The 58,355-nt window shown below is 41.5% G+C and overlaps 2 protein-coding genes across 5 annotated transcripts; both read right to left on the minus strand.

The window, feature by feature from the left end:
* Positions 1-6,596: 6,596 nt before the first annotated feature.
* On the minus strand, positions 6,597-23,010 carry ZNF546 (zinc finger protein 546). Of its 4 annotated transcripts, XM_087421752.1 has the most exons (7): positions 22,948-23,010; positions 22,188-22,237; positions 16,798-16,985; positions 15,970-16,057; positions 14,253-14,379; positions 12,840-12,935; positions 6,597-9,467 (listed from the first exon to the last, which is right to left on the minus strand). In XM_087421752.1, the coding sequence occupies exons 3-7, from the start codon at positions 16,818-16,820 to the stop codon at positions 7,351-7,353; spliced, it is 2,451 nt and encodes an 816-aa protein (XP_087277878.1). In that variant the 5' UTR covers positions 16,821-16,985; positions 22,188-22,237; positions 22,948-23,010; the 3' UTR covers positions 6,597-7,350. The 4 variants fall into 4 exon arrangements, with proteins under 4 accessions (XP_087277878.1, XP_087277879.1, XP_087277877.1 ...); XM_087421753.1 differs by lacking the exon at positions 16,798-16,985 and having other exon boundaries at positions 22,948-23,004; XM_087421751.1 differs by lacking the exon at positions 22,948-23,010 and having other exon boundaries at positions 22,188-22,939.
* Positions 23,011-29,759: 6,749 nt separating this feature from the next.
* PSMC4 (proteasome 26S subunit, ATPase 4) lies at positions 29,760-38,450 on the minus strand. Its single transcript, XM_004441532.3, has 11 exons — positions 38,349-38,450; positions 37,329-37,427; positions 37,020-37,206; positions 35,469-35,615; positions 35,280-35,389; positions 35,087-35,180; positions 30,914-31,081; positions 30,752-30,828; positions 30,444-30,612; positions 30,180-30,235; positions 29,760-29,991 (listed from the first exon to the last, which is right to left on the minus strand). Exons 1-11 carry the CDS (start codon positions 38,382-38,384, stop codon positions 29,878-29,880), a joined length of 1,257 nt encoding a protein of 418 aa, XP_004441589.1. The 5' UTR covers positions 38,385-38,450; the 3' UTR covers positions 29,760-29,877.
* Between the last annotated feature and the right edge of the window lie 19,905 nt (positions 38,451-58,355).

Consider the following 58,355-nt stretch of genomic DNA (forward strand, 5'->3'; position numbering starts at 1 on the left):
AGCTTAAAAATCTAATTGAGATTATTATTAACTTAATATCAACAGTATACAGAAACTTTGCTCCAATAAGCTTCCTTCTTCTTCCTCCTTTGTGCTGTCCTTATGATACAAATGTGACACAAATTACATTTTTATACAGTATGAACCCAAAAATATAATTTCATGGTTATTGTTTTACGCAGTTGCATTTTATCAGTTAAAAGAAAAACAGTAGAAATATATTGTCTGTTTATTTACCTATGTAAGGTCCCTCATCAGTGCCCTTCATGTCTCTGTCTGGAGTCAAGTTTCCATCTGGCGTCACCTCCTTCCAGCCTGAAGAACTTTCTTTAATATTTCCTGTTTGGCACGTCTAGTAGCAATGAATTTTTCAGTCGTTATCTGGGATTGTCTTTATTTCACCTATATTTTGAGAGAGTTTGCTGAATATAGAATTCTTGGTTGACAGTTTTTTTTTTCCTTTCAGTACTTTGAATGTCGTGCCACTGACGTCTGGTCTCCTTTGTTTCTGGTGAGAAATAAGCTAAAATTCTTTTACGTGATGAGTCATTTTTCTCTTGCTTTCATGATTTTCTCTCTATTTCTAGCTTCCAACAGTTTCACTATGATGCGGCTCTCCTAGAGACAGTTTGATTAGGTGTTGATATCTGAGTTTATCCTACTTGGAGTTTGTTGAGGTTCTTGGATATGTAAATATTGTGTGTGTGTGTGTGTGTGTGTGTGTGTGTGTGTAGTCAGATTTAGGAAGGGTTTGACCATTATTTCTTCAAACTTTTTTCTGGTCTTGTCTCTCTCTCCCTCCCTCTGGCCCTCCTATTATGTGTATGTTGATATGCTTGATGGTGTCCTACAAGTCTCTGAGGCTCTGTTCATTTTTCTTGCTTCTTTTTCTATGTTTTTCAGCTGCATAATCTCTACCTATTTTCAAGATCACTAATTTGTTCTTTTTCCAGCTCAGAACTGCTATTGAGCCCCTCTTGTGAATATTTCATTTCAGTTATTGCACTTTTTAACTCCTGAATTTCAGGAGTTTGGTTCTTTTGATTTTTTTTTCCCTGAGGAAGATTTTCCCTGAGCTAACATCTGTTGCCAATCTTCCTCTATTTTGTATGTGGGCCACTGCCAGCCAGCCACTGACAAGTGGTGTAGGTCTGCACCCAGGAACCAAACCTCGGCTGCCGAAGTGGAGCATGCCAGACTTAACCACTAGGCCACCAGGGCTGACGCTGTTTGGTTCTTTTTTTAAAATAACAATTTCTGTCTCTCTACTGATATTCTCTATTTGCAGAGACATTATTGTCATACTTTTAATTCTTTACACATGGCTTCTTTTAGTTCTTTGAACATATTTGTAATAGGTGCTTTGATGTCTTTGCCTGCTAAATCCAACACCTGTGCTCCCTGAGAGAGAGTTTTCTACTGACTGCTTTTTTCCCCTGTGAATGGCTTTGCTTTCCTGTTTCCTGACATTGTGTCATTTTGTTGTTGTTATTGAAAACTGGACATTTAAGATAATATATGGTAGCAACTCTGGAATCTGATCACATACCTCCCCTACCATACACATCCAGGGGTTGTTGTCATTGCTGTATTTTGTTCTTGTTTGCTTGTTTAGCGACTTTCTGGACTAATTCTGTAGAGGCTGTGTTTCCTGCAGTGTATGACCACAGGTGTCTCTGGTATTATATGGTGGTGGTGTTGGTTATTTTTTAAAGCCTGGCTGCCTAGAAGTCACTCCCATGACCAGTTAAGTGGTCACCCAATGATTAATCAGAAGATTTCCTTAAGTGCTTGATGACTCATCATAATATAGTTTTTATAAATGTCCCAGAATTTAAACCCTGGCTAGAGGCTGGTCAGCTCCTATAAGTTCACACCTCTAAGAACCTCCCTTATTGGGCTTTCATACTCCAGGCCACTATCCACCTGCCCTAATTGCCCCAGGGCCAGGCACCAGACAACCAGCGAGAGCCCCTATTCCCCAGAACTTGCTGAAATTATTCAAGGTAGAAATCCTAAGCCTGCCTACCTTGCCTTGTCCATTCCTTCCCTCAGAAACCACAACAAGGATTCTTGCCCCCAGTTCTCCTCTCTCTCTCTCTGCCTTGTGTGTGACCCTGCATGGCATGCTGTGTTGTCCCCGGGGAACTGTGAGTATAATAAATGAGAAAATTTTCCAGTTTTCTGTTGATCTGTATCACAACACCTCACCCCAATGTAACATGGTTAAAACACTCATGCTGTGGACTTTTTTGTGCTTATTAGCCATTTGTGTATCTTTTTTTGTGAAGTGTCTGTTCACATTTTTTGCCCATTTAAAAAAATTTTTCATCCTATTAAGTTGCATCAGTTCTTTAGATATGCTAGATAGAAGTCTTTTTTTGGATCTATGTATTGCGAGTATTTTATTCCAGTCTGTGACTTCATTTTCATTGTCTTAATCCTATCTTTTGATGAGAAGTTTTTAGTTTTATTGAAGTTCAATTTTGGAAAAAGGTTAGAGCTTTTTGCCTACCCCAAGGGTGTGAAGATACTCTTATATTTTATTCTAGAAGTTTTATAGTTGTTTATATCTATGATTCACCTCAATTTAATTTTTGTGTATGAGGTAAGGTATAGGTTGAGGTTAACCTTCTCCCCACATTTATTCAGTTGTTTCAGCTTCATTTGTTGAAAGAATTTTCCTTTCTCTCATTGAACTGCCTTGGAATTTTTTAGGAAAAGTAAATAACTATGTAAGTGTAGGTCTATTTCTTGATTTTGTTCAATTTATCTATTAGTTTGTCCTTATACCAATACCACATTGTCTTGATTACTCTAGCTTCATAGTGAATCTCAAGTTCAGGTAGTGTAAATCTCTCAGCTTTGTGCTTCTTTTTAAGTATCATCTAAGCTATTCTAAGTCCTTTGCATTTCCACATGTTTCATAATCAACTTAGCAATTTCTACAAAAATGGCTGTTGTGATTTCAATTAGATTCCATTGAATGTACAGATCAATTTGAGGAGAACTGACTTCTAAACATTATTGGATCTTCTTTTCCATGATTATGGCCTATCTTTCCGTTTATTTAGGTGTTCTCTAGCTTCTCTCAGCAAAATTGTGTAATTTTCAGGTAGTGGTCTTGCATATGTTTTGTTAAATTTACTCCTATGTGTTTTATGTTCTTTATAAACAGAACTTTTCTCTCTAAATTTTATTTTCATTTGTTGCTGTGATATAAAAATTCAATTTAGGGGAGTATATTGTCCTTGAAACTATAAACCCTTCCCACAAAGAAAACTCCAGGCTCAGACAGTTTCAATGGCAATTTGACCCAAGATTTAAGAAAGAAATAATACGAATTTTACAATATCTCTTTCAGAAAATAGAGATAGAAGGAACACTTCCAATCTCATTTTATGACATCAACTTAAGATTGATACTAAAACCTGAGAAAGATATAAAAAAAATTACAGAGCATTATCAATAATAAACGTACACACAAAAATCTCCAAAAAATAATTAGCAAATGGAATTCAGCAATATATATAAAGGATAATACATCATGACCAAGTGGGGCATAACCCAGGAATGCAAGGCTGGTATGACATTCTGAAGTTAATCAAAGTAATTCACCACATTAAAGGAGAGAAACCAAAAGATCATGTCAATAGTTGCATTTTATGTATTTGACAAAATTCAACACCAACTTTCCCAATCTCACAAAGGATATTTATGGAAAACGAGCACCTAACATAACACTTTATGATCAAATACTGAAAGCTTTTTTCCTGAAGTCAGAAACAAGGTCCACTCTGAGTGCTTCTATTCAACACTGTCCCAGCCTGTGCAATAAGGCAAGTAAAAGAAATAAAGAGAAATAAAAATTAAAAAGGAAATGTCTTCACAGATGTCTTGATTGTGTTTATAGAAAATTCCAAGCAATCTATAAAAAATAAACCCTTCTAGAACAAAGTGAATTTAGCAAGGTTATAAAATACAAAGTCAATATTTAAAAATTCATCGTGTCTTAAAGACAAGTTGTTTCTAGTCACAGTTCATTACAATTCTAAAAGCTTATCAATAAAAAAAAGGAAACTATAATACTGCCTCACCTATGACTACAGATGGAAAAATTCTAATTAAGATATTACCAAATGGACTCTAGCAGTATGACAAAAATCATGGTAAATACAAGAAAAGCTTAAAATGCAAGAAATTAATAAGTACAAATCAATACATCAATAAATTTAAGGAGAAAAATGTAAGATCATGACAACAGATAAAATGGCCTTGGACTGGGCCGGCCCCGTGGCTTAGCTAAGGTTAAGTGCATGCGCTCTGCTACTGGCGGCCCGGGTTTGGATCCCGGGCGTGCACCGACGCACCGCTTCTCCAGCCACGCTCAGACCGTGTCCCACATACAGCAACTAGAAGGATGTGCAACTATGACATACAACTATCCACTGGGGCTTTGGGGAAAAAAAGGAGGAGGATTGGCAATCGATGTTAGCTCAGAGCCGGTCTTCCTCAGCAAAAACAGCAGGATTAGCATGGATGTTAGCTCAGGGCTGATCTTCCTCACAAAGAAAAAAAAATAAAAATGGCCTTGGACAAAATTCAGCAGTCACTACCAAATAAGGTAGGCATCCTCCACTCCCCTACATATATTGAAGGAAATTATTTAGAGGCAACAAAGAGAATTTATCTTCAAATAAAGAGTGAACATTATAGTAAATGATTGTTAAAAAATTTCCATTAAATTTGGAGAAATTGATGCCTGTAACACCATAATATTCAACCTTGTTCTGAAGAGTCTAGCAATTGCAATAAGAAAAGTAAATAGTGTAATAAATATTGGGAAATAAATAAAATTTTATTTCCAGGTTATACAATTTATAACCTATAAATCTGTCTCATAAAAATAGAATGAGTGTTCAGTAGATAGATAACTAATGCTATATTGAAAGTAGGAGAAAAGAATTGCATCAATATAGCAAATGAAGTATCCAGAATGACATTCAAGACAACTAGAAAAAAAAAAAAAGAACAAAAATAATGGAGCAAGTCAAGAATAGGAAAGTCAAAGTAAAGGAATGATGATTGGCCAAGAAACATGTTTGAAAAAATGCTCAACTGGAATTGAAATTTATGAAATTATATATTAAAACATATATCTAAAGTGATGCTGTAGGAATATTCAATTTGATAGAAATAATCCTGTCAAATTGAGTACTGACAAGAGTCTAAGAGAACAATTTGGCAATATCTAGTAGAATTGGAAGTGTATATAATTCATGATCAATTTAGCAACATCTAACATAACTGAAAGAATATATAATGTATGAGCAATGCTACTTCCACATGTATACAAGTAAAGAAATTCTGGCTCACATAAACCAATGATCACGACAAGGATATTCACTGAAGTATATCTGAAATAGTGACAAACTGTTGAAACTTGAACACTAAAGAATAAAAGAAGGTTTTTAAATACATTATAGTACGTTCATATAAAAAACTGGGCCAAACGGGTTTTTAATTGTGTAGAAAAGTAGCAGCCCTACATTCAGAGGGCAAGCAACTGATTGCAGAGGAAGATGTGAGCAGCAGAGAAACACACCACCCATTTCTTTTCTCAACATAGCTAAGCATCTGCCATTTTATCTGAATAGTCCTTGCTTAGGGTTTTCTGGTTATGGCAACATTTCCAGTGTGGGTTCACACCCCAAAGGCATTAGGTATTGTGAATGGGACTTCCTTAGTAAGGTTTAAGATACACTGGGATTAAACAAAGTCAAGCAAATTTCCTTTAGTGTAGGACTCAAGTCTTTCGATAACCTGATAATAAGCATTATTTTCTTAGAAGAAATTCAGTATTCAAAACTTCATAAGCCTGTGACCACAGAACATTTTTCAAGTACCATTAAATATTACTGTTCCCAGAGACATTCTTTCAGATATGTTGGGTTAAGGCACTGGTGTCTATCTGTAATATTACAGATTACTGAATTATTATTAATCTCCTTAGGTGCAAAGTTATATAGTGATTAAGTAGGAGGTTGTCTTTATTCTTAGGAGTTGCATGATTATATACAGAAAGGTGAAATGTCATGATGTCTACAATTTATACTCAAACACCATAGCAAAAAATATGTAAAAAATTATATAGAAGCAAACCAAATATGACAATATAATTACAATCACCAAATCTAGAGAGGGCATACCAGTGTTCACTGTAATTTTTTTAAAAAAATTTTTCCAAATGGACAGTAGTCTTTTGGTTGTTTCTAATTTGTCATAAATTTTGGGCACAAAAAGTAGACTATAATTTGTATGCTTTTTGGATTATGAAAAGAAAAAGCATTACAGCTCTCCCTGATTCTTCAAAAGCTTTACTCTCATAATCTTCACACTTATCAGCTCTAGAGATTCCTTTCTCACATTAGTTTTCAGAGATGAGTTCTGATATTAGAAATGGAAGTTTATTTTACTGGATTTTATCCACAATTAATTATCTCGGTTTAAGTAAAGACTGAAAGGTAATGGAAGGCTTTTACAAATTCTTTACACTCATAGGGTCTTCCTCTCACATGAAATACTAACATCACTAATGATAAAAATAACAGTGATATTTATTGAGCACATATTTTTCTAAAGGTTTTGTTGTTTTATTAACATTTCATCTTCACAAAAATACTATTAGGGAGGTACTATTATCACCATTTTAAAACTGAGGCACAGAGGGGAGAAGTTTTTGCCAAATATCACACAGGCAGAGGTGGGATTATGAGAATTATAGTAAAGATGTGCCATGGCTAAAGTCTTGTCCCACATTCATTGCATTTACAGAATTATTTTCTGTTACAGTGCTATATAAAGTGTGGTCCCTGTACTGATGCTGGTCACAGATGTTTTCTTCTGGTCTGCAACAAGTTAAGGTACAGATACTGAGAGCAAGCGTTTAGAAACCTTTACAGAAATTTGACAGAACTAATTTATGTCCATTAAATTCAATAATAAAAAAATGGTGGCTTTCATTTTGTATGTGTTTTTCTTTCCATTTCATTTTTCTGATAATCCAATTTTATTGCATTTTATAAAAGTATTGGTCAATAACCAAGTTTGAGGGGGGAAGGTCCTTTACCTTGGTCTGAGATGCATTGTACCAGTATCAGTCTGTGAAAGTTTAACCAAGACTGGGTGATGCTGTAATTTTCAACTTGTTAAATCAATATATAGTATAAAATTATTTCTGTTAAGTTTTGCACATGAAACAAAAGGGATTCCCTAACAAGTAAAAAATTTCTTAAATTATGAGTTCTCTGCTGTTATAAAAGGCATTTTCTAAAGGCCATTGTATCCTCTTTACATTATGCATAGGGTTTCCTCACTCATATGATTTCTCTGATGTAAAGTAAGTTGATCACTACGAATAAAGGCTTTCCCACATTCTTTACATTTATAGGGTTTCTCACCAGTATGAATTCTGTGATGTCGCGTAAGTTCTGAATTAACACTAAATGCCTTCCCACATTCTTTACATTTATAGGGTTTCTCACCGGTATGAATTGTGTGATGTCGAGTAAGTTCTGCTTGAAGACGAAAGGCATTCCCACATTCTTTACATCCGTAAGGTTTCTCACCAGTATGAAGTCTAAAATGTTGAGTAAGATGATACCGACGACTAAAGGTCTTTCCACATTCCTTACATTCATATGGAATCTCACCAGTGTGAATTCTTTGATGTAAGGTAAGTTGGTAACTACAAATAAAAGCACTCCCACATTCGTTACATATGTAGGGTTTCTCACCAGTATGGATTCTGTGATGTTGAGTAAGATGATAGTGACGACTGAAGGTCTTCCCACATTCTTTACATTCATAGGGTTTCTCACCAGTATGAATTCTGTGATGCTGAGTAAGATGATTGCTACGAATAAAGGCTTTCCCACATTCCTGACATTTATAGGGTTTTTCGCCAGTATGAATTCTATGATGCTGAGTAAGTTCTGTTTGAAAGCGAAAGGCCTTTCCACATTCTTTACATTTATAGGGTTTTTCTCCAGTATGAATTTTATAATGTTGAGTAAGATTGTAGCGACGACTAAAAATCTTCCCACATTCCTTACATTCATAGGTATTCTCATTGGTGTGAATTCTCTGGTGTGAAATAAGTTGATTGCTGCGAATAAAGGCCTTCCCACATTCCTTACATTCATAGGGTTTCTCACAAGTATGAATTCGGTGATGTCGGGTAAGTTCTGCTTGAAGACGAAAGGCTTTCCCACATTCTTTACATCCATAGGGTTTCTCACCAGTATGAATTCTATAATGTTGAGTAAGATGATAGCGACTACTGAAGGTTTTCCCACATTCCTTACATTCATAGGGAATCTCACCAGTATGAGCTCTTAGATGTAAAGTAAGTTGATAGCCACAAATAAAGGCCTTCCCACATTCCTTACATTCATAAGGTTTCTCACCAGTGTGAATTCTATGATGTCGAGTAAGTTCTGTTTGGAGACGAAAGGCTTTTCCACATTCTTTACATTCATAGGGTTTCTCACCAGTATGAATTCTATGATGTCGAGTAAGTTCTGCATGAAAACTAAAGGACTTACCACATTCTTTACATTCATAGGGTTTCTCACCAGTATGAATTTTCTGATGTTGAACAAGGTATGAGCCATGACTAAAGGCCTTCCCACATTCAGTACATTTGTAGGGTTTTACACCAGTATGAATTTTCTGATGTTGACTAATATGCCGTTGTACCCTAAAGGTCTTTCCACAAATCTTACATTCATAAGGTCTCTCACCAGTATGAATTCTTTGATGTTCAGTAAGTTGATAATGAAGTCTAAAGGCCTTCCCACATTCCTTACATTCATAAGGTCTCTCTCCAGCATGAATTGTCTGATGTACTCTAAGGTCTCTAACACGACTAAAGGCCTTCCCACATTCCTTACACTCATAGGGTTTCACACCAGAGTGTATTCTCTGATGTTCGGTAAGGTGATAATGAAGTCGAAAGGTTTTCCCACAATCGTTACATTCATAGGGTCTCTCCCCGGCATGAATTGTCTGATGTACTCTAAGGTCTCCCACACGACAAAAGGCCTTCCCACATTCCTTACATTTATAGGGTCTCTCACCAGTATGAATTCTCAGATGTTGAATAAGGTATGACTGTTGTCTAAAAGCCTTCCTACATTCCTTACATTCATATGATTTCTCTCTAGTGTGAATTTTCTGATGTAGAGGAAGAGACATATGTTTGTGGATTATCATTTGACTAACGCATCCCATCTGATGTTCTTCTTGTCTCTCAAATTCATGTTTACACTGCAAATCATTTCTGAAAATGGTGTCCTCATGGATGTAGGTTTTACTTTTTTCCACTGTCTGCAATCGAGATAAATGTATTTCAGAAACATCCCTTTCTGGAAATAACTTCTTGGTGACATACTTAGACTCCAAATCTGAAAAAAAAAGCAAAAAGGAAACAAATGCTGTAATGTGATTTTTCTGTGTTGGGGATGGGATGAGGGGTTAAAAATAACACACATTAGAAGTAAAGGTTTAGAGCAGGGGTCAGCAAACTTTCTGTAAAGGGCCAGATAGTAAAAATTTTAGGCTTTGTAGGGCATATGGTCTTTGTCACAATTACTCAGCTCGGCTGTTATAGCACAAAGGCAACCATAGACGATATGTAATTGATGAGCATGGCTGTGTTATAATAACACTTTCTTTATGGACACTGAAATCTGAATGTCATAAAATTACTTTCTGTCACAAAATATTCTTCTTTTGATTTTGTTTTTCAACAATTTAAAAATGTAAAAACCAGTTTTGGCCTGTGAGCCATACAAAAGCTGACGGTGAGCTATTTGGCCCACGGGCCGTAGGCTGCTGGATCCTGGCTTAGAGAACTCTAAATTATTGTAATACAATTTTGAAAGAAGACAAAAAGACCTCAGAAAATGATGTGACTTTAACAGAGGGTAAAACAGGTGATTAGAGGAACAAGTCAAGTCAGTGGTCCTCCTGTTTAGGACGGATGTAGGGGAGTTCCTCACATATGCTGCTCTTCAGGCACCAGCCCAGACAAATGGAATCCAAATCTATAGGAACATGTCCTGGATATCCGCATTTTTAATCTTTTTCATCAGATGATGTTGATGCAGATCATTTTGAGAATCTGTACCTAATTCTTTTCCCAAAGGTTTCTCTTTACCCTTAGAATAAAATCCAAACATATTACCATGGATAAACATATTACCGCCATATCACCTTGCTTATCTGTAAGACCTGTTCAAGCCAATGACATCTTTGTTCTCAGTCCCCCATTGCAACGCATCCTTTTAGATCCTATAATATGCCACAACTTTCCCTATGTCTTAAGGCTTTTTACAGGGCTGCGTCCTTTCCCAGGAATCCTCTGACTGGGTTCTTTGTATGGCTGGCTCCTTCTCACTCTTCAGGTCTCAGGTTAAATGTCACTTCCTCAGAAAGGCTCTCCCTACTCACCACATCTAAGTCAGTCCACGTTCTTGACTCCATATTCCAGCACTTAGTTCTGGGGCTTTTCTCAACTACATACTCACTAATTTTCTCATTTGTTGTTCTGTGTATTTTCCTATACCTTAGAATTTTTGCATCGTGTTTATGAGGGATATTGATTTGTAGGTCTCTTTTCTCGTAATGTCTTTGTCTGGTTTTGGTATCAGAGTAATGCTGGCCTTGGAGAGTGAGCTGGAAGATATTCCCTCCTCTTGAAGTTTCTGGAAGAGTTTGTGTACCACTGGCACACAAATGTAAAAACCTAAAACTATAAAAATTCTAGAAGAAAACATAGGAGAAAAGCTTTGTAACCTTGAGTTTGGCAAAGATTTCTTAGATATGATCCTGAACATACAATCCATAGAAGAAAAAAGTGATAAATTGGACTTAATCAAATGAAGAACTTATGTTGTTCAAAAGACACTGTTAAGAGAATGAAAAGACAAGCCACATAATGGGAGAAAATATTTGCAAATCACACATCTGATAAAGGACTTGTATCCAGAATACAAGGGACTCTCAAAACCAATAAAGAAACAAACAACTCAATTAGCAAATGGGCAAAAGATTCTAATAGACGCTTCACCAAGGAAGCTATATGAATGAGAAATTAAGCAATGAAAAGTTGCTCCACATCATCAGGCATTAGGGAAATGAAAATTAAAACCACAATGTGATATTACTGCACACCTATTAGTATAACTAAAATTAAAAAGACTGACCATAGCACGTGCTAACAAGGATGTGGAGGAACTAGAATTCTCATATACTTCTGCTGGGCAGGTAAAATGGTACAACCACTTTGGAAAACAGTGTGGTAGTTTCTTAAAAATTTAAACACGTATTTACCATATGATCCACCCATTCCTCCCCAGATATTTACCCAAGATAAACGAAAGCATATATCTATACAAAGACTTGTACATGAATGTTTATATCAGCTTTATTTGGAAAACCCCCAAACTGGAAATAATTCAATGTCCATCAACAGGTAAATGGATAAACAAATTGTGGCATATCCATACAATAAAATACTACTCAGCAGTAAAAAAAGAATGAACTATTGATACATACAACAACATGGATGAATCTTAAAATAATTATGCTGAGTGAATGAAGCTAAATCAAAAAAAATCACTGTATGATTCCATTTATACAAAATTCTAGAAAATGCAAACTATAGTGACAGAAAGCAGATTAGTGGTTGCCTGGGGAGGGGGTAGAGAGCAGCAGGAGGAAGGGATTACTTTTGGAGGTGATGGATATATTTATTATTTTGATTGTGTAAAAGTTTCACAACATACATATGTCAACTTATCAAACTGTACACTTTAAATATATGCAGTTTACTGTATGCTAATTATACATTAATGAAACTGTTTTAAAAAGTTATAGTGTTGACACTGAACATGGGTGCATTTTATATTATGTAAATTATGCCTCAATACATATGATTGAGAAAATACACCTGTCCCATGACTCAGCAATTCCACTTCTGCATATTCCCAAGAGAAAGGAAAACATATGAACACACAAATAATTGTACAAGAATGTTCAAATCAGCTGGCATAATCTGGTTTGGGAATAAACACAGATGACTGGATCTCAGAATCTGCATTGGCTGTTTACTCTGTTTGGAATGCTCTTCCTCATCATTCACATGGCATGAGACCTCACTTCATATCTCTGCTCAAAGGTTATCCCCTCAGAACGGCCTTTGTTGAGATTATCTAAATTAGCCCCACAACCCTGCAACGTTCTGTCTCCTTACCCTGCTTAATTTTCTTCACAATGCATATCAACCTGATATTATCTTATCTGTTTGCTTGTTTACTAAATGTCTCCCTTACTACAGTATCGACACCTCCCCATAACAGCAGGAACCTACATCCACGGTGCCTAGGCTCTAGCACAGTGCCTGGCTTCAAGTCAACAGGCAATTTGTGTTGAATAAAATCATTTTAGGCAATGGAGAAATGAATATAAGTGTAACTATAAAAGCAGACTTGGAAACACAGGTAAAATGGTTGTCAATGGGGGTGAAAGAAAACAGTCCCCTCTTTGAAATGCGAGGAGGGCAAGAGCAGGGAAACGAGGAGCATGGCAGTGGGGGTCCAGGTGAAGCGCCTTTGGGAGCTCATGGTGAGGGGATCTTAATGTTTTCTGGGTCTCAGGCCTCTTCTCCACAGGCCTTGGGCCTTTGAACGGAGCTTTCCAAACAACATCTCAGGGGTGTGCGTCCCCCGAGGCGGGTGCCGTAACTTGGGAGGGCCTGATCTGCCGTCACTCACCTGAGCACCATCTTCTCGTCCCCTCCCTCAGTACCATCCAGGGCTCCTTCTCTTGCTCCAATAGAGTAATCACATCTGGCTTAGGAATGCGGCACCCTGCTCATAAGAAAGAAATGCCACATGATTTACAATAAGAACAACAACCCAAAAACTGTAAGCTCAAAATGACTTAATTCAGACTTGCTTATATTTATATTAAACTGGAGGTCAAAAAGGTACTTGATAAAATGAAAAAGCTCACTGAAGAATATTGACATTTAGATGGACTCATGATCATAGGACTAAACAGGACAGAAAGCGGAGGGAAAAGGTCTGCTCTGCTTTTAAAGGAGTCTAGAGAACACAGACTCTAGGGCCCTACAGCCTGGGTTCAAATCCTCTGCCGCCTACCAGCACTGTGACCTTGAAAAGTCACTTACCCTCCATGTGTTGTACTTTTTTTTTTCTTTTTGGTGAGGAAGATTGGCCCCGAGCTAACGTCTGTTGTCAATCTTCCTCTTTTTGCTTGAGGAAGATTGTTGCTGAGCTAACATCTGTGCCCATCTTCCTCTATTTTCTATGTGGGAAAATACAGCACGACTTGGTGAGCGATGTGTAGGTCCATGCCCAGGATCCAAACCTACAAACCCCAGGCTGCCGAAGCTGAGAGTGCGAACTTAACCACTACACCACCAAGCCAGCCCCCCATGTGCTGTACTTTTATCAAATGAAAAATGGGGCTAATATTACCTACTTCGTAGAGCTGTTATGAGAATTAAATGAATTAATATATGTAAAGATTTAAAAGGATACCAGTATACACTATTATTTTTGTCATTATTATTTTAGTAAAAGAAAAATACTGTTTCCTAAAACATATCCAGTTTCTTCCTCAAAATTCTTTCAACAGAAAACGCAAAATTCAGAGACTATAACTTTCAACCATGAAGTAGGTTAAAGAGAACATGTCTCTTCCAGGATGGGATGTGTTTGCTTGAATTTTCAATGGATATTGTTAACCCAATCTACCACTGTATAAACTGATGATCAAAGAAAGCCAGAACCCTGAGACTAGCTGATCTCTTTGAAGGTGGGCCCGACATTAACCCAGAGCAGCTATAGGAATTCTGAGCATACACATTACATGAAACCTGGCTTCTCTGAAAATGTTATAGAACCCAAATCTAGGAATCATTCAGGAAAACAGGCAGTTGTAGGAAGGGCCAAAGAGAGGAGTGAAGGTCACTGAAGGATGGGGAAGATCAAGGTGCTTAATGCAAGTGCCCATTCCCAACCCGATAACGCTCAAACCATTTCTTTCGAAACAGGGCAGAGATTCAGCTGGTTTCTTAAAACAGAGCTCTGAACTTCAACAAAGGAGAAAACTGATATTCCAGAAAGCAGACTGTAAATTATTTGCAGAGATATCCTCACCTAACGAGACCAAGTTGCTGTAGTTCTCTAGCATCACATCCCTGTACAGGGCCCTCTGCACAGGGCCCAGGCACTCCCACTCCTCCTGGGACAGGTCGATGGCCACGTCCCGGAATGCCAGGGACATCTGAAACGACAGAGCCACGTATCATAAACATTGTTTTAAAGGTATTTTCAAGATGGAAAACCGCTTTGCAGGAAAGAGGCAACATAGCGAGTAAACTGGGGTTCAAGCCTGTGACATGTAAGGAAGAATCAGGAAATTAGTATTTCTAAAGTGGGTACCTATATGCTTTCAAAGAACCCTGCTGGTACAGACAAAATGTCTGTATCCCATGGGATAATATAATCATCCAAGCGTCTGGAAATGAATAAAATAATCGAAGTTTCCTAATGAAATGAAATCATATAAACAAGCATACTGCCTATCATGTACCTGCATTTTAAGTTCTGAATAAATATGAGTTTATTGAATAAATAGAAATAGGCTGAATAAATAGAAATAAATATTTCTATATTATTTAATATTAATAATTAATTAGAAATAATTATTAGAATCATTTCTAATTCTAATATTCTAATTCTAATTCTATATAATAATTCTAATAAAAATTAACAGATTAATTTTAATTAAAATTCTAAAATTTTAATTAATTTAAAAATTAATATTAATAATTAATAATATTTTAAGGAATAAATGTTATTTACTGAATAAATAGAAATAAATTCTATCTTCCTTTCAAGGAATTAAACAAAAAAGAAGAAGCAATGAATTGCTTTTCCCCAAAAGTACTCTGAAATCTCTATCTTTGAAAACAGGACTTGATTGACATTTTATTTCATCGCAACTCAGGTTCATCATTATGCAAGATAATGTCCTAAGCATTTTTCCTTGTTGTACCAAGTGACAAAGTCTTGAGTTAATTTATTTATTGGCTGGCTAATCATCCATCTTGTGGACAGATCAGACTAATCCTTTTTTCATATTTAGGCATTTCGGTTGGACAAATGTCTAAGGTCTTCCCCAGTCCTGTGAGCCTATTTCCACGCCCCATTAGGGATCTGGAGGGTCTTCCTACCTGCTACCACCATCGTCCCTCAGCAACACCTGGCTTGATCCTGAGTCAGAGGATGCTGATGGAGGATGATCCACAATGACACTGAGGTCACTGGAGACCAGCCAACTCCTCAACCACGAAACTGACCTTTGTCCTGTTGTTCGTCCCTCTGGGGACCCCCCGGCTAGATCCCTGAAATCCCCACATGCAGGCCTCACACTCCAATCCAGTCCTATAAGCCTCTCAAGGTATGAGATCTCACCACATGCAGAACACTCAACACTGAATTCCATCTTATCAACCAGCAAACTCAGGTCCGTGGAGTCCAATGGGACCATCATCTCTGTGTCATGGAATCATGACCCTAACGAGGGAAGTTCCAATATTTCCCTCAAGGGACTTCACCTTTCACTGCTCCATCACTGCTCCTGAGAGAGACTGGCCACATAGAGAGCTGATGAATAGGTGAACACAGGTAAGAGGCAAGAGGGGCGAATGAGGAGGATGCTAGGCTGTGTGGCACCATCCTTCACTTTGATCAAAGTAACACGGAGCAGGTTCAGCAACAGGGTCGTCTTAGGAAGGAAGTCTCAGGATAATAAAAATGATCACAGGAATGCAAAACCACAACATTGCAAGGAGGAGAAATGTGAACTTACACGGGCCATGGTTTTAGAACTGCAAGAACCTGTTGGTCCTCTTTGGGCTTCCTCCACTGGAGAGGCACAGAGTCCAGCGAAGCCAGGGCTGGGGGAGGAACAAGAGGCTTTGAGACCAGGCATGTCTCAGAAATCCCAAAGTGACCTAAGTTAATATCATCCTGTTTGCCTTCTTTCTGCTTCCATCCCCACAATGCCTCATACACAAATCAGGAGAGGTAAGAGGGAGTTTGGATAAAGCCAAACCCTCCCTATACCACGGGGAGACACCTGCACAAGTACAGATATAGAGCAGAGGCCTCCTGCATGAAGCCAGACCAGGAACTCCAGCAGAAGGCTCTCTGACCCACCCCAATTTCTGATGATGCTAATCTGTAGCTGAGACCAAATTGTTGAGTCCTGCCCTGAGCAGGTCCCCTTCCATCCATGTCCACCTTCTAGAGCTGAGAAGGGGCTGCCCCATCCAAATCCGAATATCTTTCACGGCTTGGGTATGTATCTGGACTCTGCAGACATGCAGGCAGAAAACAGCAGGTGGCCTTTCCCACTGCAAAATGCACCTGCCCACATGGAGTCCTCCCCTGGCCAGAACTACAGCTCCCAGAATCCTCTGGGCTCTGTTTCCAACCAACCTCTTTCCTAATCAGGGTGATCTATCTGTTTTCCCGAAAGAAGTCATTGACCACCCAATCTCTCAATATCAAAGCTGCAGAGGTATGAATTCATGCCCACAGTCGAGAGGTGACAACAACCAAAATAGATATTTTTAGTATCTTCTATGTGATGGGTCCTTTATCACGTTAACATTAAATCATACTGTGTAGTTACCTCCACTCAACAGATGAGGTCATAGAGGCTCAGAGTAAAGTTCCTTGCTCAAATTCAATTAGTAAGAGGTAGGGCTGTGTTTTGAATCCACATCTCTAAATACAGAGCCAATTCTCTTTCAACTCTGGCTTTTTCCCCTGTATCCCAGGATTTCTTCCTTTGAATGAAACTTGAGCACAGGTAATTCGCTAAAAAGTAACAACATGTCATCCACCAAAGTTATTCCATTTCAATACAATTAAGGTATACATGTTAAATAAAGAAATATGAGTTTATAGTTATTAGATTGGCAGATTTAGAAGACTGATGATGTGCCATATGAATGAGGTCACGGGGAAATGGATATTTTGTAGATTTGTGCAACCTTTCAATAGGGCATATAGAAGTATGTGAAAGAATTTAACCACACAAACCTCCTCTGGGACTTTGTAAACGTGTATCAAGATGTATGCAGGGAAGACAGTGTTCAGCATTTTGAGTCCAGCAACAGCTGACCGGTTAAGTAAATTACAGATCATCTACGTAATGGAATATTAAGTAGATATTAAGTACTCTACTAAATTGGAGAAAATATTTAAAGGATATGGAAAATATTCAGGATATATTCTAAATAGAAAAATCAAGTTAAAAACCAGAATGTACAATATGATTACATTTGTAAAAAATACACACACACACACACACACACATATAAAGAAAGAAAGAATGAAAGACAGACAGGCAGACATCAAGACAGAAAAAAGTCCAGAAAGTTATCTATCTATATGTCAAAACTGCTGATCTGTTTGGCTTTTTTTTTTTTTTTTTTGCTGAGGAAGATTCGTCCTGAGCTAGCATCTGTGCCAATCTTTCTCTATTTTATATGTGGGTTGCCACCACAGTATGGCTGCCGATGAGTGGTGTAGGTCCGCACCCAAGATCCGAACCTGCAAACCTGTGAACCGAACCCACCAAAGCAGAGAGCACTGAACTTAACCACTACACCACAGGGCCAGCCCCTGTATGACATATTTTGATATTCTTTTTGCTTAGTATAATCCATAATTTTTAAAGCAATTTTAAATATACACATAGGCATATATATGTATTTATTTCATTTTTATAAGAGATAGATCTTCCTCTTTTAAATGATTCTCTTGAACTTGAAGAAAAAGCTCAAGATAATCTAAAATCAGCTGTTATATTTTTATTGAATGTCTTTTTTCCTTTATCTCCTAATGCCTGATTTTTTGTATATGTCCATGTATGTGAATGTACTGCCATGTCTTGTATGTATGGATTGTGGTCTCAATGAGGCTTCCTTTCACGTGCTCTGGACAGATGTATTCCCGACAGTTTATTTTGCTCTGAAACTGTTCTTTCAGCCATGATATCCTCCAAAGTGCTGCTGAATAATCTTGTCCCACTAATCTCACTTTGAATTTAACATCATTAGAATAAAAACTATAAGTTGTGCTATCCAATAGGATAGCCAATAGCCACAGATGGCTATTTAAATCAAATTTTACATTAAGTAAAATTAAATAAAATTACAAGTTCAGTTCCTCAGTGGCACTAGCCACATTTCAGGTGCTCGGTAGTCTCCCGTGGCTAGTAGCTTCCATACTGGAGAATGCAGATATAGAACATATATTTATGTATGGTATGGCAGCACTGGTATGAAGCAGAAAATCCATTTATCGCCACAGAGATCCCCTCAGTTCAGAATACAGTATTATCATAAGACCCAGCATACTTTGAGGCCTTATGTCTGATATTTGACTAAAATTCCATTTTTAGACAGTTCTTCTTAGGAAATGGCTATAAAAGCACATTAAGATATAGGTATAAGATGTTTATCATGTAACAACTTAGAATAACCAAATATTATAAATACAAATTGCTACAGGAAGCAACAGGCTGAATAAATTATGGTCGGTTGTGATAGCACACTAAGGCCGTATTCATACTGATTACACTGGTCCATAGTTATTGTTGGAGAAAGACATTCATGACGAATTACTTATTGACAGAGGCAAATTAAAGAAGTATGTAAAATTATGGGAGGGATTATAATGTCATTCATAACAGATTCTGTTGTCAGACTTTCAGAATGTGAATCTCAGTCTGACAGCTACTAACTTTTCAGTTAGTTTACTGATAAACTGGGGATAAGAATAGCACCTCTCTCATACAGTTGTCATGAAGATTGAGATATTACATATACACCACTTAATGAGATATAATTAATTAATAAAAGTTAGTTAGTATTTTTAACATAAAGGACATTTCATGTCCTTTATTCTATTGTTATTAAATAAAATTATTTTCTGTTTCTTTTTTATACTAAAATTTGAGTTCATGTCCACCCTTTTTTTTTTTTTTTGTGAGGAATATCAGCCCTGAGCTAACATCTATTGCCAATCTTCCTCCTTTTTTCCCCTTTTTCTCCCCAAAGCCCCAGTAGATAGTTGTATGTCATAGCTGCACATCCTTCTAGTTGCTGTATGTGGGACGCGGCCTCAGCATGGCCAGAGAAGCGGTGCGACGGTGTGCACCCGGGATCCGAACCAGGCTGCCAGCAGTGGAGTGCACGCATTTAACCACTACGCCACTGGGCTGGCCCCCATGTCCACTCTTATTTATAATGACATTTAAATATTTTAGAGTCAAGCCTTGAAAATGAAATTATTTTTAACTAACAACAGTAGCAAAATAGATTCTCAGAAAGCTAACCAAGAAATCTGCCCTTGTCCCCGCAGCTGCCAGAGGAGACACCTTTCTTCCACATAAAACTAACAAAAAGAATCTAATAAGGCATTAAATAGAGAACTTTAATAAGAGGTTCAATCTTATTCTCCTGTCCTATGTAAAGATTTACATGAATATTTATAGTTGTTACCATCTTATTCTGTGTTGTACTATTATAAATCTGTCCTATAAAATGTTCTTTGCATAACGGAGCTTTAAAAGATGCTTGGACTTGGGGTCCGCCCGGTGATGGAGCGGTTAAGTTTGCACACTCTGCTTCGGTGGCCCAGGGTTCGCAGGTTCAGATCCCGGGCGCACACCGACGCACCGCTTGTCAGGCCATGCTGTGGCAGTATCCCATATAAAGTAGAGGAAGATGGGCACAGATGTTAGCCCAGGGCCAATCTTCCTCAGCAAAAAGAGGAGGATTGGCATCGGATGTTAGCTCAGGGCTGATCTTCCTCACCAAAAAAAAAAAAAGATACTTGGACAGGAGAGAGTATTGCTATGTCCTGTGAAAGCAACCTTAAAAATCTAAAAAAAGTATAATCCTGAAGGACTATCTTATTTGATAAATTGTGCAATAATAATTACTCTTTTTTTGTGTGTGTGTGAGGAAGATCAGCCCTGAGCTAACATCCATGCTAATCCTCCTCTTTTTGCTGAGGAAGACCGGCCCTGAGCTAACATCTATTGCCAATCCTCCTCCTTTTTTTCTCTTTTTCTCCCCAAAGCCCCAGTAGATGGTTGTATATCATAGTTGCACATCCTTCTAGTTGTGTATGTGGCACGCGACCTCAGCATGGCCGGACAAGCGGTGCGTTGGTGCATGCCCGGGATCAGAACCCGGGCTGCCAGTAGCGGAGTGCGTGCACTTAACCGCTAAGCCATGGGGCCGGCCCCCATAATAATTATTCTTAATTGATTTATATAACCCTAAAAGGTATAAATACCTGGAAGGTATCAAACTACAGGGGTTCATTGACACTTTCTTCTTCTTCCTATATTCATGGAGGTATAAGAAACCTATGGTTGGGTAGAATTACTTTTTCTAAATAGAGTTGGCAAGTCTCTGTGTCCTTTGCCTGTTCAATTAGTACAATTTCTATTCTGCAGAAACACACACACACACACCCATATATATACAGGTGCACAGAAAAATTTTGCTGAAATATATGCCCCAAAATATTAATAGTGATGCTGGGGCTATTTTAACTTTCTTCTTTATAAGTACCTCATACAATATAACTGAATAACTGATTTTTTTTTTTGCAAAAAATGAGCATTAAAATCATAATCTTAAGTATACAATAAATCTAAGTCCAATTTTAAAATATTTTAAAATCTGGAAGCAAAGTGGTTCGACATGTGTGGTAACAGTAAGGAAACCAGTGTGACCATTATAGATAAAGCCTACCAATTCTTCAAGACAAGGAGAGCTTTTACTGACAAGATTCTTTTCTGAGTGAACATAAGTCAGGTGGGGGCATCTACAGACTAAGAAAATTTGGGTAAAGCAGACAGAACAGTGTTTGGTTCTCTCTCTACTTCTCCACTGAATAATCAATCAAAATATCACTTTGGCTATAACCCTTGTAATATGTCTTTGAATCTCAATATTAGTAAATGAGATTCATGTAAAACTTAATATTTGAGTATTATTGTTTATCACTATGAATATTACTTTACTTACATGTACTTCTTTTTCTTTTTTTTGCTTAGGAAAATTCACCCTGAGCTAACATCTGTGCCAACCTTCCTCTATTTTGTCTGTGGGTCGCTGCCACAGCATGGCCACCGACAAGTGGTGTAGGTCCACGCCCAGGAACTGAACCCAGGGTGCTAAAGTGGAGGGTGCCGAACTTAACCACTATGGGGGACTCCTACTTTTTTTCTTACGACAAACTCTTTACAAACACAAATCTCAACCCATTGATTCCTTGGAAAAATCCCTGCCTGTGATGACACAAATTTCCATGCCCAGACATCCAATCACATTCCTGCTCCTAAAAGCCTTATAAAGCAGATGTCGGGGCTGGCCCAGTTGTGTAGTGGTTAAGTTCGCGTGCTCTGCTTTAGCAGCCCGGGGTTTGCAGGTTCAGATCCGGGGCGCGGACCTACACACCACTTGTCAAGGCATGCTGTGGCGGTGTTCCATATAAAGCAGAGGAAGATGGGCACAGATATTAGCCCAGGGCCAGTCTTCCTCAGCAAAAAGAGGAGGATTGGCAACAGATGTTAGCTCAGGGCTGATCTTCCTCACCAAAAAAAAAAAAAAAAAAGCAGATGTCCGTGTCACTTACTTATGACACCAGTCAAACCACACTCTGATCTTGCCTTACTTTTAAACTGAGGTTTTGGAGGAGATCAATGATGTGATTCCACCTAAACATTAATCTCAATAAAACAAGGCTTTAACTTTAGACTCCAGGATATGCATTTCTTATTATTATAAAAAGTGAGTGCACAGGAATGATTGGAAAAACGAGGAGAGGGGCATTTGGGGGCCAGCGAGGAGAGGGATCCATCTGCATGGCCCATCACTCACTGGGAAGGAAGGCCTAGGATAGGCCACTGGACATTTCAGGAAAAGAAAAGCAAATGTTGCCACGTACTAAAACAAAAATGCCTTTGTGAACAAAGAGGAAATACACACTCACCTGATCTGGACTTTTAGATGTGCAACAATTCTTCCCTCCTCCTTAGGCTCCTTCTCTTGGAGAATGGCAGGATTGGGGAAGAAGGAAATCATGAGACACCAGGCCTTTCTTGGAGCACAGACAGACCGAGAAAATCCCCTCCAGGGCCACATCTGCCCAGACCTCACACACATAACCAGATGTGCGAGAGAGGCTGGAAGCTGTCCTCGAATTCACAGCAGATTCCGTGGATCAGAAGTACGGGAATGCTGTGGTTCCGAGAAAGGCAGCAGCACCCATAGCGCCTCCAAGTACAGACCCTCCCATCATTTCATCCCGGGAGTCTGTCTCAGGGACACTTCTAGCTCTAACAGTCCCCTCTCAAGCCCGTCTGTGCCTTCTTGCCCGGAACTTTCATCCTAGGGCTCAATATTTGACTTGCGTCTTGGGGACACTGCTCTGAGCAGACGCTCGGGGCTGTGAGCGGAGGGTGGGGACAGCAGCAGGAACCTGGGTCAGGGACATACACCGCAGAGCCAAGCACCAGTCGCAGCCTCACAACCGCACGCTCCGTCACGGAGGCCCAACCTGGACCGGACACACACACACACACACACGCCCCGCCTGTCACACTCAATCACACAATCCCCCTCCTCTGCTCCTCACGCAGGCACAGGCCTGAGGCTCCGGGCACCATGCGCCCTGGGCTCCACACTTTGGGCAGCAGCTCCATCCCCACCCTTACTCCCACGAATCCCGCTCCGCCTCACCCAGCACCGACCTCTTCCCTGCACCCGCGGTGGCTGAACCACCCAGAAGGCACGCAGAGGGCTCTGAGGGTCGCGGCTAACACTGCCCCCAGGGCTTCTGGGAAATGTAGTCCGTAGCCAGAAGCCGGCGGGCTTGGGCTGTGAATGCGCAGGCGCAGGCGCGCAGGCGCAGGCGCGCGCGGAACGGGCGGCTCCAGCCCGGCTCCCGGGGACTGGCGCGGTAAGCTGAGCGGAGCTCGCAGTCCGGGATGTGCGTGGTCTGCCAGGCTCGCCGGCCCGCACGCGCTCGGCCTCCGGTCGCACCCACGGATGCGCTCGACGGTCCAGTTTTTCCCCTGAGGTAGTCCCAGCGCCTGGGCGGCGCCTGGTGCGCAGCAGGAGCTTTGTATGCGTATTTTAAAGAATAGGTGTGTGGTCCTTTGTACCTGGCCTTGTGAGCGTGTGTGTGTGTGTCAGTGTGACAGTGGGGAACCGACTGCGCCTCTCTGGCTGTGGGTGGCTTGTGTTTCTGCGTGTGCGTAGTGCTTTGGGCGCGAGATGGCATCTGACGGTAGGGAGGCGCAGAGAGTACCCTGGGGGCGTGATTTGTGACTGTGAGCAGTGAGGCGACAGGCTCGGTGGGAGATTGTGGCTGTGCTGGACTGTGACCGCGGTAATGTCGGGGTGGGGTGCGGGTGTGAGTCGCTGTGTGACTGGGATTGTTGAGTGGCTGGGTGCAGGCAAGGCTGTGTGAAGGCGGGTGTGTGTGATTTTGAATATCTGGGTGTGGAACACCGTGGGGGCCAGTAGAATTGTGACTGCGTGGTTGCTCCTGTGCAACCATAGGCCTGTTCTCTGGAATAAAGAGAATATGTTGCATCTTCTTGCGGCATCAGCTTTATTGAAAGATTTGGACCCAAGATTTGCAATTTATCTGCCAAATAATTTTGTCTTTTTATATAGAACCAAATGAAATTTTTCAGAGAGAGAAATGCAAATCATAGTAACTTTTCTAGAATTTGAAAGAATTCTTTCCGCTCTTCTGTGCTGGTAGGGGTCTTTGGCAGATCAGTTGGAAAATCTTGGGCTGAGGAAATAGCTTTATGCTTGCGAAAGCAGTGTGCCATAGAATAGTGAGCCCGCAGTTAGAGTCAGAGGTCCTGAATCCTAGGTCAGACTTCGTTAGTCCCACTTTCTGAAGAGAAAACCTGGGCTCGTAAAGGCAAGGAACGTGTTTAAGACCACACACATTTAGTCCATCAGAGAATGCCTTGCTTTTTTCCAAATTATAACACATTTTGCTCCTCCTCTTCCCTTTCCTTTCTGAACAGTTCAGTCCTAATGTCATAAGATGGGCTCAGAGCAGGGTTTGGAGCCTGAGCAGGATGAGGAGGGTGTTCATGCTGAGGGTGGCTTGGTGCATGGTGACAGAGCTTACGAGGGGGCATTCCAGGTGGTGGAATGGACCAGCATGGGGGTGTCAATCCGAGCAGGGCAAGGAGGGTGTCCACACAGGAGGACTGCCTGCATGGGATTTCAGAGCCCAAGCAGGGGGAAGAGGGCATCTGGGTATGAGTGCCACCCAGCATTGGGTGTTGGAGCCCAAATAGGGGTGTTGGGGACATTCCTGTGGTTCGGGTAGGAGGTGGTGAGGGTCAGACTCCAAGTAGGGTGAGGAAAGTATCCTCATCAGGGAGGGGACGGCAGCAGAGACGGGAGTTTGTTACACACAGGGGGACGGATCAAGTGAGTAAATGTGTTAAGGGCACTGGGAGTCAGGCTTCTCCCTGTCAGAGCAAGGAATTACAGATATGGACGGGGAGAAAACAGGAATGAACCTCGTGATGTTAGGTTGGAACTAGATGGAATGGTGTGAACTCACAATCACCTATATATGGATAGATAGAAATGTAAGCAAGTCCTGGGTCACTCAGGTCACCAGGCTCACTTCTGGGGGTCGTGCCACCCTGCTGTCCCTTGCTGGTCTCTGGGTTGCAGGGTCTGCCTGGCCTGATGGGTCCCTGCTTAGGCAGGAGGCGTGACCGTGCTGAACGACTCCACTTGGGCCTCCTATCCTGTCACATAAGACAGTATATGCACCTTAAGATCCTAAGGAGAAAGTGAAACATCCAAGTAATGTTTAGGGATAATTTGTGAGGATAAGTAAAAAAATGGTGCAGTCATCAGGACATTGACCACCATCTTCTTCTGGCTGAAAGTTATCGTTATGCTGCTTCACCTTCCTCCTCTTCCTCTGAGGCTGATGTGGAAGACAGTATTTGAGTCATCTGGTATGGTGGTGGTGCGATCCATGGTATGATGTGGCTTTTGGTCTATGCAGACTGTGGTGACATTTGTCGTGTTGCTGCATTGGTACTTCAGGATCAACAGAGTCATTTCTAACTGCTTAATAGTACACACACTGTCATCTGAGATAGGCTTACTGACTGTGGGTAGTACCCAAAGGTAATATTATTAAAGAAGTCATGAAACCTGCAGAAATGATGGAAATGATGGATATGTGTCCAAAGTGTTGCTGTGTCAAGCCAAGGTGCACTCATTATTGCAATAATTGCAAAAGATATATTCAGAAAATGGATCGTCACTGCCTATGGGCAAACAATTGTGTGGGAATTTCTTTTTCAGTGGAAACCTCCCCCCAGTCCTTGGATAATGTTTACACAAATGTTTTAAGTTGTTACATTATACATTTATATTTTGGGCACGTTTATGTGTGTTGTTTTTTACAATTAAATAAACAAAAAGGTTTACATATGTTTAAAAATTTTTTCCCCTTGTCTTTGCAGAGTGTAACAGAGAAAAGAGGTCTGTATTTCCCTTGGCAGGAAAATACTTGCTGGTGGTCTAGTGGTTAAGTTCAGCACGCTCTGCTTTGGTGGCCCAGGTTCGGTTCCTGGGCACAGACCTACATCACTCATCAGTGGCCATGCTGTGGTGGCTGCTCACATACAAAATAGAGGAAGATTGGGGGCCGGCCCAGTGGCGTAGTGGTTGGGTTCAGCATGCTCCGCTTCGGTGGTCCGGGTTCGCAGGTTGGGATCCCAGGTGCGGACCTGCACCACTTGTCGAGCCATGCTGTGGTGGTGACCCACATACAAAATAGAGGAACAACTAGCACAGATGTTAGCTCAGGGCCGGTCTTCCTCAGGCAAGATGGGGAGGATTAGCAACAGGTGTTAGCTCAAGGCAACTCTTCCTCAGCAAAAAAAAAAGACTCCAGTTCTAAGATGTAAGAGTGCCCAGGCTATTCAGCAAACCAGCCTTATTTTTCCCCTCTTAATGCAGTAGCATATAATTGAGAACAGAAAAAGCAGCCCTGACATCCAGGAACTGGTCTGACACAGGTAGGCCTCCATGGTGTCGAAAGCCGCCAGGTGCTCACAGCTAGGCCACGTTATTCTCTTCTTGGACATAAACGATCTCACAGTACACCAACATCAAGGTCACTCTGAGACCGTAATAAAGGGAGAGGAAGCAAGGCCACCTCATACTTTTCTCTAAGCACAGACAAAAACACGGTCTCTGGGCAACCCACAGAATAAACCAAATAGCCCCCTCTCCCAGCTAATGTGAGGGGCCACGACTTCTTACCAATTACAGCTTTAGGGCCGGCCCCGTGGCTTAGCGGTTAAGTGCATGTGCTCCGCTGCTGGCGGCCCGGGTTCGCATCCTGGGCGCGCACCGACGCACCGCTTCTCCGGCCACGCTGAGGCCACGTCCCACATACAGCAACTAGAAGGATGTGCAGCTATGACATACAACTATCTACGGGGGCTTTGGGGGAAAATAAATAAATAAATAAAATTAAAAAAAAAAAATTACAGCTTTAGCCTACTCACCCTGGTCTGCCTTTACTGTAGATAAGATTTCTTACAATGTCCAATCATAATAAAATCCCTCTTCCTGACAGCAGCCAATCCAGAGCAGAGGCCTGCTTCTGGAAACCCTCCCCAAAATCACCTAACACAAGCCCCAAAACTCGAATAAGTCTTTTCTGACACTGTCTTCCTTAGACGCCCAACAGTTTCCCATGGTGTGTTCACCCTTGTAAGTACTAAACCCAACTTGTTCAACTACAGGTGTGTTCCTGGGGGTCTCTGCAGGGCACTGACATAATAAATGTCCATGTTAATTGTAACATCATTACCGTGGCAGCTTTTGCTCTCACCGGTCTTGGCCCATGCCTACTTTCAAAATGCAGCAAGTGATTTTGAAATGCAGAGCACTGCTCGGGAGGCCTTGGACCCCTGGAGGAATTGTATTAGCCAGGTCACTCTTGACGGGTAGTTTGGGGGTCCTCTCACCTACATGTAATGGAGAAAGGCCCTGTAAAGCGTCAGGAGGATGGATCAAGAAAAAACATGGTCGGCACCTCTGGGCTCTCCACACCTTCTCAGAGATTCTCCAGGAGCTTTAAGTCGGATGAGTGGTCAGGACAAGTGTAAAAATGACGAGAACCCTAGAGAACATTCTATCCTCATCGTCTTTCAGAGACCACAATTAAACGCCAGCTCCCTCAAGCAGAAAAAGTAGATCCTGTTGTTAAAAGATAATTTTGTGATTTACTTCATTGGCCTCCCCTCTGCACTGCGAGGTCTTTGACAACAGAGACTGAGACTGATTCATCTCTGAAACCTCAGTCACTCCCTCCAGAATGCCAGGGAATGGGGTGTTGAGTGAACAGTTCTCAACGCCAACAACATAAGCTAAAGCACCACATTACAACCCTGCTGAGGGAACAATCTGTTTTACAGACTGAGAGAGAGTATCTTGCAAGAGGAGAGTCCTTCACAGCTGTCGGGAAGGACCTGGGGTTTCCCTCTCCCTTGGCTGGTGCTTTATGCTCCCCACGTGTGTGTGTTGCTTCCTGTACTCCGCTACCCTTGGACTGGGGTATTATGCCCATTTCACCGTTGGGGACGCGTTACGGCAGATGCTTCAAGTGCACCACCATCCGATGAGATGGAAAGAGGAACCCGCAATTCTGACTCCGAGAGGGATGCTCCATTCGGGTTGTGGCCATATCCTCCCCCTGTTATTTTCTTTGCTGTCAGTTCTGGCGCATCTGGCTTTCTTCTCTTTTCCCAGTCTCTTTGCCCTTTATCACTGATGTTCAGGGTGTGTTTTTTTTTCACTTTGGCAAATTTCCCTCGCCCTTAAAATATCTGCTAGCTTTAAGATCATTTTTTTTCCCTGTAGTTTTGTTATTGTCGTTTTTTTACGTACCTAATTTAAAAGGTCAGATATTGTAGAAAGCGTGTAACACACACAAGCATTCCCATGGTGCCCTCACCGCATAGTTCCATGTCTAACTTCCAAGAGGCAACTACTTCCCATCCTCTTATGTTTCTTTCAAAATTTACTTTCATATTTCTAAATTATATGCCTTTGTAGACTCATCAGTTTTAGATAGTAGCTGTTACTGTGAAAGGTGAGGACTTCAGGGGTCTCCACAACGCACTTTCCTTTTTTCTCGCATGCTGCTCGGTTTCCTCAGAAGGAAGCCTTCACCTGCCTGCCCAGGGCCCTCACTTAACCCCGTCTTCAGCACAGCACCCCGTCTCCTCCGTACTCCAGGCACGCCAGCCCCAAGACCGTGGTCCAGCCTTTCCAGAGTGAACCTGCAGCCTTGAGCCAGGCTGGAGAAGGGTCATAGGGCCTGGACTAACAATAGCTCATTTATTTACTGCAGCCCAGGTTCTAATCACACTCTGTGTATGAGTTCTGATTTTTATATAGCTTTTCAGTAGTCCTCCTGTTGCAGCCGTCACCTGCAGAACCCAGCACTTGATTTCTGAAATGGGAATCCGCCTGGGTTTCCCTTTAGTTCAGGTTCATGTTTCCTCGGGTCTGCTACTCAATGAGCAGGCATCTGCCTCTCTCCAAAATTGTGTCGCTGCCATCTCCTCTCCTCCTGTGTCCTTGTGAATTTAGTTTACTCTCTCATCTCCTTATTCTTGTTTCAGTGAGGTTCCAGGAAGGAGGAGAAATTAACTTCTCTGCTCAACCTGCCAGGCTTATCTAGGGAGCAGTCACCTCCCTCCCTTCTAGGACCTGTGATTCCTCAACTATTTTTCCTTCTACCTTCTTTCCTTCTCACTCCCAAATATATAGTGACATTCATATATTTGTTCAAGAAACGTTAGCTCCATGTCTACCATGTGAGGCACTGGGACTTGAATTGTGATCAAGCTACAGTCCCTGACTACAGGTTCCAGTCTGGAGGAGGGAACCTGAGAAGCGCCAAGCGGAGCATGTGCGTGGCCCCAGGGGAGAGCAGGGGAAGGGCTCCTGCCCGACATGGCGCATCAGGGAAGGCTGCCCAGAGGGAGAGGTGTCTAAACGGAAATACCTCAGGAGAGAGTGGAATTGGTGCAACCAAATGTGTCTGTGCCCCAATAAGATGGTGTGGAGAGGAGCCAGAGACGTTCACAGAACCCAGGCATCCAGCCTTCCCCCTGTGCCCGCACCCCTGCTCTGGGGGACTGCGGGGTCACCTCTCTGTCCTTGATACTCCCCCTGACTGTGAGGAAGGCAGGAATCGCCAAAGACTCAAATGGCCTTCTACCTGTAGGAAATGAGGCTGGGGAGATGTACGGGGGCTTTATTTTGTGGTCAAGTGCTGTGGCCTGAGGTTCATTTTCCATCCTTTTCCCCAAATTTCTAAAGTCGTTTGGTTCAAATTCTTTGCTTCTCTCTCAAGCTGTAACCCAGACCATGAACCTCACCTGCTCATCTGTCAGGAGAGCAGAGGGGCAGAGACGATCCTACTCAAGGCCCAGGTTCTCCAAAGGGGTTAAATTTCTAAGAAGAAATAAACGGATTCAATCTTGTATATTTATTGAATAAACCAATCCTGGGTAAAGAGAAAAGAACTAGGTTTTGGGACAGAGGTTGGGGAGGTGAGAGAAGCCCCAGCCCCTGTGGAGTGGGGGGAGGGGTCACTTGTAAAACTCATGCTCCTGCTCGTCCTTCTTGATGACTGTCTTGTAGGCTTTCTCGAAGTCCTTGGCCAGAACAATGTAGCGGTTCTCGCGGACGGCCAACATTCCGCTCTGTTGAGGGATAAGAGTTAAAATCTATTCCATGCACTCCCCACCGCAGTGATGGTGGAGGAAGAGACAGACGGGGCTCAAGACCCCAGGGAGGCAATGAGGGACAGAAGGATTGCAGCAGAGTGGTCTCGAAGAGGAAGGGTCTTCATATACCCCCTGCCCAGGTCCAGAGAGAAACCAGCACTCACCTCCTGACAGATGGAGTTGATATCGGCGCCTGAAATCTTATCTGGCCGGGCCACATCTGTAGTGTGTGAGTTAAGGAAACCATTCCCCGCGTGATGGGGTGAATGCCTGGAGACGGAAGTCATCCTTGGGCTCTTTGTCACCAGCCCCCTCCCTGGACCTTGGTCCCCCATCTGCTCAATCTGGTCGTGGTGATGGCAGAGGTGGAGATGAAGATCCAATCCCCATTCCCACCCATGACCCCCCTCACTTCTAGAGCAGGATACAATCTTCCAAGTCAACCTCCTCAGAGAGATTCATCTTGCTGGTGATAGTGGAAAAAATCAATCTCTTCTGGCGGCGGTCAGGGAGTGGAAATTCAATTTTACGGTCAAGGCGTCCCGGCCGCAGCAGGGCAGGGTCCAGGGTGTCCGCTCTGTTCGTGGCCATGATCACCTGGCATTGGGGACAAGCTGGCTCAGACCTCTGTCCCCACTACACCCTCCTTCCATCATACCTACCCCTTCACATGCCAGCCTCCACCTTTCCCTGATTCCCACACCACACCTCCCCCTGCCCATCCTGAACCCCAAACCTTGACATTGACGTTCTGGTCGAATCCATCCATTTGGTTCAGCAGCTCCAGCAGGATTCTCTGAACCTCCCTGTCAGCTGGAGAGTGAGCAACACGGTCAGTCCAGGGCACCCCGTACGACAGCCTGCCCAAGACCCCAGGCCCTGTCTGGGCATCACTCACCCCCCGTCTGGGCATCGAATCTCTTGGTGGCGATGGCATCGATCTCATCTATGAAGATGATGGCAGGTGCATTCTCCTTGGCCAGGCGGAACACATCCCGGACCATGCGGGGGCCCTCGCCGAGGTACTTCTGTACAAACTCCGAGCCCACGACCCGGATAAACGCAGCTGACGGCAGGATGACAGGGTTAGATGAGGATGGGCCCCGCATAGTGCCCATACTGCTCTAACTGAAACTGAGAATTCCCTGAGGACATCCCTTTCTTTGGACACCCGCTCCAAGCAGCCAGGTCATTCTCTCATGTCCCGGGCTGGGTCTAGATCCAAATGGGAGGACCAGCAGCCCAATCACGAATCCTGCCCACAGATGTGTCGTTTTCTAGCCCAACATTTAAAAATCAGCACGTTAAAACAAAAAAACAGATGCATCTGTGCTCTAACACGCCTGTATGGAGAAAAGCGAGAGATGCTCATGGAAACAAAGATACAAAAAAATCTGGATTTCCAGAGGGCTTGAAAAATCAGTAAGAAAACAGGTAAGTTGTCCACACACTAAGGCATCATACTGCCTCACCAAGAGTTCCGAGTTCTGTTTGCTATAACGACCCACTTATAAATATTATGCAAGAGTCAGGGACCACGGGCACATACTTCACACCTGGCTCAGGGTGTCCCCCCTCCCGGGTACCTGCATCACCTGGGGGCTCGTTCAACATCCAAACCTCAGGGCTTCTGACTTTTCCTCTCTAAACGCATCCTGAGCACCCTGCTTTGGCCACACATTTACCTGGTTGCTCGGCAGGTGTCCACACTGTTCCATGTGACAACCCCATCTCGGAATCTCCCTCCTCTGACCTTGGCCTCTCTGTCTGCCTCTCCCACTCGGCCACCGCCATCCCCTGTCCCTCCCTCACCTTCCCCATCCTCCCGATCTCTCACACTGTGTTTCAGTAAGTGCTTCCTGGTCACTGAAATGCAGTGTCCCACACTGAACCTATCTCCCCCTACGCCAATCTGTTGTTCCCCAATTGTGTGAAGCTCCCCACCAACCACTCGGCTGCCTAGGCCAGAAACCAGAGTGGCTCCTGACTCCTCCTCTTGCCAACCATCTAGTCATCAAGTAAATCCTGTCACTTCTACCCTTTAATTCTGCCTCTCTCCAATCCATCCCCAAGGCCTCTGTCCAAGGCCACCATTATCTGTCCCCACCCCTCCAAAGTCTTCTAACTGGCTGTCAGATTTCTCCTCTCTCCAATTCACCAACAATCTTTCAAAAAGCTAATCGGATCATATCACTTCTCTAATATGGTGGCCACCAGCCACATGTGGCTCCTGAGCAACTAAAATGTGGCTGGTCCAGGGCCGGCTCCGTGGCTTAGCGGTTAAGTGCGCACGCTCCGCTACTGGCGGCCCGGGTTCGGATCCCAGGCGCGCACCGGCGCACCACTTCTCTGGCCATGCTGAGGCCGCGTCCCACATACAGCAACTAGAAGGATGTGCAGCTATGACATACAACTATCTACTGGGGCTTTGGGGGAAAAAAAGGAGGAGGATTGGCAATAGATGTTAGCTCAGAGCCGGTCTTCCTCAGCAAAAAGAGGAGGATTAGCATGGATGTTAGCTCAGGGCTGATCTTCCTCACCAAAAAAATAAATAAATAAACAAAATGTGGCTGGTCCAAAATGAGATGTGCTGGAAATGCGAAATACACACGGGATTTCAATTGACTTAGTACAAAAAAAGTAAAATATCTCAATACATGTCCATCAACAAATGGATAGATAAATAAAATGTGCTATATACATACAATAGAATATTACTCAACCTTAAAAAGGAATTCAATTCTGACACACGCTACAACATGGATGAGCCCCAAGACATTATACGAAGTGAAATAAGCCAGTCACAAAAATAAAAATATTGTATGATTCATCCACTTATATGAGGTGCCTAGAACAGGCAAATTCATTGGAATAGAGCTTACAGGGGCGGGAGGGAAGAAGAAGCGAGGAGCTACTGTTTAAGGGGTATGGAGTTTCAGTTTGGGATGATGAGCGAGTTCTGGAAATGGATAACGGTGGTGGTTGCACAACAGTGTGAATGTACTGAATGCCACGGAAGTGTACACTTACAAATGGTAAAAATGGTAAATTTTGTGTCATATGTATTTTACTACAATAAGAAAATTATAGGAAAAATCTCAAATTTTATCTGCTGCATGTTAAAATGACAATATTTTGAGGATATTGGTTAAATAAAATATACTAGGATTAAGTTCACCTATTCCTTTTAACTTATTTTTTTTTATACGAGTTCTTAAAATTTTTTAATTATATGTGTGGCTTGCATTATATTTCTATTGAACTCTGCCTATCTAAACCACCCTGCTCTCAGGACAACATGCGAAATCTTAGATGAGTGCTAAGGCTATTTATAGGCACATCCTTTCTCATCTCTTCAGCCTCACCTCCTGAACTTGCGAAGCACAGCCCCTCCCTCAGCCAGCCATTCAACAAACATTTTCTCAGCACCTACCACCATTCAGTTACTGGGAGGGTGCTGGAAACACAGAAAAGAACAAATGCACAAGGTCCCCGCCCTTGTGGAGTTTGGTCATGGTCTACTCACAACTTCCAACTTGAGTTCTTTCCCACCCCAGGGCCTTTGCACATGCTATTCCCGCTGTCTTGGATGCCCTGTCCCAACTGTGTGCCTGACAAACTCCTCACACACTCGCTTCCTCTGGGAACCCCTACCTGAGAGGCCTAGGCAGCATGCATTGACATCCTCTCCCTTTAGGGCAATCCCACTACCCTCCCTGCTTCCCTGGAGCATTTGCCACTCTGCAGGCGTCCCCACTCAACCTCACCTCCAACCATGAGCCCCCTCGCTCACTCAGCTTCAGCTACAGAGGCCTTGCTGTTCCTAGAACACAGCTCGGCACATATTAGGTCCTCAATAAACATTCACTCAATGACTGAGTTCTAAGTGTTTATTTTTCTTTTCCCCTACCACACTGGGAGATTCTCCAGCGCAGGGCACACGTCTGATTCATCACTGTACCCCAGCACAGGGCCTGGGAGAGCAGAAGCCCAATGAACTGCTAAGCAAATGAATGATCATGACCACGGCTAACATATACTGTCTAATTACCTTATGCGAGGTATGGTTCTAGAAGCTTTATATTGATTTAATCCTCTGAATAACCCAGAAAACTAGGAACCGCAGTCACAGAGAGGCTAACTCACCAAGTAGTTACATGAACTAACTTACATAAGTGGTTGCAGGGGAGCCAGATTTCAAACCTGGGCAGTCTGGCCCAGAAAACCACTGTCTTCTACTGCTCACAGGGATTAAGATTTTAAGATGTGCCAAGGCCTGTCTCTAGGCCTTACCAACAGTAATACAGTGACTTTCAGACCTTTTTGTCTGGAACCTACGAGAAATACATTCATAAACAACCACAAGCATACATGTGTGCACGTGTGTGTGCAACAAGTTTCACAAAACAATACGTGCTCTTACTATGTGGGATGGACTCTGACATTTTCGGTTCTGTTTCTTTTTTTTTTTTTTTTTTTTTGGTGAGGACTAGCCCTGAGCTAACATCTGAATGCCAATCCTCCCCTTTTTTCTTGAGGAAGATTGGCCCTGGGCTAACATCCGTGCCCACCCTCCTCTACTTTGTATGGGATGCCTCCACAGCATGGCTTAACAAGCGGTGCGTTGGTGCGTGCCCGGGATCCGAACCTGCGAACCCCGGGCCGCCGAAGCGGAGCGCAAGCACTTAACTGCTGCGCCACCGGGCCGGCCCCGTTTCATTTTTAAATGCTGGTTGCAACCCATGAATTTGAATTCATAATTACTAATGAGTCACAACCCACCGGAGGAAGAACGCTGCATTATTTCATTAATTCCTCACAATCACGCTGAAGTGATTCTTCACGCCGAAGTGAAGTGAGTCTTCTATTAGATGAGGAAACTGAGGCACGAGGTGGTGAAGTCACCTCCCCAGGACTGCACAGCCATTGAGAGGCGCACCAGGGCTTTGACCCCAGAGCCCGTGTTCTTAATCACTGTGCTGTGCCAATTCCAGGGGAGAATGAGAGAGCAGGGAGCGAGGTCCTCGGAAGAGCCCAGGTCAGAGGTCGGGAGAGGGGCCAAGTGGCTCACCTGTCGTGTGATGAGCCACGGCCTTTGCCAACATGGTCTTCCCGCAGCCAGGCGGGCCGTACATGAGGACGCCTCGGGGAGGGTCGATGCCGATCTGGAATGCAGAGGCGGAGAAAGAAGGATGAGCCAGGGAGTCCCGTCACCAACTCCAGACCCGGGGGGTCCCTCCCTTCCCCACCACCCAGCTCCTCACCTGCTTGTAGAGTTCGAAGTGCGTGAGCGGGAGCTCCACGGCTTCGCGCACCTCCTGCTTCTGGATGTCCATCCCCCCGATGTCCGAGTACATCACGTCTGGCTTCTGGTCTGGGGGAGAGCAGAGCCGGGGCTCCCAGCCTGGCCCCCGGCGCCCCCTCGGGCCTCCCGGGCCCTGGGCCCCCGGTACCTGAGGTGAGCATCATGATGCTGCTGTCGGCCTCGGGAGGCAGCACGTCCACCAGGGCGTTGCTGTGCTTGTGGAGGGCCACCGAGGCGTTGGGCTTGAGCAGCTCCCGATCGATGGTGCTCAGGATGCGCACGTAGTAGTTGGAGCCTTTGGGAAGGGGAAAGGAAGGGAGGGGGGAAAATGAGAGGTGCCAGAACCCCGGAACTCTTTCCTCCCCATGACCTCACAGTTGCACCCTCCAGGCCACCAGTGTCTCTCCCTCAGACCCCTCCTGGCCATCCTCCACATTCGCACTAACTGCTTCCTCACCTATAGCCCTGACTCTCTCTTGAGCCCCAGCCCCAGGGAACCAGCAGCCTCCCGGAATATCCCCCGCATGTCACCAAGGTATCTCTCACTCGCCACGTCCCAATGTGTTCTTGGTATCTTCCTCCAAACTCTCTCTGCAGGCACCAGCCTGAGCCCCAAGCCTCATCCTGGACCTTTCTCCCTTCCCTCCACAGCACATCAGTCACTATGACCTTCCACCCCCAGCCTCCTGAATGTCTCTCCAACCACCCTCTCCTCTCCTCTCCATGGACCCTGCCCTGATTCGGCCTTGTCCTCTCCCATCTAGGTCTCTGCACCAGACTCCTCCCCGCTCACTCCTCCAATCCACCTTCCACGTTTATGGTAGTGATGCACGCACCTCCTTCCAGTCTCCATCTCTCTCCCACCTTCAGACCTGGCTGCCCAGCAGCCTCCCGGACACCTCCCCGTGATGTCCTAGACTACCCTCACTGTCTCCCTCCAAACCTACTTCTCTGCCTGTATCGCCATCTCAGGGCTGGCCCCACTGTCCCCCTAAGTCCTGCAGGTCGAAGACACAGGCCTCATTCTGGCTATCTCCTCCCTTCACTACCTCACTACCAGCCTTTCAGTCCAGCTCCAGGCCCAGCCACACATCTTTCCCACCTTCAGAAGAACATGGCTTGGACCAGAGGAGCAGAAGCAGGAAAAGATAGACATGATACAGACACAACGACTCTCATGAGGGCAGGGCCTGGACCCGTGTGAATAACAGCAGCTACCAAATACTGAGTTCTACCTGGGCCCAACCTCTTAACACTTCACCCACGGTTTCAAATTGCAGGTCCCAACTCAGGTCCCAGGTCCCAACTCAGCAGCAATCATGAAATCAATGTAGAGGGTCATAGCCAGAACACAGTTTAAAACAAAAACAGACTAGAAGAGAATGGAAAACATCGAAGTGTGTCACACATAGTAAGGCTAAATATCACTTGGTGAAACTTTTAGTACATGTATGCATATGTGTACATCTATGTATATAGACAAAACGCACACATACATGTGTGCAGACAGAGAGAATGTAAAACATATGTCTACTTTTGTGATGGACTCACAATACTATGAAAAACACCATTACGTTGTTTTGCCTCGTGTGCTCTTGTAAGAGCCCAGCACAGCTCCGGGCACACGGTGGGAGACAGTTAACAGCCGTTGAATGAACAGGCGAGTGAAGGAGGCGCCCCCGCCCTCCCACCCGCGAACCTGTGGTGGAGCCCACGATGGCTGTGTTCTGGTCCACAGCCTCCAGAAACTGCCCGATGACCAGTGGGATGCTCTGGATTCGCTTCACCTCCTCCTGGGCGTGGAGGAACTCCTTCTTCAGGTTCTTTTGCTCGTCCTTGATGTACTCCTCCTGCACCTCCAGGAACTCCAGCTCCTGCTGCAGCTTCTGTGGGCAGAGAGGGGAGAGGAAGGCGATGGCTCCAGGCCTTGCTGAGCGAGGGTGTGTGGAAGGTGGCGGGAGTATGGGTGCGGGGTCCTGTGCAGGGTCAGGATTGGGGTTGAATGTACCTTGTAGCGGCTGTACAGGTCCTCCAGGTCCTCAGGCTCAGGCCCCAGGAAGGACAGGCCAGTCTGCGGCCGTGACACAGACAGTGCTGGGATCTCATCCTAGCACAAGGGGGGAAACTCAGCTTGGAAGAAGAGTGGCCCCTCATGAAAGAATCTAGAGCCCCCTCCCCACTCACCATGAACCAATCAGCCCCTAAGAGGCTCCTGACATCATTTGGCCCCTCTAAACAGACCCTGGAAACCTCTCAGCCCCCTAAATAGCCTCCCAATGTCACCCAGCCCCTAACAGTCCCCTTATATCAACTGGCCCCCCAAACAGATCTTCTGCTATCATATGCCACTTGTAACATGTCCCCAAAGTCACCCAACTCCCAACTAAGCCATAAATGTCCTATCAACTCCTTATGAAACCCCAATGCCCAGCAGCCCCCCTCAACAGGTTCCTAACGTCACATGGCTCTCTCATATAGGCTATTAAAGTCACCATGCCTTCAGACAGTCCTAACATTACCCAGTTTACCCCCAAAACATCCCTCACGTCACACAACCCCAACTCACGTGAGGTCCTTATGTCATCCAGTTCCCCAGGGAGGCCCCAAACATCACTCGGCCAGCCCACAGAGACTACTTAGCCCCCCAAGACCGGCCAAGCCCCGAACGTCAGTCAGCTCCCCAGCCCAGCCTCAGACATCATTCGGCCCCACGGCCGAGTCCCACACATCACTCGCACCCGACACATCCCCAACCCCGCCGGGCCTCCCATGTCACGAAGCGCTCCCAGCCAGACTCGGAATCATTCAGGCCCAGAGCACCTCCAACGTCACTCATCCTCGCAGCCCCGCTTTCCGAGTCTCACTGCCGCGCTAACATCACTCGGGCACCCGGCCAGGCCTCGGCACGGCACAACGCTCTCCACCGAGGCCTGCGACATCACCAGACCCGGGCCGGGACCCCCGCAGACACTCAGCAGCCCGCTCTGGTCAGCCTCGCCCTCTCCCCGCGAGCCACGCGCCACCGGACCTGAGCTTTCTCGACCAAGATGCCAATCTCTTCCATAGTGACCAAGCCGGCCTCTCTGTGGCCCGGCCAGATCAAGTCACCGCTTCCGCTGACGCCGGCGGAAGCCCTGGGCCTGACTGGATACTGGGAAATGTAGTTTAAGACATCACTGGGAGCGGGCCGAACGCGCCGCAGAGGATGGAGGGAAGGAAAGGCCTCACCCTGGGCTCCGCCCCCAAGACTCGCTCATTAGCTCTCCGTACCTCGCGGGCGCGCGGGCGGGCCCGGGCCGGTGCGCGTGCGCAGTGGCGCCATCTCGCGCGGCACCCTCGGGCGTGGGTTTTCTCGCCAGTAGGCGGCGCTGCCGTATTGCTCTTTTAACTAAGGAGCTTCTCAACAAAGTGTCGGGGAGAGCCTGGCGGCCAAGTGCTCTTCGTTGTCATTCGGTGGTAGGGCTGGAGATGCTGTGGGTCGGGGTCTGCAAAGGAGGCCTTTTAGGGCGTCTCCACGTGGGCTGCACCTGAAGATTGTCCCCCGCGCGGGGGCGGGAAGGCCCTGGATGCCCCTGAGAGTGACGCTCGGTACCGGGCTCCACCCCGGGGGTGGGGAGCCCCAAACCCGCGCTACTGTTAGCAGCGAATCAAGTAGAACCCACGCGTCGGGGTTGAGAAAATGAGGCAGCGGGGCCAGGAGCAGGGTCGCGCAGGAGACCTGCAGATCTATGCCAGGCCCAGTGCTTTTGTCTTACATGCATCAGCTCATCGAGTCTTAGCAGACCTAGTTCCTTCTCTTACCGAGAAGGAAACTGGCTCAGAGCCATGAAGCCACTGCCAGTCACAAGGGCCGGCCATGGGGCCTCAGACCTGTCTGTCCCCAAAGCCTGAGCTTCTGGCCCCTGGGAGACACTGCTGCTCATCGCACCAGCTACAGTTTTTGTTAAGTAAACTTTCAATTGAAGTGTAAATAGAGAGAAGTGTACAAATCATTAGTGTACAGTTCAACGAATTAATGCAAAGTGAACACACGTATAACCGGTACTCAGATCAAGAAACCAAACATTAGCAGCCCCGAGAAGCCTGGCACATTCTTTCTGCCACCCCCATTCCCTCTGAAAGTTATCACTTACCTGACTTCTAACAGCATGGACTATTGTCTGTTTCCAACTCTCTATGGCCCCATAGAGTGTGTACTGTGTATTTGGCTTCTTTTGCTTAACATTGTTTGTGAGATTCATAATCACATGTAGAAATAGTTCTTTGGTGTTCATTTCTGTGTGGTTTCCATTGTGTGACTATGCCTAAAACTGGATATTTTCCCGTCTAGGGCTATACTGATGCTATGAATATTCTAATACGTTTCTTTGAGAAACATGGGAATACACTCAGGAGTGGAATTGCTGGTCATAGTGTTGAGCTTTAGTAGACATGGTCAGGCTGTGCTAACTTACATTCCCACTGGTTGTGCATACACTTGGTATTGTCTGTCTTTTAATTTTTTTTCCCATTCTGGTGGGTGTGTGGCAGGTTGTCACACCAGACCCCATTTGTGCGTTTACTTTTAGCCAGGCAGTTTCCAAACCATGATCTCTGAATCCTTACAACACCCTCAGAGGTAGGTCTGCTTTTCCTCATTTTCCAGGTGAGAAAACTGAGGCTCAGACAGAGGAAAGTCACCTCCACTAGGTCACAAAGAGAATTAGTGGCTCTTGCTCAGTGCCAGCCCTATGCCAGGGGAAGCCAGAGGTTAATCAGATCGGGTCCCCGCCTTCCTTGTTTAAGGTCTCGGTATTTTTATTTTCACAAAAAAAAAACAAACAACGACAACAACAAATCCTTCCTTTTTTCTCTGCATTGACAACTCTTAGTTCTGTCTGCTAGATGTCCACCTAACCAACATTTATACAGAGTCCTTACCTTCTGCCAGGGAATCTTCAATGCTTTGTACATATCATCTGATTTAATCTCAGATTAAAGTGGTATTTGAAGTGGGAACTGTTGTCTTATTGCCTACTTTCTCAGGTCCTACATGAGAAATCAGGCTCAGAGAGGTGAAGTCACTTGCCCAAGATCACACAGCAAGTAAATGGTGGAGCTGGCATTCAAATCCAGAGCCTGAGCTCTCAACCTCTGGTGATAGTTATCAGTTAGATTTGCAGATGATCTTGAACAGGTAAGCCAGTCATTCTCAAGGAGGAGTACATCAAATCATTTAGGAGTTTTTTCAAGCTAGACCCACCTTTACTTGCACTGTATTATTATGGCCCTCCCTCCCATCTCCCAGTTAAGAACCACCCAACTAGGTCATTTAACAGATGGGCAAACTAGAGCAAGGATCAGATCAGTTGAGTAAAATTCATCCTTCCTGGTTCAGACCCAGGGCTTCCTTCCTCTCAACTCCACTGCCTTCTAATGGAAGTCCTGAGCAGCTCTTGTTTTGAGAGAGGGCGTTCCCAGATCTGGATCTTTAGAGCCCTGGGTGAGGCTGAGTGCATACAGGAGTCAACAGACGAGTAAGTAAAGACAGGTGGGCAGAGAACCAATTCCTCATCTAGAGAGCGGCTGGAACTCAACTCCAGCCATGATAGCCCATTGCTCACAAAGGTGAACCCACTGTTGCCAGATCTGATGTTTCAAGGGAAGTCAAGAATCCAGATTTTCAAGTGAAATCTTCTAATTTTTAAATGTTGACAATAAATTCAAACTCTTAAAAACACCATGCAGGCCAAACAAAACCCATCTGTGGGCTTTATACGGCGGATAGATGACCCCCTATCTAGGCTCACCCTGTCCCCAGAATTGCTGTCAAAGGCCCAGGAAGGCAGAGCTTTACTCAGTCCCAGGGTGAAGGGAGGGGTCGGAACCATTCAGAAGGCAGCAAAAATACGAGGTAATGGATGGGTAAGGATTAAACTCCGGGAAAAGCAAATTTCAATGTCTAACAATAGCTGATTGGTTAAATAAACTTTGAATCATCCACACATTATGGACTATGACATTATTTTGAAATGTGGTGTACAGCATTTAATGATAGGCGATGTGTTCACAAAATAAGTAACACCTAAAAGAAGAAACAAATGACAAAGCAATAAAGTATAAACCCTTTTAAAAATGCTTTTTATTTTGAAATTTCAACTGCAGAAAACTTTTAAGAATGCTACCTACTCTTTTCCCAGAGTCTCCAAATGTTAACATTTTAACACATTTGCTTTATCATTCTCTTTTTCTCTATACATGCATTCTTATATATGTGTGTGTATACACATACGTATTATACATATATCCAGCTATACGTATTATACATATATCCAGCAATGGTGTATATTTTAAAAACCATTACTGGGATTTTTATTTGGATGGTATTACGTCTTTGGATCAATTTGGACAGAACTGTCTTCTTAACAATATTGAGTGTTCCCATCCATGAACATGGTATGTCTCTCCATTTATTAAGTTCTTCTTTTTGATTTCCTTCTGTGGTGTTTTGTCCCTTTCAGCATACAGATTCTGCACATATTTTGGTAGATTTATACCTATTTCATTTTTACAAGCTATTTAGGATAGTACCTTTATAAAAACAGGTATAGTTGATATACAATAAATTGCACATATTTAAAGTATACAACTTGGTAAGTTTGGGCATATGTATACATACATGAAGCCATCACTAGAATTAAGATAATGAATATATCTATTACCCTCAAAAGTTTCTTCACGTCCTTTTGTCCTCTCTTCCTCCTGCCTCTCCTTGCCCCCGTCCCAGAAAACTCTAATGCATTTTTTAGACTTTTATGTAAATGGAATCATATAGTATGTACTCTTTCGCTCAGCATCACTGTTCTCAGATTTATGTATGTTATTGTGTGTATCAACAGTTCATTCCTTTTTATTGCTGATTATTTCATTGTATTGATTGGCAGTCTTTGGCTATTACAGGTAACGTTGCTGTGAACATTCATGTACCTTTGGGACACATGCCTTCATTTCTCTTGGATAAATACCTAGGAGTGGAATGGTTGAGTAACTTGGTAGGTGTATGTTTAACTTTTTAAGAAACTGCCAAACTGATTCCCAAAGTGGTTGTACCATTTTACATTCCCAGCAACAGTAAGAAAATTCTAGTTGCTCCACATCCTCGCTAAATACTCCTTGACTTTCAAATCAGTCTTTTCAATCTTAGGCCTTCTAATAGGTGTGGTTTTAATCCGAATTTACCTAATGACTAATAGTGTTGACGCTTTTTTTATGTGCTTATTTGCCATTCAAATATCTTCTTTGGTGGAGTGTTTGTTCAAATCTCCTGCCCATTTTTAATTGTGTCACTTGTTTCTTATTATTGAGTTTCAAGAGTTCTTTATTTATCCTGGTGTCTTAGTCCACTTGGGTTGTCATAAAAAAATATCATAGATTGAGTGGTTTAAACAACCAAAATTTATCTCTCACAGTTCTGTGGGCTGAGAAATCCAAGATCAAGGTGCTGGCTGATTTGGATTTTAGTGAGGACTCTCTTCCTGGCTTATAGACGGCTGCCTTCACATAGCGGAGAAAGAGAGCTCTAGTGTCTCTTCATCTTCTAATAAGGGCCCCATCCCTATAGGATTAGGGCCCCATGCTTGTGACCTCATTTAACATTTATCACCTCCTCTCAGGCGATGTGTCCAAATATAGTAACATTAGGGGTTAGGGCTTCAACATACGAATTGGGGGGGGGGGGCACACAAACATTCAGCTCATAATACTTATACAAGTCCTTTATCAGATATGTTATTTACAAATATCCCAGTATGTGGCTTGCCTTTTCATTCTCTTAATAGTGTCTTTAAAGAGCAGAAGTTCTTGATTTTAAATCCAATTTGTCAATTTTTTTCATGGATCGTGCTGTTGGTGTTGTATCTAAAAAATCTTTGCCTAATGGAAATTCACAAAGATTTTCTACTATGTTTTCTCCTAGAAGTTTTGTAGTTCATATTTTACATTTAGATCTATGATTCATTTTGAGTTATTTCTTTTTTAATCTGGAGAAAAGTACTGGTCGAAGTTCACCTTTTTGCATATGGATACCCGGTTGTTCCAGCACCATTTGTTGAAAATACTATCTTTTCCCACTGAATCGCCCTGCGACTTAGTCAAAATTCAGTTGACTATGCATCTGTGGATCTATCTGTGGACTCTTCGTTCGCCTCTATTTTTCTATCTTGACATTAATACCACATTGTCTTAATTACTGTAGCTTTATAAATCTTGAAGTTTGGTAGTGGAAGTCTTCTAACTTTATCCTTCTTTTTCAAAGTTATTTTGACTATTCCAGGTCCTTAGCATTTCTATATGAATTGTGGAATCAGCTTTTCAATTTTTATAAAAAATCTTGACAGGATTGTATTCAGGAAACACTGGACTGGATTCACGGAATACATATAGACTAATTCAGAGAAAATTGACATCTTAGCATTAAACTTTCCAATCTATGAATCTGGTATATTTCTCCACTTACTTAGGTATTCCTTAATTTCTCCCAGCACTGTTTTTCAGTTTTTAGTGTATGGATCTTGCACACCGTTTGTTGGATTTATCCTTATGTACGTCATATTTGATGATCTTAGAAATGGTATTTAAATTTTTTTATTTCCAATTTTTGGTACCTAGTATATAGAAATATGATTTACTTTTGCACATTTTCCTGCAACCTTGTCAAAATTATTTATTAGTTTTAAGAGTATTTTAGTAGAGTCCTTGGAATTTTTTACATATCATGTCATCAATGAATAGAGATTGTTTTATTTCTTCCTTTTCAGTCTATATGCCCTTTTTCCCTTTTTCTTTTTCCTGCCATCTTGCACCAGCCAGGACTCTCAGTACAATGTTTAATAGGAGTGGTGGGAGCAAACATTCTTTCCTTGTTCCCAATCTTAGGTGGAAAGCATTCAGATTTTTAACATTAAGTATCTTTCTAGACGCCCTTTAGCACGTTAAGGAAGTTTCCTTCTTTTCCTATTTTGCTGAGAATTTTTTTTTAATCATGAATGGATGTTCAATTTTGTCAAATGTTTTCCTATATCTATTGAGATAATCATGCAGTGTTTATTTGTTAGTCTGTTAGTATGATGAATTTCATTCATTGTTCTTTGAATGTTGAATGAACCTTGTATTCCCAGAATAAACTCTACTTGACCCTTTTATATAGTACCCTTTTTATATGTTGTTGGATTCAATTCGCTAATATTTTGTTAAGGATTTTTGTGCCTATGTTCATTGGGGATATTGATTTGTAGTTTTTTCTTATAAGGTCTTTGTCTGGCTTCTGGTAGCAAAGTAATGCCGATCTCATAAAATGAGTTGGAAAGTGTTCCTTCCTCTTCTATTTTCTGGAAGAGAATTTTTAAAATTCATGTTATTTCTTCTTCTTCTGTATTTGATAGAATTCTCCAGCAAATCTCCATTGGCCTGGAGATTTATTTTTTTTGGGTGACATTTAACTGTAAATTCAATTTCTTTAACAGTAGTAGGACCTCTCAGCTTATCTTTTTCATCTTTGGTGAGCTGTGGTAGTTAGTGTATTTCAAGGAATTGGTCCATTTTATGTAGGTTGTCAAATTTATGAGCATTGAGTTTTTTGTAGTATTATCTAATTATCCTTTTAATGTCTGTATGTTCTGTAGTGATGTCTCCTCTTTCATTCTTAATGTAGGTAATTTTTGTCTTCTCTTTTTTTCTCTCCGTCAGTCTGGTTAGAGGTTTATCAATTGTATTGTTCTATCAAAAAGCCAGCTTTTACTTTCATTGATTTTTCTCTACTGTTTTTCCTTTCTCAATTTCATTAATTTCTGCTCTTTATTATTTTTTTCCTTCAGTGCTCTGGGTTTTGTTTGCTCTTCTTTTTTTAGGATCTTAATGTAGAGGGTTAAATTTGAGAACTTCTTTTATAATATATGTGTTTACTGCTATAAATTTACCTCTAAAAACTGCTTTATTGCTCCCATAAATTTTGATATGTTTTCTTTTCATTCAGTTAAAAATATTTTCTATTTCCTCTTAAGATTTCCTCTTTGACTCATGGATTATTTAGAAGTGTGTGATTATTTTCCAGATATTTGGGGGTACCCCAGATGTCTTTCTATTATTAATTTCTACTTCAATTCCATTGTGGTCAGAGAACATACTTTGTATGTTCATATTTTGTATGATTTCAATTCTTTTAAATTTGTTAATCTGTTTGTTTTATGACCCAGGAAATGCTCTACCTTGGTAAATGTTTTATGTGTACTTGAAAAGAATGTGTTTTCTGCTCTCATTGGGTGTAATGTTTTGGAAATATCAATTAGGTCAACTTGGTTGATAGTATTGTTCAAATCTTCTCTTTTCTTGCTGATTTCTTGTCTACTTGTACTATTGATTATTGAGAGAGGAGTGTTAGAGTCCCCAACTATAATTGCGGATTTGTCTATTTCTCCTTTCAGTTCTATCAGTTTTTTGCAGGATGTATTTTGAAACTCTGTTGTTAGTGCATACACATTTAGGATTGTTAAATCTTCTTGGTGAATTTACTTTTGTATCATTATACAATGTCTTTCATAATTTTCCTTCTCCGAAATCTACTGTATCTGATATTAATAGGATGACTCTTGCTTTCTTTTGATTAATATTTGAGTGGTATAACTTTTTCCATCCTTTTATTTTTAACCTGTCTATATCATTATATTTAAAGTGAGTTTCTTATAGACAGAATATAGTTTTAATCTAACCTGACAATCTCTGTCTTTTCATTGGTATGCTTAGAACATTTACATGTAATGTAAATATTGATAAGTTGGATTTACACCTACCATTTCATTATTTGTTTTCTGTTTGTGCTCTCTGTGTTTTTTTCCTCTTTTCCCCCCCTTTCTTCCTTCTTTTGGATTTGAATTTTATTTCATTTACTTTTTCTGTTGGCTTCCCCCTCACACCCAGCCCCCACCCCACACACTTTCTATCTATAGGTGATCCTTCCCAGTCCTCTGACCAGAAAGAGAACGTTTCTCAGAATTTTCCAGTCTGCATCTGCTGCCCAGTTCTGGGATTTGGATCATCCTCTGGTTATAGTAGGGAGATACAGGAAGAAAAAAACCCACAGAAACCTCACCACTGTATCAGTCATTCTTCAAATTTTGACTTCCCTTCCCAATCTACCTGCACTCAATTACTTTTCAATGTCCTCAGGTAGTTGCTTTATGTATTCTGGCCAGAGCTTTTAGTTGTAATCAGTGAGAGACTACATAAGTAGGCTTAATCAATCTTTATGAGAACCATAAGCACAGAGAGTGACATGGTTTTGAGTTTCTGCAAATCTCTTTAATGTCCAGTTTAATAGAAAATAACTAGATTCTAATGTCTGCTTCTGCATTCAATGTGTTATGATATATTGTTTTGGTTGAAGTATACAAAGAAAATCCAACCTCACATGTGTAAGTAGTTGTAATATAGAGGTATATTTTAGTCTTTTCAAATAAATATGGATCTTCTTTTATTTAAATACTACACCAAAACTCTACAAATGATCATTTCTTGAAGGTTAGTTGCAATATGCAGTCTGAAACCACATCAACAAACTTTTAAAAATCCATTGATCTATCTTGCACTTTGAATGGATCTTTTACCTGTTTATAGTTTTATAATGTCATGCATCAGGCTTTTGGAAAATATTGTTCACTAAGTTATCCAGGTTTCCAAATGTTGGCACATTTCCTTATATAATATGGAAAAATCATAGTCCTAAGTATCTACATTGATCTCATCAGAAAAGCCGTATTTGGAAAGCTGTCAAGCTCATAGTGGCAGGGTTTTTTTCCCCTTGAAGGCTCAGATTTCATCATTTGTGACAAGTTTTTGTCAGTTATTTTCCTTAAGGAACAGGCTCACTTTGTTCATTTTTGAGAGAATATCTGTCAGATACTCAAGTCTGTATAACTACAGTTTTTTAATTGTTCTTTCAATGTAAAAAAAAAGTTATACTATGAAAAAAGCTGCTAGTACAGTTCATAACTCAAACAATCAAATGAATGCTTTTCTTCATCAATCATCATACATTAATATACAGCTTTATACATACCTTGCATTTTGTCACACAGCATATTAAAATGACGTACTCAAGGATAGAGATTTAATGGAATTAATATTTTTTACTGCTTCATCAAAGACCTTCTTAAGTGAAACTGGTTTTTGTTGTTGATGTTTGTTTTCTTCTGTGAGTGAGTGGTTGTAAAGAATACAACAACTTCTAGAATGTTTAATGCCACTGCCTTGATTTGGGACAAGGGCTGGCAATTTTATTCACTGTTGTTTTTGCACCATCAGTGCAAATTTCAACACAATGAAAAATCTGAATAACATCTTAGTTTCATTGCGAAAATTTTGACCTCAGGTACCCTCTGAAAGGATCGGAAACATGCAGGGGTCTGCAGATCCACTCTGAGAACCACTCTATTAAGGGCAAAGATAAGGGAAGAGTTCAGGGTTCTCCTACAGAAATAAAAACAGATGGCACTTAACACATCCAGGAGGTTATAGTCAAACAGACCTGAACAACAAGTAGAAATTAGCCACATCCGGGAAGGAGAAGGACATTCCAGACCAAAAGAAGAAGAAGGGCAAGTGAGAGTAGGCATAGGAGACATGTAGGGTCAGACCAGGAGTGAAGGGCTGAGATGGGAGAGGAGAGCCAGAGGCATATTATGGAAAGGCTTGAATGGCCTCTAAGGAGTTTAAAATTTATCCTAAGAGTAAGGGGCAACCACTGAAGGATTTTAAGCCAGTGGATGACTTGATAAGATTTTGTGTTTGTTTAGGATGATCACTCTTACTGCAGTGTAGACATGGATTCAAAGGGGAGAAGACTGAGCAAAAATCCAGAATGCTGTTGAAATAATCCAGGTGAGAGATGGTTGCCTGAATCCATTGGTAAAATGGCAGTGGACTTAGATGAATTTGAGAGATATAATGGAAATACAAGTGATAAGATTAAGTGACTAATTAGAAGTGAGGATGAAAGGAAGAGAGAGGGATCGAGTATGACTCTTAGCTTGGGCTGCTGGATAAAGGCATATTGTTCACTGAGAAGACATAGCAGGAGGGGCAGATTCGGAAGGAGGGTGATGATGTTGAGTTAAGGTAAGACATTCAAATGGAAATGTCCCATAGTCAAGTGAAGAGATGGGACTGGAGGTTACTTACTGTCTGATTCCATTTACAAGACAAAAAGACAAAACTATAGGAACAGAGAACAGATCAGCGGTTGCTAAGGGTTATGGGGAGAGGGAGGGTGTGCCTACAAAAGGATAGCACGTGGGTGGTTTTTGGGATGATGGAACTGTTCTGTATCCTGATTGTGGTAGTGGTAACATAAATCCATACGTGTCAATTTTACTGTATGTTAATTTAAAAAATAAAATAGGCAAATTACTCTTGGGTTTCTGGCTTGGAGAACTGGGTGCCAATGGTGGCATCATTCCCCGAGATTCAGAACCAGAAAAGGACCTGGGTTAGGTGTGGGGAGATAATGATATTTGGGTTATTCTGAGTTGGAGGTGCTTTTGAGATGTGCAGTAGGTATCAAGCAGGCAGTTAGACACACCATCTGGAACTCAACGGAGAGCTGTATCTGTTCTTATAATTTTCAAAATCCTCACTTGGTGTAGAATCATGGATTTTTCTTCTGAACTCGCAACCTGGGTTATCAAGAGTTACTGTTTCATATTCCTCATCACTCTAGCCCCAGAAGACTTAGTCCTTCCATCTCAGCTGTTATATGGTGGTAAGCAAGGAGTAGTGGTAACTTCTGCGGGTGGTCTTATTTACAATAAAAAATATTTAAAAAGCAGAAGGTCATTTCGAACCATCAAGGGCATGCGTCACTTTATTGGGGTATCTGAAGCCAGAAAAGAGTTTGAGAAGGCTCAGGAAGAGTGTAGAATGTAAGAAGAGGCAGCAGTGACAGAGGCTTGAAGATGACAAGTGACAGAGGATAAGGAGTTTGAAAAGTTGCAGCCGAAGGGGTTGGAGTTCCGGAAACTAGGTATGTGTGTGTGTACATAGGTCTGTGCTGTCAGAGAAGCCAATGGAAGGAGGCAATTCAACAAAGAGGTGTTTGTGAGAGAGAACACAAAAGCAGGAAAATGTTCTCTGGATTTGATTACAAGGAAGTTATTGGAAACCTTGGCTGGCATCAACTCAGTGCAGTGGTGGGGCAGAAGCGAGGCTGCAGGGGGCTGAAGAATGTAGAAAGAACGAATGTAGATTGTGAAAGAATAGGAAGCTGCATCGGTGAGTGTACATAACTCTTTCAAGACACTTGGACGGAAAGGAGAGTCTGAGGGCTGCAGTCACGGCAGAATGAGCTGTTAGGAAGGTGTGTTTGTATTTTTTTAAAAAGAGATTTGATCATGATTATGTGATGATGTACAGAAGCAGAAATTGAGAGAATGGGGTTAATTGGTGGGCCCAGTCTCTTGACATAGAGGGAGAAGAATAGTATTCTAATTAGGGGGCCTTCTATCTTCAGTCTCTTTAACTTTATGTTGGAGCTATTAGCCAACACTAATTAGAGGCATAAGTATTGGAAACTATTTCTATTTGGTGATAATATGATTATAAAAGAATCAATGGAAAAGCAACTACAAATAAGAGAATATAGTTAAGCAGCATGACATAAAATTAGTATACAGAAATCAACAGCCTTGAACAGTATCCAGTTAGAAGAAATAATAGAAATATTCACAAGAGCAAATATTAATAATAATAGAATACCTAGACGTAAGCTTAACAAGAAATGTGCAAAACGTGTATGAGGAAAACTATAAATACTCCTGAAAGACACAAAAGTAAACATGAACAAATGGAAGGATAGAAGACTTGTATAATAAAGATACCAATTCTTTCAGAGTTAATTTATAAATGTAATGTAATCCCCCCAAAAATATCATCAGGTTTTTATCTATAATTAGAAAAGTTGATTGCAAGATTTATTTGAAAGAATAAACAAAAAAGAATAGCCAGGAGACCTGAGAAGGAAGACCATGGTATGCAGGCAGCATTGGCCCTAACAGATATTAAAATGTATTGTAAAACCTCTGTAATTAAAACACTGCGGTATTAGCACATGAATGGGGAAACCAAAGGAACAGGATAGAAAATCCACAAACAGACCCAAGTGCACATAGAAATTTAGTAGGTGATAAAGGTTGTGTCTTAAACCATTGGAGAAAAGAAGGACTTTTTAATAAGTGGTACTGGGGTAAGTGGATAACTCTATGGAAGAAGATAAAATTAAATCTATTCCTCACACCATCCATCAGGATAAGTTTAAAAGGGGTCAGAGATCTAAATTTTAAAAAATGAAACTGTAAAAGTACTAGAAGGAAACACAATGCATTCCTTTATAGCCTGGAAATGGTCAAAATTTTTCTATGATTCAAAATACGGAAGCAGTAAAAGAAAAGATTGATACATTTGACTACATAATAATTTAAAATTTTTGCCTGGTGAAAAACACAATGAGAAAAGTAAAAAGACAGAACAGAATTCACAGAAAATATGAGCCCTTAAACAGATGAACAGATGGTTGACCTTGTTTATAAGACTATAAACGTGAAATAAAACTACATTGACATATCGTTTCCAACCTATCAGATTAACAACATACTCTGTTGGCAAGGTTGTGGGGAAACTGGTACTCTCATATTGCTGGTAGAAATGAAAAATAGTACAAGTCATACGGAGGAGGATCTGGCAATTTCCAGAGAAGTCATATGTTCCTTTTTACCTAACAATCTCACTTCTAACAAAAATTATTTATGCCCTTTGACCTAGCAATCTCATTTCTAGGATTCTATCACAAAGATACACTGGGACAATACAAAATAGTGTATGCACAAGGCTATTTGTGGTAGCACTTTGTGTAATGGAAAAATACTTGAAACCCAAATATCCATCAGTAGTGGGCTGATTGAATAAACTTAAGGGTTATTTATACAGTAGAGTACTATTCAACTCAAAAGGAATGGAGAAGATCTCTACATTTTGTTATGGTGTGATCTCCATAATAAAGTGTTAAGTCAAAAAAGTAAAATGAAGGACAGTGTATATAATACGCTAACTTTTGTGTAAGAAAGAAGGGAAACGCAAACACACACACATGTGTATATTTGCATATATTTTCAAAAAGAAACGATGGAAAGGTGAATAAAAACTCCATAAAAATGATTACTTATAGGGGAAGAGAGGAAACTGATGCAGAGCACAGGGATGGCAGTTAAACCTCTGTGAAGTTACCTCATTTTAAAGTTTTGGCTGTGGAACTATGCAAATGTTTTATAGAATTTAAAAAAATAATAAACAAAAAAGCAGTTCCTCCCCTAGTGCCCAAATTATGGTCTCTAAACACAATTTGGTAATAATAGGAATTAAGGCACTTTGAGAAATGGCTGATTCTGGTCAGGAAATATACAGAGATGAGCCTGGAACATCTTTTCATACCATAAATTAAGGACTCTTAGTTTAAGGACACTAGTTTAAGGTGTAACTGTAATGGATTGAAACGCCTCAAAAATGTTAAAAATCCATGCATTCATGATATTACACATGCACACGCAATGTTTGTTTACCTTCAGAGAGAACTGACTAAATCTGAAAACCAAAGCATTTTAGTTGCTTTTTCTGCATAACTGCAACTCAGGGCGACCAAAGAATTAATGAGGGGATGTTTCTTTACAGAGTCGTATATGTATGTAGTATATAGTAGTGTACAGATGTTTCTCAGTATAATAGCTAACAAACGAAGAAAGAACGATAAATTAGAACTCTCCATTTTGCAAAGCCCCTAATGAAATAATGGATTTGGTAGTTTGCCAGATTTGGCAAATTAATTGCATGGGACATACTTACAAAATTATACTAAAATTGCATGGGACATACTGATAATAAAAATTAATTGTTGTTTATCTGAAACTAAATTTAACTGAATGTTCTGTATTTTATCTGGAAGCCCTAGATCTAGGTATTGATCAACAATGGATGTTAACATCATTGGGATAGATGCAGAAGAATTATTTAATAAAACTAAACATCCATTTATGATTAAAAAACTGAAAATAGAAAGAAACTTCTTTAATATAATGATGTATACTTACAAAAATACTTGATAAGCATCATACTTAATAGCAAAATGTTGAAAGCTTTCATTTCCCAATCTGGAGCAAGACTAGGATGCCCCCATCACGTCTTTTGTTCAATGATGTATTGCAGACCCTAAAGAAAAGATACAAAGACGAGAAAAGAAGGAATTAAACTCATTATTCATAAACAATATGATTGTGTATGTAGAGAATCCATAAGAACCTACAACTAAATGATTAGAATAATAAGTGGTGAATTCTGGTTCCAGACAAGATGGCACAGACTCATTTCTCCCTGCCCCTCTCTGCTAAGTACAATGAAAAACTCTGGAAATAATACAACAGACATTCATAAGAGGACTCTGAAAGATAGACAGAAGGAAAACTGACTAGGGACCTTAGGACGTGAGAAACAACACAGTAAACCAGCATCTCTCAGCTCCTCACCCAATGACAAGAGGTGGCACAGGCCCACTAGATCCCTAGCCCCCCAACCAGCAGTGGAAGGCACCCAGGTAGGTGCTTTTCTTCTCCATGAGTGGCACCAGCAGAGATCAAGCTGGAGCCCCACTGGCACTGGGAAGTGCTCTCTATCCCGGGAAGTGCTCTCTATCCCTTCATGGCGGTGTCTCCTACCCCTAACCTAGCAGCACCCGAGAAATGCCTTCAGCTTCCATTGGTGGTACCAATAGGAATTAGGTGCAAGCCCAACCAGCACTGGGCAAATTAAGCAGACCAGAATAACACCACAAGGGCTCTGAAAACTAAATTGTTGTTGGAACCACAGCACACATAGGTAGGCCAGGACCTGCATGCTAAACCTAAACAGGGTGACTGCCTGCTAAAATGGAAGAATTAAATAGGATCCAGAGTCTCCTATCATAATATCCAAAAGGTCCAGGACATAGCAAAATAATCACAAATCATACAAAATCCAGAAAAATCAAAACTTGAGTGAGAAAAGACAATGAACAGGTGCCAATACTGAGATGAATTAGAAGTTGGAATTACCTGACAAAGATCTAAGGTAATCATCATAAAAGTGTTTCAAATTACAAATACTCTTGACATAAATGAAAAAATAAAAATCTCACCAAAGAAATAGAAAATATAAAAAAGAACAAAATGGAAATGATAAAACTGAAAACTACAACAACTGAAATAAAAAAACTCACTGGAAGGACTCCAGAGCAGAATGAATACAACAGAGGAAAGCGTAAGTGACTCTGAAGATAGAACAATAGAAATTATAGAAATTACCTAATCCAAAAAATCAGAGAGAAAATTGACTGGAAAAAAAAGCAAACAAAGCCTCAGAGAAACTGCAGGACAATTATGAAATATCTAACATTTGTATTACAGAGTAACAGAAAAAGAGAAGAAAGAAAATGGGGCTGGAAAAGTATTTTTGAAGAAGTAATGACTAAACCTTCCCAAATTTGGCAAAAGACATAAACCTAAAGATTCAAGAAGCTAAACAGAATAAATGCAAAGAAATATACACCAAAATACAGCATAATTAACTCATGAAAACTAAAGCAAGAAAAAAATCTTGAAAATAGCTAGAGAGAAATGATACACTACCTCTGGGGAAATACTGATCAAATGACAATGGATTTCTCATCTAAAACCATGGAGAAGAAACCATGGCACAATATTTTCCAAGTGCCAAAAGGAAAGAACTGTCAACTGTGAATCCTATATCCAGCAAAGCTATCCTTCAGGAATGAAGGGGAAATAAAAAGGTTTTAGATGAAGGAAAACTAGAGACTTTGTCATCAGTAGAAGTACCCCTAAAGAATGATTAAAGGAAGCTCTCCAAACTCTAAATGATAACAGAGGAAGCCTCAGAACTTCAGAAAGGAAGGAAAAATAGCAAAATGGGTAAAAACAGGAGTAAATATAATGCACTACCCTTCTCGTGAGTTTTTAAAATCATATTTAGTTGAAGAAAAAATTATAGCATCATCTGATGTGGTGCTCAATGCAGATGGGGAGGAAAATACTTAAAACAATGATATTTTTTAAAGTGAGGAAGGTAAAAAGACCTGCATGAAAGTAGTTTCAGCACTTCAATCAAACACGTAAAATATCAATGCTAGACTTGTGATAAGTTACACACTCATATTATAATACCTTGAGCAAGTGTTAAGAAAATTATCCAAAGTAATATACCCAAAAAGAATATAAATCAAAATGGAATTCTAAAAAATGCTCATGTAACCCACAGGAATGTAAGAAAAAAGATAGAGGAATGAGAAACAGAGGGAGCAAATGGGAAATGTTCCCATTTGGGAACATTTAGCCCATTGTCAAACTTAAGCCCAAACTTATCAATAATTACTCTAGATGTAATAATCTATCTAAATACACAAAATAAAAGACAAAGATTGGTAGAGTAAATTTTAAAAACATGACTCAACTATATACTGCCTCCAAAAAAACCCACACTTCAAATATTACAACATAGATAGGACAAAAGTAAAAGGATGTGAAGAGATATGTCAGGCAAATATTAATTTTAAAAAGCCAGGAGTTACTATATGAACATCAAATTAACTGGAATTCAGAACAAAGAAAATTGCTAAGAACAAAGAGGGACTTTACATAATGATAAAAGGATCATTCCACCATGAAGACATTGCAATCCTAAATGTATACTCACCAAAAAATACAGATTCAAAATACATGAAGCAAAAACTGCTGGAGCTGAAAGGTGAAATGGACAAATCCACAATTATAGTTAGGAATTCAAAACCTCACTCTCACCAATTCATAGAACTACTAGAGAGAAAATAAGCAAAGACATAGAAGAACCAAATAACACCACCAATCAACAGGATCCAGCTGACATTTATACAACACTCCATCCAACAACAGCAGTACGCACATTCTTTCTAAGCACCCATAGAACATTTACCAAGATAGGCTATATAAATCAAACCACAACAAAATTAAAAGTATTGAGACTATATAGAGTATGTTCTCTGACCATAACGGAATAAGCTAGAAATCAATAACAGAAAGACAACAGGAAAACCTCCAATCACATGGATATTAAACAATTCACTTCTAAATAATCCATGGGTCAAAGAGGAAGTGTCAAGAAAAATTTAAAAATACATAGAATTTAATGAAAATGAAAATATAACATATCAAAATATGTAGGCGGCAGCTAAACAGTGCTGAAAGGAAAATTTATAGTATTAAATGCTTACATTGGAAAAAAGGAAAAGTCTCAAACCAGTAATATAAGTTCCTACCCAAGAAACCAGTAAAAGAAGACCAAAATAAACACAAAGAAATCAGAAGAAAGGAAATAATAAACAGGAAAAATTAATAAAATTGAAAAGAGGAACATAATAGAGAAAAATAAATGAAACACAAAGCTACTTCTTTGAAAAGATCAATAAAATTAATAAACATCTAGCAAGACTGACAAAGATAAAAAGAGAAAACACAAATTACCAATATCAAGAATGAAAGGTGGTACATCACTACAGACCCTACAGCCATTGCCATGCTAATAAAAGGATACTATGTACAACTCTATGCTCACAAATTTCACAGCTTAGATGAAATAGGTCAATTCCTCAAAAACAACAAACTGTAAAAATTCAACCAGTGTAAAACAGGAAATCTGAATAGGCAGTAAAGAAATTAAACTTGTAATTAAGAAGCTCTAGAGAAAGAAATCTCCAGACCCAGATAGTCCCACCAGAGAATTCTACCAAACATTTAAAGAAGAACTAGCACCAATTTTATGCAATCTCTTTCAGAAAATAGAAGAGGGAACACTCTCCAACTCATTCTATGAGGCCAGTATTGCCTTGACACCAAAACTAGACAAAGACATTACGCAAAGAAGAAAGAGGAGGAGGCAGAATGGGATGAGGAGGAGGAAGAGAGAGAATGAAAACGAGACAGTATCTCTCATGATCTTAGATTCAAAAACTCTCAAAAATATTAGCAAATCAAGTCCAGCAATGTGTAAAAATAATTATATACCATAACTAAGTGGGATTTATTCCAAGTATGTGAGGCTGGTTCAGTATTCAAAAATAAATCAGTGCAATCCACCATGTCAACAAGCTAAAGAAGAAAAATTGTATGAGCGTATCAATTGACACAGGAAAATCATTTGGCAATAACCAACACCCATTTATGATAAAAAACTCTCAGCAAATGAGGAATAGAAGGGGAAAGCCTCAATCTGATAAAACAGCATCTACCAAAAAACTACAGCTAGCATCATACTTGATGAAAGACTGAATGTTTTCCCCTTGATTAGGAACAAGGCAAGTAGGTTCACTCTCCACTCTTATTCTACATAGTACTAGAAGTTCTAGCCAGCTAAATAAAGCAAAACAAAGATATCTATATCTCTCTCTATATATAGCTATCTTTATTTTATATATTATTTTATATATATATGTAAAATTCTGATTGGAAAGGAATAGAATTGTCCCTATTTTCAGATGACATGATTGTCCACATTGACAATCCCAAGGAATCTCCAAAAAAACACCTCCTAGAACTAATAAGTGAATTCAGCAAGGCTGCAGGATAGAAGATCAACACACAAAAATCAGTGTGGAGTGCATTTCTATAGAGTAACAATGAAAACGTAGAATTCAAAATTTAAAACACAGTGCGATTTAAAATAGCTCCAAAGAAAAGTAAAATATTTAGATATAAATCTAACAGAACATGTTCAGAATCTGTATGCTGAAATTTTTTTTTTTTTTTACTTTGAGCAAGAGAAATTTATTGTCTCACAGTTCTAGAGGCGAGAAGGCCAAGACCAAGAGGTCCAAGAAGAGTTAGTTCCTTCGGAGGGCTGTGCAGAAGAATACGTTCCATGCCGCTCTACTAGCTTCTGGTGGTTTACTGGCAATTTTTAGTGTTCCTTGGCTTATAAATGATTCATCACCCTAATCTCTCCCTTCATCTTCACATGGTGTTCTCCCTGTGTGCAAGATTATCTCTTCGTCCAAATTTCCTCTTTTTGTAAAGACACCAGTCATACTGGACTAGGGGCCCACCTTACTCAGTATGACCTCATCTTCTCTAATTACAGCTGCAGCAACCTCATTTCCGAATAAGGTCACGTTCTAAGGTATTGAGGGTTAGGAGTTCAACATATGAATTTGGGGGGGACACAATTCAACCCATAACATTGATCTCTTTTTTTCTTATTAGAAAAGCTATATATGTGTACGTATACGTATATGTATATGAGTGAGTGTGTGCATATATGAATACATAAAGGACTGAAAGATACACATCCAATTGCTAACTGGGTTTACCCTCTGGGAAATGGTGGGGAGTGAGGAGGGTAGGTGGACAATAGTTATACTTTTTATCTCCGCACTTTTGCATTGACTGAAATATATTCAACAAGCATGTATAACTATTGCAAATCTAAGCAAGCAACTTAAAAGTTTTCAGGGCACCTTATAGATATCCATCAAGGTAGATATTAGGCTGCGTTGGAGAGATGTGGGAACTACTGTAAGTAAGCATAAGTGAGGCCATCTTGTTACACTAAATGGCCTCAGCCCCTCCTCTGTGTGACTACTTGCTGCTCTGCACATACTCCAAAAAATTCACATGCTCTCCTGATTTATGGCCTCCACTTATGTATGTACTCCCCAATAGCTTGATAAATTAAAAACTTTGTCCTATGAGTTTCTCTCCAGGAACAGGTTGACCACTAGCAGGAAACACGCGTACAAGGTATCCATCACAGCTGACAGAAGAATGGAACAATGTGATGCCTGGAGCCCGTCAGGCTTGGAGACCAACACCCCTGGACCCCCTCCTCACTGCCCATTTTCCCTATATCACCGCCTCAAGATTCTGTAATCTTGGAAGATGGGTCTTTG

Source organism: Ceratotherium simum, chromosome 33 (genome assembly GCF_057802395.1).
Source record: "Ceratotherium simum simum isolate JZ-2026a chromosome 33, ASM5780239v1, whole genome shotgun sequence".
Classification (NCBI taxonomy): domain Eukaryota; kingdom Metazoa; phylum Chordata; class Mammalia; order Perissodactyla; family Rhinocerotidae; genus Ceratotherium; species Ceratotherium simum.

What these genes read in the sequence shown, in the direction of transcription:
- ZNF546 (XM_014796189.2), bottom strand. Translation starts at nt 22,360, where the DNA reads ATGTGTGTGAGGTCTGGGCAGATGTGGCCCTGGAGGGGATTTTCTCGG. An exon ending in CAGCAACTTGGTCTCGTTAG is followed by an intron (nt 12,936 to 14,252) that starts GTGAGGATATCT and finishes TCTTATGAGCAG; the next exon opens with GGTGCCGCATTCCTAAGCCA. An exon ending in GACGAGAAGATGGTGCTCAG is followed by an intron (nt 9,468 to 12,839) that starts GTGAGTGACGGC and finishes TTTTTTTTTCAG; the next exon opens with ATTTGGAGTCTAAGTATGTC.
- PSMC4 (XM_004441532.3), bottom strand. Translation starts at nt 38,384, where the DNA reads ATGGAAGAGATTGGCATCTTGGTCGAGAAAGCTCAG. An exon ending in CATCGTGGGCTCCACCACAG is followed by an intron (nt 35,616 to 37,019) that starts GTTCGCGGGTGG and finishes CCCTTCCCAAAG; the next exon opens with GCTCCAACTACTACGTGCGC. An exon ending in CATCATGATGCTCACCTCAG is followed by an intron (nt 35,390 to 35,468) that starts GTACCGGGGGCC and finishes GCTCTCCCCCAG; the next exon opens with ACCAGAAGCCAGACGTGATG.